The 72,089-nt window shown below is 38.5% G+C and overlaps 1 pseudogene; it reads right to left on the bottom strand.

The window, feature by feature from the left end:
• Positions 1-15,723: 15,723 nt before the first annotated feature.
• Positions 15,724-41,189, bottom strand: LOC124982761 (ovostatin homolog 2-like; annotated as a pseudogene).
• Between the last annotated feature and the right edge of the window lie 30,900 nt (positions 41,190-72,089).

The raw sequence follows: 72,089 nt of genomic DNA, 5'->3' as shown, positions 1-72,089 counted from the left end.
TATTTGTATGTGATTTGCTAAAATTTTGTTGAGAATTTTTGCGTCGATGTTCATTAAGGATATTGGTCTGAAATTTTCTTTCCTTCATGTGTCTCTGTCTGGTTTAGGTATCAGGGTGATATTGGCTTCATAGAACGAGTTTGGGAGGGTTTCCTCCTCTTCTATTTCATGGAATAGTTTGAGGAGTATTGGAATGAGCTCTTCTTTAAAGGTTTTGTAGAACTCAGCTGAGAACCCATCTGGTCCTGGACTTTTCTTTGTTGGTAGGCTTTTGATGACCTCTTCTATTTCATTGCTTGAAATTGGTTTATTTAAGTTGTGTATGTCCTCCTCGTTCAGTTTAGGTAATTCATATGACTCTAGAAATTTGTTGATGTCTTCGAGGTTTTCTGTTTTGTTGGAGTATAGATTTTCAAAATAGCTTCTAATTATGTTTTGTATTTCACTCGTGTCTGTTGTGATGTTTCCTTGTTCATTCTGAATTTTAGTAATTTGAGTTTTCTCCCTCTTTCTCTTTGTTAGTGTGGCTAAGGGTTTATCAATTTTATTTATTTTTTCAAAGAACCAACTATTTATTTTGTTAATTTTTCCAATTGTTTCTTTTGTTTTGATTTCGTTGATTTCGGCTCTGATTTTAACTATTTCCTGTCTTCTACTACTTTTGGTATTGGTCTGCTCTTCTTTTTCTAGCGCTTTGAGCTGTAGTGTTAAGTCGTTTATTTGTTGATTTCTACTTCTTTTTTTGAATGCACCCCATGAAATAAATCTTCCTCTAAGTACTGCTTTCATAGTGTCCCAGAGATTTTGATATGATGTGTCTTTGTTCTCGTTTACTTCTAAGAATTTTTTATTTCCCTCCTGATGTCTTCTGTTATCCATTCATCATATAATAGTGTATTATTTAGTCTCCAGGTATTGGAGAAGTTTCTGTTTTTTATTCTGTCATTTATTTCTAATTTCAATCCATTATGATCTGATAGAGTACAAGGTAGTATCTCTATCTTCTTGTATTTGCTAACAGTAGCTTTGTGGCATAAAATATGGTCTATTTTAGAGAAGGATCCATGTGCTGCTGAGAAGAAAGTGTATTCGTTCTTTGTTGGATGGTATATTCTATATGTGTCCGTTAAGTCTAAATTGCTGATTGTGTTGTTGAGATCTATAGTTTCTTTATTCAATTTTTGTTTGGACGATCTATCCAGTGGTGAGAGAGGTGTGTTAAAATCGCCTAGTATTATTGTGTTGTGGTCTATTTGATTTCTGGAATTGAGAAGGATTTGTTTGACGTACGTGGATGAGCCAATGTTCGGGGCATAGATATTTATGATTGTTATGTCTTGCTGATTTATGCTTCCCTTAAGCAGCAGGTAATGTCCTTCTTTATCCCTTCTGACTAGTTTTGGTTTGAAGTCCACATTATCTGAGATGAGGATGGATACTCCAGCTTTTTTGCTGTGTCCGTGTGCATGGTATGTTTTTCCCCATCCTTTCACCTTTAGTCTATGGGTGTCTCTTTCTATGAGATGAGTCTCTTGCAGGCAGCATATTGTTGGAATTTTCTTTTTAATCCAATCTGCCAGTCTATGTCTTTTGATTGATGAATTCAGGCCATTAACATTCAGGGTTATTATTGTGATATGATTTGTATTCCCAGTCAATTGACTCATATTTGTTTTTGACATGATTTGGTTTCTCCTTTATTTGGCTATTCCTTTAGGCTAGCACCTCCTGTTGCTGATTTGCATCGTTGTTTTTCATCTCTTCCTCATGGAATATTTTGCTGAGAATGTTCTGTAATGCTGGCTTTCTTTTTGTAAATTCTTTTAGCTTTTGTTTATCATGGAAGGATCTTATTTCATCATCAAATTTGAAGGTAAGTTTTGCTGAGTATAAGATTCTTGGTTGGCATCCGTTTTCTTTCAGGGCTTGGTATATGTTGTTCCAGGCCCTTCTGACTTTTAGGGTCTGGATTGAAAAATCTGCTGATATTCTTATTGGTTTCCCTCTGAATGTAATTTGATTCTTTTCTCTCGTGGCCTTTAAAATTCTGTCTTTATTTTGTATGTTAGGTATTTTCATAATAATGTGCCTTGGTGTGGGTCTGTTGTAATTTTGTATGTTTGGAGTTCTATAAGCCTCTTGTACTCAGTTTTCCATTTCATTCTTCAGATTTGGGAAATTTTCTGATATTATTTCATTGAATAGATTGTTCATTCCTTTGGTTTGTTTCTCTAAGCCTTCCTCAATCCCAATAATTCTTAAATTTGGCCTTTTCATGATATCCCATATTCTTGTAGATTCTGTTCATGATTTATTACCATCTTTTCTGTTTGGCCAACTTTGTTTTCAAGATTAAATAATTTGTCTTCAATGTCTGAGGTTCTGTCTTCCAGGTGTTCTATCCTATTGGTTATGCTTTCTATGGAGTTTTTAACTTGGTTTATTGTTTCCTTCATTTCAAGGATTTCAGTTTGGTTTTTTTTTCAGTATCTCTAACTCTTTATTGAAATGATCTCTTGCTTCCCGTATTTGGTCTTTTAACTGTTGATTGGTGCGATCATTTAATGCCTGCATTTGCTCTTTCATCTCCTCCTTCAATGCCTGCATTTGCTCTTTCATCTCCTCATTAGCTTCCCTGATCGTTTTAATTACGTACATTCTGAACTCCCTTTCTGACATTTCTTCTGCTGTGCTGTCATTGGGTTTTATTGATGTAGTATCTAGGTTTCTTTGGGACATTTTCTTACCTTTTTTCTCATATTGGTCAACTGTCAGTGGGACCCTGAGATATTGCAGTTTTCCGCTATTGGCTTATAGTGTCCCGGTAGATTTCCAGTGTATCACCTCCCAGCCTTCAGTAGCCTGATGTCTTGGAGGAATCTGATAATGCAGTTCATCTGAAGAAAACTGCCCCTATCCCCCTACTGGTTCCACGGTTTGGAGCTGGCTTTGTGTGGAAAGGCTCTCACTGTGGGCCTGCACCGTGCAGCTGGCCGTGTAGGAGGAGCTCACTGCCGGAGTGTGGAAGGCTACCTTGGGAAGACTCTAGCTGCCCTGCCCGGCTCCAATAAGCCACCTCTATCTGGGCCTGCCACCTGGGCCGAGCTTTACCCAGTGGGCAGACTCACCCGTGGCTCTATTTCAGTCCGAGTCTCTCAATGCCTCCCCTTCTTAACTCCTGGGTTCTGGAGCAACTGGGGGTGCAGTCTCCCTCTAGGCCGCCATCTTGGATCACCCCGTACTACTATGTTTTGATTATTGTCATCAAAATTACTTTGAATTCCTGATCTTATAAAAAGAGCCATATATTGTGTAATTTACTTAAATGGAATGTGCTACTGAAACAGTGACTGAACTTAGATATATTGGTCTGGAAATATACAAAATATAATCTCCACCATTACCATTTTTGGGGACTGCTACATCAATTTTGACCTCTGTACAAAAGTTATCCTGTTTGCTATGTCAAAGAGACTTTTCCCCAGTGACATCTGATACAAATTAGACTCTTTTCTGTAACCATTATTTGAAGAAGAGTTAATTGATTCTATTTGCTTCATGTAAATGCAATAATTACTAAATCTGGGAATTAGATAATTATATTTGACTTTATTGGCAATACAAACAATTGATACGGGTGGAGGAGCCTATCAAGGGAATTATGATAGCTTTGCAGTCTCTCAGGTTTTCAGGGGACCCTGCACTTTCCCATGATCCTTTTAGTCAAGAATAGTTATCTTTGATTAAATAATTGCAGTAGGAATGTTTGCTGCTTTGAGTAAAGAGAAGCATTCTTAAAAACAAAATTATTTTCAACCTTGAACCAAGAAGAACAGGAAGTACATGGTATCTCCCAGAAGTGATTTTTTATTTAAATTACTGAAAAGAATTTTGGCATTCAAATTAGGTATATGTTCTAGAAGTTAAGAAGCAATTTGACAAGATTAATGTAGCTATAGGAGATGGGTAAAGGACGTGGATTTGGAGGTAGAAAAAAGTAGTAAGCTACAGAGAAACCATCCACATAGCTTCTACAAGTTTAACAGGCTTTCCTATAACTGCTCATTCAATGAGTCAACATGGGACACCACAACAGAATGACTAGCTCTCACAAGTCCCTTTCTAAAGTACATGAAAAAAGTGTGTGAGGTATCCCACTGTAGAAACTTCAATCTCAACTCAGGCAGAGGTTCACTGTCTTGATCATTTCCATTATTGTCACTCTTGTTCTCAGATTGTCTTGAGCTAGACTGTAGACTCTGGCTGAATCACCATCTAAGATTATCTACACCATATTCTTACTATTCTTTTAGTCCCCTGACTGCAGGTAAGTTTCTATGAAATAATTCCTCAGTATTTCCCAGTGGAATGGAATCACTTTCCCTAGTGAGTAACTACACTGCCCCCTCTTACTATCTTGGTGTACATATAAAGAATAATTTCTCAAGAAATAGGAAGAAGTCTGTGAACACATCCCTAATCAGTGTCTTATTCTACTCTACACACAAAGTGCTCCTTGATGACTAACTGAAATTTGGGTGCCTTCCTAACATGGCACCAAGTATCCTGTGCAGGTTTTCTCCCCATGACTTCCTTGCAGGTAGATGTTTCAGCAAAGACGGACTGCTATATTGCTATTTCCTAACTCATCTTAGTCCTTGACTGATGTGCCTTCACTAATATTTTCCTGTGTTTATTTCTTCCTATCTCTAATTTAACCATTGGATCATGTTGTTTTCCAACATGACCTCTCCTTCCTACCTGTAGCAGATGTGGCTAATGTTCACCCTAAGATAACTTTTTCTAATTGTTTGTACCCAACCCCAATTTCCCTGTGCTCTGCTTCTACCAGCACTTATCTGTGAACTTCTTGAGACACCTGTCATTGGGTCATTTGGTAAGTTCCTGGGGGATTATTTTTACCTAGCAGGCTATGTTTAACCAACAACTGACTGATGTTAGAGTAGGAAAATATTTCTAATAATGGAATAAACTGAATCATAACATATGTTCTGAAGCTTCCTGTCAATCAGGTTGATGACTTAGCCTGAAACCAGTTGTGCACAGGCTTGGCGTCTTCCTTTACCCTGTCCTTCTTTCCCTAACTCTCACCCTGGTTTCTCTTGTAGCACTTCCTGAATAATGTATTTGCTCATTTTTCTCTGCCTCAGGATCTCATTTTGGGGAAGTGGTTTAATTTAATACCTCTCTTGATCATTTTAAATATGAAGCAGCCATAATGCTTTCATTAATACATTATAAATTCATTCATGCAGGTATTATACAATGTTATTCATCCTGTATAATATTTTCTCATTCACTCAATACAGAATTTACCCACTATATAATTTAAAAACCTATGATCTGCCATATCCTATTCTTCCAGATGTCAATGACTCAGTGATGCATTTTGCTTTTATGTTTTTAATGCCACTTTCTTTATGGTCATTTTTGTTCTTTCCCAACTACCTTAGTTCTAAAGTAATCATATGTTAGAAAGGAAAGATCAATATCTTCTCTATCTTTGGATCACATGTACCTAGCACAGTGCTTTATAGTGGTGAGAGTTTAGTAAATTACAGAATCGTATTTGTAATTGGAAAATATATTTAATTTTGTTGACCAAAGATATAGACATGTATACAAACACAGACACACATACATACACAGAGGGTGATAGGGAGGGAGAGCAAAATAAAGAGAGAAGAAGAAGAGGAGGAAAACAGGGGAGGATTTTAATTCTAAGTGAGGAAAAACATGGGTTATAGATTAATGGGAACATAGAGTCAACAATTTAAGACTGACCTCTTCTTTTTCACAGATTAATTTTATAATGTGAGAAACAGAACTATACATATGCTTAACATATTTCCAACTATAACTTACCATTTCCTCAACAGGCTTCAAATGATCGTTCAGAGACACAACTTAAATCATCACTGAAAAAGGAAATAAAACATTATCATTTGTGTAATAATGGATAAACCTAGGTGAATCATAAAGCCTGAGGTTGTTGCAAACTGTGATGAATAATACACACACATCCAAAATACATATCAGAAACAGGGGTTATTTTCTTGGAACTGTTAAATGAGACTCAGGAAAGAGTTCAGTAAAATGACTTTGTCATTCTTTTACTTCCATCTGCACTTTCTCCTCCCATGCATCATCATAAAATGTGCTCAGGGTTGCCTAATTATTTCCTTAAAGTAACCAAATTAAGAGGAGGCCAGTGAGATAAATAAACTTTATCATAACTACATGCTTTTTTCTGTCTATGTTTCCTTCACCAATCCTCTTCTACCATGATCTGCAGTGTAAACAGCTGCAGGAACTTCTACTCTTCCATGTTTTTCTGACTATGATCTATCCCTGACTCAGTTCTCAGCCTGATGGTCCTTGTCAAATCCATGTTACCATGCTGTCAATGAAATTCACTGTGCTTTAAGGTGTTTCCCTTTGCCCTTATTTTCCTCACGGAACACTCTTTCCATTTCTTTTCTGCACTGAGCTTACCTTTTGTCCTCTAGGTCTCTCTCATGGGAACTATTCATCTTCCACATGGCTTAAAAAGGGGAATAAGCAAATTCTTCAACTCACTCATCCAATGAAACAAATTCCTTGCACTTTAATTAAAAAGAAAGTATTACTTTAAATGCTATTAGTTTAAAAAATTCTATGCAAGTAGTTATCTGTTTAAATCACATAAAAAATTTCACTGAGCTAATGGTATTCCTTTCCACCGGCTAAATATGTCATAAGCCAGTTTGAAATGTTCCATAGAATGGGGTCCTTTAGTTGTCCTTTTAAGGAAAATGAAAATTGGTGCCAAATGTGTTTCAGGCCAATGCTATTGCACTTTGGAGAAAAAGACACTCATTCATAGGGTCAAATGGTTAAAACTCTATGTCATTATCTGTATACATATTCTTACAGGCCTTTTAAATGGGTTTTTCAGACTGAGTTAGAGTTCAGCTTTGTTAATCTCATTCTTCCAGATTATTGACCCTCTTCTCATTTCAATTTATACAAATTTTTTAAAATTTTCATTACAAATGTATTTTGTCAGTCTAGTCATGTGTGTGTGCATGGATTGGTGTCAAGTGCTGATCAAGAAGAATATGCCTCTACATATCACCAGCCTGTCATAGACTGGAAAAATATCCCAATCTTATTAAGTCTTATGGTTTTAAATGTAATTTCCCAATGATGGCTCTCAAAGTCACCACCCAGCCCTTTCTTCTAACCTACAGATTTGTAAACCATGCTTCATACTTGCCTACTTATTTGCCTGGATGTTTAAAAACCACCTTGTACACAGGGTGTCTTAAAGTGAACTCCATTTTCTCATTCAAACTCACATTCAAACTTTTGCCCTACTCTTTGCCATTTTAAAAAAGGATATTTTTATAACTGCAGGTGATTAGGTCAGAAATTCTGGACTTATAATATTACCTCCCTATATGCCTGGAAAATACTGTGCTTCCCATGTCTCTTGCCCAGAATGACTCTCCCCACCCATGCTGCACATCCTCACTTATTGAAGTTTTTGCTTAATGACCTAAAAATAGTATTTTTCTCTAGCCCCAATCCTTCCTCCCACGTTGTTAGCATGGCCATTTAGACATTGATTTCTCCTTTACTCTGACTCTATCATTGTCTCTTTTTATAATTTATTTATTTTGATTCATTGTAAAAAAATGGGATACAACTTGTTTCTCTGGTTGTACATGAAGTAGAGTTGCACAATTTGTGTAATCATACATGTACATAGGGCAATGATGTTTCTCTCATGCTTTTATTTTCTCTTTCCCCCACCCCTCCCACCCCTACCACCCCTCTTTTTTCTCTATATAGTCCATCTTCCTCCATTCTTGACTCCCTTTCAACTGCCGTTGTGTATCATCATCCTCTTATCAAAGAGATCATTTGGCCTTTGTTTTTCTGGGATTGGCTTATGTCACTTAGCATGATATTCTCCAACTTCATCCATTTGCCTGCAAATGCCATAATTTTATTCTTCTTTATGGCTAAGTAATATTCCATTGTGTACATATACCACAGTTTCTTTATCCATTCATCAATTGAAGGGCATCTATGTTGATTCCACAATCTAGCTATTGTGAATTGAGCAGCTATGAACATTGATGTGGCAGCATCACTGTAGTATGCTGATTTTAAGTCCTTTGGGTATAGGCCAAGAAGTGGAATAGCTGGATCAAATGGTGGTTCCATTCCAAGTTTTCGAAGGAATCTCCACACTGCTTTCCAGAGTGACTGCACTAATTTGCATCGCCACCAGCAATGTATGAGTGTACCTTTTTCCCCACATCCTCACCAACACCTATCGTTGCTTGTATTCTTGATGATCACCATCCTAATTGGGGTGAGATGTAATCTTAGGGTAGTTTTGATTTGCATTTCTTTTATTACTAGAGATGTTGAACATTTTTTATATATATGTTGATTGCTTATAGATCTTCTGTGAAGTGTCTGTTCATTTCCTTAGCCCATTTGTTGATTGGGTTATTTGTATTCTTGGTGTAAAGTTTTTTGAGTTCTTTATATATTCTGGAGATTAGTGCTCTATATGAGGTATGTATGGCAAATATTTTCTCCCACTCTGTAGGCTCTCTCTTCACATTGCTGATAGTTTTCTGTGCCGAGAAAAAGCTTTTTAGTTTGAATCTATCCCAGTTATTGAGTCCTGCTTTTATTTTTTGTGCTATGGAAGTCATGTTAAGGAAGTCTGATCCTAAGCCGATGATGGAGATTTGGACCTACTTTTTCTTCTGTAAGATGCAGGGTCTCTGGTCTGATTTCAAGGTCCTTGATCCATTGTGAGTTGAGTTTTGTACAGGGTGAGAGATAGGGGTTTAGTTTCATTCTGTTGCATATGGATTTCCAGTTTTCCCAGCACCATTTGTTGAAGAGGCTATCTTTTCTTCATTGCATATTTTTGGCACCTTTGTCTAGTATGAGAAAACTACTGTATTTATTTGGGTTTGTGTCTGTGTCCTCTATTTTTGTCATTGATCTACCTGTTTATTTCGGTGCCAATACCATGCCATTTTTGTTACTATTTCTCTGTAGTAGAGTTGAAGATCTGGTATTGTGATACCCCCCTGCTTAACTCTTCCTACTAAGGATTGCTTTAGCTATTCTGGGTCTCTTATTCTTCCAAATAAATTTCATGATTGCTTGCTCTGTTTCTGTAAGGTACATCACTGGAATTTTAACTGGAATTGCATTGAATCTGTATAGCACTTTAGGTAGTATGGCCATTTTGACAATATTAATTCTGCCTATCCAAGAACATGGGAGATCTTTCTATCTTCTAAGGTTTTCTTTAATTTCTTTCTTTAGTGTTCTGTAGTTCTCATTGTAGAGGTCTTTCACCTCTTTTGTTAGATTGAGTCCCAAGTATTTTATTTTTGAGGTTATTGTGAATGGGGTAGTTTTCCTAAATTCTCTTTCAGAGGATTCATCACTTATGAATAAAAGTGCATTAGATTTATGAGCATTTATTTTATATCCTGCTACTTTACTGAATTCATTTATGAGTTCTAAAAGTTTTCTGGTGGAATTTTTTGGCTCCACTAAATATAGAATCATGTCATTGGCAAATAGGGATAGTTTGAGTTCTTCTTTTCCTATTCATATCCCTTTAATTTCTTTGGTCTCTCTAATTGCTCTGGCTGGAGTTTCAAGGATGATGTTGAATAGAAGTGGTGAAAGAGGGCATCCCTTCCTTGATCTAGTTTTTAGGGGGAACACTTTCAGTTTTTCTCTATTTAGAATGATGTTGGTTGTGGGCTTAGCATAAATAGCCTTTACAATGTTGAGGAATGTTCATATTATCTGTATTTTTTCTCGTGTTTTGGGCATGAAGGGGCACTGTGTTTTATCAAATGCTTTTTCTACATCTGTTAAAATAATCACGAGATTCTTAACTTTAAGTCTGCTGATATGGTGAATTACATAAATTGATTTCCAGATGTTGAACCTTCTTTGCATTCCTGGAATAAAACCCACTTGACTGTGGTGCACTGTTTTTTTAATATGTCTTTGTATGCAATTTGCCAAAATTTTGTTGTGAATTTTCACATCTATGTTCATTAAAGATATTTGTCTGAAATTTTCTTTCCTTGATGTGTCTCTCTCTATTTTTATTAGCTTCATAGAATGAGTTTGGAAGGGTTCCCTACTCTTCTACTTCATGGAATACTTTGAGAAGTATTGGAATGAGCTCTTCTTTAAAGGTTTTGTAGAACTCGGCTGAGAATCCATCTGGTACCAGACTTTTCTTTGTTGGTAGGCTTTTGATGACTTCTTCTATTTCATTGCTTGAAATTGATCTATTGAAATTGTGTATGTCCTCCTGATTCAGTTTGGGTGGATCATATGTCTCTAGAAACCTGTTGATGTCTTCAAGATTTTCTATTTTGTTGTAGTATAGATTTTCAAAATAGCTTCTAATTATATTTTGTATTTTAATTGTGTCTGTCATGATATTTCCTTTGAAAGATCATCTCCTATTAGTAATATTGAATGATATGACTCATTTGTTTTTGTAGCAGATTGATCCAGAATCTACAGAAAACCTTCCACTTTCTCTTCTTTTCTAGCTAATGCAAAGCAAAAGCTAAGATTACCTGGGTAGGGCCATTAGGAACATCACTTTCCAATGCCTCCTTTAGGCAAAAGAGCCTATTGAGAAGAAGAGGAAACTAGTGAGCAAAAATATATTCTAAAGTAATCCTGAACATTTTATATGTTTGCTGGATATTTAAACTAGTCATTTGTTCATACACACACACATAATTTGATATAGAAATATTTTGATATATATCTGAAATATATTTTCCATATAAACCCATTCATATATACTCAAAAGTAATATACTTCAAAAGTATCACTGAAATACATTTGTAATGTCAGTATTACTCTGATTACTCTGTGAGAAACAAAATTTAAGTAATAAGAAAATAACAGTTTTCCTCCAAAGAATTTTGAATCAATCTTAATCTAGAGTCTACTTAATGTGCATTTGGATACTGAAGCTAGGAGTTGATAGGAATCCATACAATGGAATTGAAATTAGCTTCCAGCAGTACTCCAGTGGTATATGCAGTGAGTAAAATGTCCTCCTTATTTTCACCCTAAAAAGAGCAACAGCAAGTCATGTAGGATGATAGACAACAAAAGAACATCTATTCTTCTGCAGGGAAAGTAAGTAGGAAAGAAGTGCCAGGACAAATATCCTTATGCACAAAACATTTGAACACATGCAATTTTGTGTGCATGTGTGTGTGTGTGTGTGGGAGATGGTGGTGATCAAACCCAAGGACTTACTTACATTAGGGAAATGTTCTACCACTGAGCTTTAACCTCAAACCCCAAAATGTATAAACTTAAATTTGCTAATTAATAGCAATGCTATCTGAACAATAATCATTTAATAATGCTATCTGACCCAATGAAATGATTAAATAAAACATAATTTTAAATATATTTAATACATATATGATAATTATGTGACCTGGTATTAAGCAGATACTCCAAGCAACTCATATGACTCTATTTGACACTATTTGGTATTACTTTGACAAGGGAAAATAAAGAATTTGTGATAGGGTAAAACAGAAAGTCACTGAAAAACATCTATGCAAAATTACCATAGAAAGTAACAGTTGACAGGTCTCAGAGAGTCTTACAGTATATAATTTAAAAAAATTATAAATCAAGTAATTTGCAAATTGACTGTGTATAAAGTTCCTAAGAAACTCAAGCATTAAATAAGCCTGCATCCTCACAAGAGAATATAATTTAAAAACTCAGAAATATGAACTGTAATGGGTGCTCAGGGAAATTAGTTGTAAAGAGTACTCTAGTGCTTGTGATGCAAAGAGCACTCAGACTGGAACCTGGGATCCAATGATCTTATGCACAGCTCTCATTTTATCTAAGCAAAAGGAAAACTTTTTTTTCTTCAGAAAAATAATATTTCTGAAGAATGAAGTTTTCAAGGTACAAATAACAGCACAGGGGGACATCAGAGTAAGATTTGGTTAGCAGCACATTTAAGTTATAGTAAGTTGTATCACCATTCTTCTGCCATGTTTTTACTTTTCCCTCCATCTTTCTTTCTCAGAATTCAACACACACACACATACATACCCCACATATTCAACTGAGGTCTTTCCTAGGTATCCATGAGAATATGGTTCCACGATGCACTGCAGATAGCAAAATCCATGGGTGCTCAAATTCTGTATCATGTAAACCATCTCTAAAATACCTATAATACCTAATATGATATAATTGATATTCCAAATATCTCTATTACTGTAAATAGCTCATATTGTATTGTTTTGGGAATAATGTCATGGAAAAAGGTTTTTACATGTTTAATACAGATGCAATCCCCTGTCCTGCCCCAAATACTTTTAATCCAAGGTTGGGTTAATCCATGCATGTGGAACCCTTGGATATAGAGGTCCAGCTACACTGTATGGAGAAAGGATTTGGTTATATCACAATGGACATACTGATCAGAAACACACCCAATAAGAAGAAATATGTGGAGAGAGTGTTTCAGAAGAGAACATTAAAAAGTCTTTGATTTTTCTACATAGGAACAAGAACTCTTCTCCATCAGATTCTTCCCCTTGTGAGGAATAGGTTTGGAATAATTTAAAGACATCCCCTCCCTCTCAATTACATAAGAGCAAAGCAGTTTGAAAATAAGCAGCATTAAAGTTAAATGCCATAGGAGTTACCATTCATCCATATTTTGTAGTGGATTAGATTTGTAGTCCACAACCCAAAAGTAGGTGTGGTCATTATGAAGGATACAGAGGAAAAGCCTAAGAAAAAATTTTAGGGGCTATCAGGTTATGCTAAAATATCAGGGCAGGATATCTCAAGCACCCATTGGGAAATAGAAAGGATAGGAGAATAGAGGAGGCACATGTAGGGTAGAGGTGTATGGCTATCTTCAAAGAACAGAAATATGAAGGAAGGGGGAATCCTTAGTGATTTACCTAAGTGTGGGCAGGAAAAGGAATAAGGTGAGTTGTGCCAAGGACACACCTCATTTACATTATGGCCTAGTGGGCTTGACAATTCATCCTTCCTTGAGAGGTATTGGAATAACTTGCTTTATTGAAACAATGTTAATTACTAGATACTGTCCCCTGAGCTTTCTTCCTCCCATGAATAAGTACAAATTTACATTCCTCATACATTCAAGTCTCTCCCTCTCCTTTAAAATATTCTCTGGTTTTAAATTTGTTGACTTTTTCTCTCCAGAGTTTCTTCTCACTATCGACGATCTTACATTCCACCCTATTTTCAATTTGTTTACTGCAAAGGATTGATGATGAAAGGACTAAGAAATTAATAACTCATGCAAAATTTGGGAGGAGTTGTATCTCTGTTATGGTTAAACATGCACACAACAGGCATGATGCTGTTTACCAGGACACCACAGGCCTGCGACTACAGCTGATTCACAAGGCATAACAGTCACCCCCAAAGTGATCATGTTCCAGATGAGGTAAGCCAGAGGAAGGGAAGAAACAGGTAGGTAGAGGAACAGGAACAGCTCATTCTGTTAGTTACTTACCTCGTAGGCATTGTTGAAAATCTTGTCATCATTTTCAAAGCAGTCAATGCTTTTTGCTTTGCTTAAAAACCAGATTAAAGTCTGCTTTTGAACTTTCATCAATAAATACGTATATTTTCATTTTCCCCAATGTCTTAAAAGTAAGGGCAGTGAGCCTGTAATGCCTAAATAAAAACAGAAAGGATGTCAGTTCCCCAGCCAGCTCATCACTGTTGTTCCCTTTGGGTGATGGATGCATTCAACTTGTCTAATATTGATGGCAACCAGTCTTGATTGATAGTGGCTATTTCTCTGGGGTTAGTAAAATATTATGAAAAACAATCTGTAGAAATTAGAGCAGGTTGTTTTCCTTAGCACAAAAAGACCTGGACGGATGCAAACTTCACAAATCAGCTCAGCAGTTTATTCAGGAATGAGCTCTCACACAGGAACAGCGAGTGCAGGGATGAAATGGCATTGGTGGACCCACTTCCCTGGTGGAAAATGAGCCACTGAACAAAGAAAGGGACTGGGTTTATATAGGTATTTTGAGGGGTGCTCTAGTAAGCATAGCAGGTTTCTTGCACGCTCAAGAATCGGGTGTGTTTTATTGAATAATGAATACGTCAGTTTGAGTACTCAGGAGATTGAACTTTTTGGGTCAGGGGTTTGTATTCCGCACATGAATACTCTGTGGGAGATCAGTGCTTCCCAGAGACTGTCATTCTAAATGTGATGAAACACCTCTTCCCCATCTGCAGCCAGCATCTGAAAAACATTTGTCTTGGGAAATGAATGTTATCAGTGCATGGCTTTCTTTTTCACTCCCGTTTCTCAGACCTCATTATTTTTTGAGGATTGTCATTTTCCATATCTAATAGTTTTTACCCTGTTTAAGTTCAAAGATCTTGCTATATAGTCTGTTAGATTATAAATACATGGAGACAGAGCTGCTATCATCAGATGCACTGGGGCAGTCAAGGGTCACTTTCCTAAATCTAAATGGAACTCTGAGAAGTGCAGAGTAGGATGTGCCACTTTCCAGGGAGTTAACCAGCTGTGTAAGTGGAGAGGTTACCATTAGATGGTCAGACTGCTAAGCAAACTGTATGAGACTGTAGGCAAATTGGCATATTAGAATTAGAATAACTGAATATGTTGGGTTTTGTCTGATTCTTCTCTGTAGATTCACTTTGAAATCTACTTGGTTAGAAAAACCACACTGAACTCAACCCTCCCTCATCTCCTTTAAGTCCTCCTCATATAATTCCTATATCACAGAAAATAAAATTGTTGTCTCACCATAGACTTCCTTTCTGATTCCACTGCCAAAACAAACTATATGAACTATCAGAGTCTTTAAAGACAACTGCTTTTGATAGTCTAATGTATAATGTAGTAGAAAATTATTCTTTAACCTAATGAAGATACAAAATAAGAAGGGCATAGTGTAAACCCTGGGTTATGATGTTAGACAAAAATAACTAGGATGAATACTTCTGATTTTAATTTCTGACAGTTGGGTTCTCTATCCATAATGGAAAAAAAATTAACTCCTTCCTTATACATTTTTATGACAAATAAGGTAACATGGGAATTTGACTAGTTTAAGAACTGTCTTATCATTTTGCTTACTAATCAATAGTTTTCCCTTAAGGTGAAAAACTTCATTTAGTTTTATCTTTCTGAAACAAAATAACCCAAAGACTTTATGCTCCTGGATTTTTCCTTAATATCACAAGTTACAAGGTTTTGACACTCCCTTTCTACATACAGATCTCATTGCTACAGTTGAACACAACTGGGATGCGAATCAGGAGATGAAAAATGAATCATTTACATCAATAATTAATAACAAAAACAAACAAGGTAATCTGACAAAATATTAGGCATTAAAAATAAATTAATTCATAATTTGAATCTTTACAGGAATAAATTATAAGCTAAAAGACCACTCAAATTTTGAAGTCAAAGAGAAAATACATATAGGACCCAGACTGGCTTGATTCAGGTTCATTTTTGCTGAACCAGACAGTGTGTTATTACGGCTCTATAACTTGCTCATGCTATTAACATAGTGGGATTTTACCCACTATGGATAGAAACTACTTAAATTATCTTATCATGAGATAGAGAAAGAAAGTCTTCGATTTTACTTCCTCTGTCAATTGTTCAATAAATTTCAGGTAATAAAGGATATATGTTTTAGAAGATAGAAGAGTAAAATTCTGCTCTCCACATTCATAAGGCATTTGGAGAAGATTACACAGATTCTGCTTTACAACTTCTAGAATGTCCCCTGGAAATAGGAAAAACAGAAAATCATATCACTTATATTTGCCATCTCAGCATGAATAACGATAAATTAAAAAGGCATAGGAATTAGGAAGTAATTTGAATCTAAAATGTGGAAACAAGGAAAATTTCATAAAGTAGTTCTAGGTAGATGGATATGAAGAGTGGTGTTATGGTTTGGATACGTGCTATTCCCTAAAGCTCCTGTGTTAACACAGGAATATTCAGAGGTAATATGATTGGCTAGTAAGCTGAACCCAATCAGTCCATCCTAGTTTAAATGGACTGATTGGTAAATGTAGGCAGGTGAAGCATGACTGGTGATGTATGTCACTGGGATGTGCCTGGAAGGATGCATCTGCTCTGTCACCCCTTCCCCTCTTTCCTCTCTGCTTCCTGGCTGCCATGAGGAGAGCCTTATTCTTCCACCATTCCCTTCTGCCATGATGTTTCACCTCACCCAGAGCAATGAAATCAGAGGTCTGTAATCTGAAACCGTGAGCTCCAACTAAATTTTTCCTCTAAGTTGTTCCTGGTTAGGTATTTTGGCCATGGTGACAAAAAGCTGACTAACACAGAAGGCATTAAAGGGTTTTCTGGTGTGAAAAATATTTCCGAAAAATCCCTTAACCAGAGAAAATAGGAAATTAGGAAAGTGTTTTTTGTTTGTTTGTTTTTGAGAAACTGATTGTATGAAGTATAAACTGTAATCTACCCCCTCTCAAAAGGGTGTCAATGATAGACAAGAAAGCTTTCCTTTTATCATACAGATTTCTCCTTTTGCACAAAAATTCCCAGAATCTTTAACAGGACTTTTTTTCTGATTCTCCAAGAGTGGATGTGATGTTTCAGATTAGCTGCTGTAAGAAAATGTTAGGTTTTCTCTGCACCACTGATCATCTACCAGGACTGTTTCTTGTCAACAAAGGTTTGGAAATGGTATTGTAATTCCTTCAGATCCCATATGGAAACAAACAGGGGAAGATCTGAACAATGATTTCCTTTAACTGATCACATAGGAAAATCTCTTCATTTTGTTATTTTAGTAAATTTTCCACAACCAAGATTTTCAAGTATCATGAAACAAAATTTAATCTATTTATTCACAGTGGTGACAAAGGCTCTGGATGAACCTTCTACCACATCATTTGTCAGGTCCAAAACTACCTCCTCAGATGCTCTGTCACCTAAAAAGAAAATATAAAAAATAATGTGAACACTCTCTTTTAAAATCAATAGATTTTGAAATCACATCAGGAAACAGATTTCATTTATTTTTGTTTTACAAATTGCTTGATACATGAAATTAAATCAATGATTTGATCCAGTTTAGTATAGCAATATCATCAGAAAATGGTATATAAATCTGTGTTTTTGTTGGTAGCACCCATTCACCATCAGTTTAGTGCCTAAAGCATTTATGTAGGGAAAAATGTAAAAATGCAAAAACTTCTGACTAAGATATATGAAACAGTTCATAGAAAAAGTACAGCTTATAGACTCTGGTTTATTATTAAAACCTGATCACCATTACCTAGGTAAAATAATACTCCATAAAGACGGCAATTAAGGCTAAATGATATATCTATGGATTATTTGATCCTAAGGGTACAAAAACAAAGTTTATATTATGTGCTATTTAATCATAATCCTTATTTCTCATTGAACAACCCTGTGTGACAATCATATAATAAAAAGGAGTAAAGAATACATAAAATTGAGAAAAACAGTTGAGGCAGAGCAATGTTTCAGGTGAACTAAAAAACTGCATAAGCATATACTTTGTTTGCTAAGTATATAGAATAACCTGACATCATTGATAAATTTCCTTAGGACTAATTGACTGCCTAATGTATCTTCTTACCTTTTGTACAGACAAGGAAACTCTGGATCATTTCCTTTCAACACCTTCTGGCTATCAAAGAGTAAACAAAAGCGAACACAAGATAGTCTGCATTAACTTTCCTCAAAGGGAAAACAGTAAATCATTGGCTCACTTAGGCCCGGCTGGTAATCTTTGCCTTTGTTGATCTGTTCATTGTCCCCTTCACACATATCTAAAAGTCACTGTGCATTACCTACAACCTTGTGAACTTTTTGTTCTTATAAGTTGAACAAGGATAAACTCATGTCATTAGATGACCCTCCAAACTCCTCTGATCCTGTCCAGCATCTTCAGCAGACAGGTGAAAGTGTTTTGTGGAGTAGGGCCATGCCCAGAGATGAGGCATCAATTTTTATTTAGGATGAGAGGAACAGCGCAGGAGTTGGGGGCAAGTAGATTTGTTTTATGGTTTTGAGAATCAGTTGAAAAAGAGAGGGAAGGGGAGTGGGTACACAGGAAGCATCATGAGTCACCAATGAATAAAAAAATCACAAAACTTGTAAGTTTTACTATCCTGGTGAGGCATCAATTACAGAAAGGATGAATTTTATGTTTTAACTCATTTAAAATGGAATGTTTTGTATCAAAAGTAACTTTGATCAATTAACTCTTTTCAAGAAGGATATCTTTTATTATATAGCCTCTTAGACACTATCTGTTTCTTATAAGGAAGAACTTGATAGTTTTGCAGATACTCATCTCTATTAATAAGCTTCTGACCATGATATCATTACAGTTTAGATTTTGCTGCTGTTACCTCATCTGGGCAGGCATTCTTTGGTTTGAACTCAGCAATCACAATGATATTCACTTTACCTGGAAAATATTCCCAAATGTAAGCTAAGTCCACCATTAGCTCCTTGCATAATAAGAAACAATTAGAATCTGTGGATTGTATCTTACAGTGGATGACCCAAATGCTAACATCATATTAACATCAGAGAAAATTAACTGGCTTCTTCTCCTGCCTGGAGATGATGTGGTACATTTTGTTTCACTTAGTTCAAAATTCTATAAGAAAGTATTTACAAAAAAATTTCCAAGGTAAGAATTTTGAAGACATTTCACAGGCTAAAATTGGAGAAAGTTTAAATATCATAGGAACAACAACAATTAATATCATTGGTAAACAAAAATAATCTTATAACTATACTCTTTCCTGCTATAATAATACAATAAATATGAGATAGGAAATCAAAAAACTTATTGTTACATCTAAAAAATTACTCATAATTAATATTATGCACATCACATATGGAATTTTTACTGTGCTTTTTCACTTTTCCCCTTCCTTATATCTTCAACAAGATACTTCCAAATTCACTTTCCTATGCTGTAGATAACAAATGCCCTGAGACAATATCCTTTTCAGTGTTTGGTCCTCATTCAAGTGTTCAGTGTTTTTGATATCTTTTCACATATTAGTAAATTAACATATCCCAGGAATTCCAATAATTGGTCACTGTGACTGAAAAACAATTTTTATATTAGTTACATTTTTAATAAATGATGGGTGCAAAGATTTTAAAAATTAAGGAACATTAATGAAAAACATGGTATTCATTAAGGACATAATATGTGGACTTGACATGTTATACAAATTAACATTTATATTGTGCTTCTTTATTTTAATATTTTTGATATAACTGAATATTGAACCCAGGAGTGTTCTGCCTTTTACCTACATCCTCAGCCCCTTTTTAAAATTTTATTTTGACCTTGAACTTGTGATCCTCCTGCATTACCCTCCCAAGTATCTGGGATTAGAAGCATATACCACCCACCCAGCAGTATTTATGTTGTATTTAATAACATTATATTTGTGTTCAAATGAATGGTGGTTTTGCTCTATACACTAGCAACCCAAAATTAGATAAGAATAGAGTTTTAATGGAGAATAACAAAAAAAGAAAAATGTAAGAAAAAATAATTGTTTAGAAAATTTAAGGGAAACAGATTACTAAAAAGAATGGTTTCTCATGGGAGACTGGCAGGGACACACAGTTACTGACCCAACTTCTTAGATATAAGAATTCAAAGGTATGTTTTCCTCTCTCAGCCTGGATGATCTCACTGCTATTATTTTTCAGGGTATTGATGTTGGCTTCATAATTCTGAGATGCTTCTAGTTGAACAGTACCTAAAAAAGGAACCATGACATTAATTTCTTAACTTAAATATTATAATGTTATTATCCCATCTTTCTTCTTATGACAATTCTGCTTTATTGATTTTGTTTCAAATTAGTCAAATTATAAGATATTAAATGATTCTTCTCACAAGAAAATAAATATGGGAGAATGCACTTCATTATAAAATGCCATTCTCAGAACAATATTCAAATCATTGCTGTGAGGTAGGCAATTGCTTTTGTTTGAGGAATGTGGAAACAAGTCTATCCCTTTATAGTATCTTTTTGCATTTGAGAATATAGACAATACAGTGATGTTGAAGGAAAATATTAAGAAACTTTTAGTTTTGTTAGATTTTTGTTTCCAGATCAAAGGGAGCAACTTACCTCTACACAGGTATTCAAGGAACCAAAGACACTAATGATCAAATCTCACTGTTCATTTTGAACAACTGAAAAGAAGATAACGATTTCAACGAAGACAGGGAAGCTTCCAAGGAGACTGTTGATGAAATGCCAAATCCAGTATCATCATTCACACAGAAGGCATTTGCCACCCATTGGGTTATGGGATCAGGGATGAGGAATGAAAGATTTGCAGAACCTGAGGAACTGAAAGGAGTGATTATTGCCAAAACACATTCTTTATCTGAACTAAAACCTGAATTCAGTGCAGAATAAGCATAAACATATTGACTGAAGTTTGAAAAATGCTAGTTGTAGTGTTCAGACAGGTCATTAGATAAAAATCTTAATAGCTAGATTTCTACAAAATTCAATCTTAGAAATGTTATATTCTTTAAGCAGCACATTAGTTTTTTAAAAAACAATGTGAATCAGCTTACATCTATCCACATGAAATTTATAGAGGAGAAATCTTTGGTGAAAAATATACTAGAAAAAAATGCAAAATAAAATGATTAGTATTTATAAATGAATGATATTATATATTATACAAATATGATATAGTTTTATATATATATATATTTATACCCAGCAACATAAGCTAATGAATAAAAAGAGAAAGAAAACAGAAATAAAGACACATGAGAGAAAACTATTAAAAACTCTCTCAACATTGACAAGATCCTCTTTTCATGTGTCAGGAAAGTTTGTTCTTACTGTTTCCATTACAGTCCATTCTACATAGTTGACATTTGACAGGAAGTGAAATTCTAAAGAGAGAGTTATTAGAAAGAATAAAAATATGTGCTTTGATAATACATGACTATAAGTCTTTAAGTGCACTAGTGTGACTTATTGTGAAGCAACAGAATATTGTTCCTGGGACTTATTGTTGATAAATGTAAATGTCCATCAACATTTTGGTATTTGAACCTCTACATTAAAAGAAACAACAAATAAAAAAGAATCAGACTAAGTATTTCTTCCACAGCCAAATTTAGAGAAAGTAATGTCTACTGAACGAGTAAAGTTTCTCATCTGACGTACCAGTTCCTGTCAATTCACTAGCTTACATTAATTTTGCTATAATTCATAATGACATTAGTATTTATAATTCTCAAGAACAGGTTGTTAGCTTCATGACCTATTGACTGTGTCTGACACACTTTAACAGTGTTATTTCCAAAATAATCACTATTGTTAACCTGCATAATACCATATCCTAGTGTTTTTCTTGTCTGTTTTGAGGATGAAAACTCCTCATTTTCATTTGTTCCACTGTATTTTATGTCTTCTACTACACACTGTTTTCCCATTGATCCCTCCACACATGGCTTAACTGTAATACTTGTTCTGAAGCCTCCTCAGCCTCATCTTCCACCTTGAACTCTATCTTGAGCCCCAGAATCACTAAGTATCCCTCTGTTTCTCTCCAGTTACCCAAGTCAGAATTATCTTTGGTTCCTCCCTACACAGTGTTTTCCATAGCTCATCAACCTACAGATGTCATCTATTTACAATTTGAAAATAGCTCACAAACCAAACCTATCCACATTTATTTCCACTGCTTTTTTTTTTTTTATTTTTTTTTTATTTTTTGCAGTGCTGGGGATTGAACCCAGGGCCTTGTGCTTGTGAAGCAAGCACTCTACCAACTGAGCTATATCCCCAGCCCTCCACTGCCTTTTGATAGTAATCCAAAGCCACCACTGTCTTTCCCCTGAATTAGTAACATGTACATAATTTCACAAAACCTAAAGCAGTCCAAATCCCAACCACCTTTTCCTCACAGAAGCCAGAGATATTTAAAAACCCATACTACACTGTCTGCTTAAATCTTGTCAAAGATATATTTCATTAGAATGAATTACAAACTCTTAAATGTCCTGCAAGATTTTCATGATCTGTTTGCCTATCCCTCTTGCTTTGGCTGGGTTTGGGCTCTTGCCTTGGGCTCACCTTCTGCTGTTCTCAAAGACTTGTGACTTCTTACCTCATCTTTCATAGTACTTCCCTTTTTACTTGAAATTTCATTCTTTTTCATGTTATAGTGTCATTCATCTTTCAGGTTCAGTGTATAGTTCCTCTAGGAGCATTTCATAGGTTCCTGAGAAATTTAGGTTTCTTCTATTCAAAGTTATACATTTTCCTTCAATACACTATTCCCTATCTTTTTGTAAATACCTTATTAATTGTAACAATTCCCTCTTAGAAAAATTCCAGAGAAGTAGAGATTAAGTCATTCACTATGTACCCAGTATCAATAAATATTTTTTTAGTCATAAATGAATGACTAAAGAAAGAAAATATTTAAGACAATAGCTTTGGATTTCAGTATTTTTTTTTAATTTTTACAGACTGAATTTTTATTCATTGTACACAAATTCATTTCTATGGTTGTACACAATGTAGATTCACACCATTCATGTAATCATACATGTATATAGGGTAATACTGTCTGTCTCAGTCTACTATCTTTCTTTATATTTTAATCAGAGATAAATAAAAGTTTAGATTTTCTGATTAAGATCACTAAATATGGTCCAATCTAGTAGTAGAAAATAGACATCTTGACCAGGACTTCGAAGTGGTTACAACTTTTAGATTTTATAAGGTCTCTTAAATACTCATTGAACCTATCCTTACATAAAGTTGTCAGGTCCTTTATTTTTCTCAGATGGAATTTCTGACACCCATTTCCAGAATCAGCCCCACTTTAATTACTGGACTAATCTGCATGTGCAGTCAGAGGGATTTAAGGAGTGTTATTCAAGTCCTCTCTGATGCATTGGGAATACGGATTTGAATTCAGTTCTATTATGGTGACTTTGTTCTATTTTGCTTCCCTGAACACATTTCTATATTATAAATCTGCATACTTACATTTATTATGTAAGATTATGTACTACTTTTGAACTTATAGTCCTAATTGGAAGTGAACTGGTATTAGAACACATATCTCTGACCAGTTATCTGGTTATCCAGGAATTAAAATAGCTCTGCCTTCAAAACATGACACTGCCATAGATAAACAAGATTGATAACACTTTAGCCTGACTAACCAAGGGAAAGAGAGAAAAGACCCAACTCAACATAATTAAACATGATGAATGATACTACCACAGACACTTCTGAAATCCATAGGATCATTAGAAATTATTTTAAAAAATTATACTCAAACAAACTGGAAAATGCAGAAGATATTGACAAATTTCTAGACATATTCCCTACCCAAATTTAACCATGAGGTTATAGAAAAACTACAGAACAATATAAAGCAATGAGATTGAAGCAGCAATTGAAAGTCTTCCAACAAAGAAAAGTCCAGGACCAGAAAGATTTTCAGCTGAGCTGTACCAGACCTTTAAAGAAGAACTAAAACCAATATTTCTAAAATTATTCCATGAAATTGAAAGGAAGGAAACATTGTCAAATTCATTCTATGAAGCCAGTGTCACCCTGATACCAAAACCAGATAAAGACAGTAAGGAAAGAAATCTTCAGACCAATAACTGTGATGAACATAAATATAAAAATATTTGATAAAATATTAGTATACCACATTCAAAAACACAGTAAAAAAATAATACACCATAATCAAGTGGGCTTCATCCTAGGGATACTAGGTTGGTTCAACAGACACAAATCAATAAATTTAATTTATCATATAAATAGAGTTAAGGACAAGAATCATATGATCATCTAAAGAGATTCAGAAAAATCACTTGACAAAATACAGCACCCATTCACATAACAAATGCTGAAGAAACTATGGATAGAAGGAACTTACTTCAACATTGTAAAGGCAGGCAAGAAACCCAAGGCCAACATCAAAGTAAAAACATCAGTAAAAACACAAAGCATTTCCTCTGACATCAGGAATAAGAAAAGGATGCCTACTCTCACCATTCCTATTTAATATAGTTTATGAAACTCTAGTCAGAGAAATCAGGCAAGAAAAGGAAATTAAGAAATCAAATAACCTATTGGTGATGACATTGTCCTATATCTAGAAAACCTCCCCCTCCAAAATAGAAAAAAAAAGAAACTCTACCAGAAGATCTCTACAACTGATAAATGAATTAAGCAAAGTGTCAGAATATAAAATCATAATAAATCAATCACTTTACTATATTTCAATAATGAATCTACTGAGAAAAAAATCAGGAAAACTATCCCATTCATAATAACATAGGGAAAAATAAATAAAACATTTGGGAATAAATTTGACCAAGGAGGTGAAAGATCTCTGCACTGAAAAATCAGAGCACTGAAGAAAGAAACTGAAGAAGACCTTAGAAAATGGAAAATCTCCCACGTTCTTGGAGAGGCAGAATTAATATTGTCAAAATGATATTATTACCAAAAGCACTATACGAAGTCAGTGCAAACCCATCAAAATACCAATGATATTTTTCACAGAACTGGAACAAAACAGCTCTAACATTCATTTGGAAGAATAAAAGACTGAAAACAGGCAATGCAAGCCTGAGCAAGAAGAGTGATGCTGGGGGCATCAAAACATTGGAGTCCAAATTATACTACAGAACTATAATAACTAAAACAGCATGACATTGACATCAAAATGGGCATGAAGACTAAAGGAATTTCTAGAGACAAACTTAATGTTATATTTAGATATTAGGTGTCCTCCAACAGCTTATGTGTGGGCCAGTGCAAGAAAGTTTAGAAATGAAATTCTATTGTGGTATAAGAAGTTCAATCTACTCAGGGCATTAATCCCTTGATAGGGATTTAACTTGATGGTACCTGTAGGCAGGGAGGATATGGCTGGAGGAGGAGGGTCCCAGGAGTGTGGCTTTGTGTTTATATTTTGACCTTGTTGAGCAGAGTGCTCTCTCTCTCTCTCTCTCTCTCTCTCTCTCTATCTCTCTCTCTCTCTCTCTCTCCCTCTCTCTCCCTCTCTCTCTCTCCCCCCTTCTTGCTGTGATGTCCCCAGCTTCTTTTCTCTGCCACACTCTTCTGCTATGATGTCCTGCCTCACCTCAAGTCCCTAAGGAATGGGGCTAACCATCTGTGGACTAAGACCTCAGAAACCATGAATCCCTAAATAAACTTTTCCTGCTCTAATTGTTCTTCTCAGGTCTTTTGGTGACAGCAATGAAAAAGCTGACCACAAAACCCACATAGGTACAGTCATCTGATACTTGAAAAAGGTGCCAAAAAAGTGTTGGAGAAAAGATAACCTTTTTAATAATTGGTACTGGGGAAACAAGAAATTTGTTCTTAGAAGAATGAAGCTAGATCCTTATCTTTCACTCTGCACAAAACTCCAATCAAAGTGGATCAAAGACCTAGGAAATAGATCAGAAACTTTGCAACAGTCAAAAGAAAACATAGGGTCAACCTCCAACTTATTGACACAGGCACCAACTTCCTGAACAAGACCCCTAGAGTGCAAGAAATAAAGGCAATAATTAATAAGTGAGATGAAATTAAATTAAAAACTTTCTGCACAGCAGAGAAAGTGATTAAGAGCGTGCAGTGAGAGAAGATGTTTGCCAGCTATTCCTCCAACAGGAGATTAATATCCAGAATCTATAAAGAACTCAAAAAATTTAACACAAAATTAATCCCCCAAATGACCCAATTAATAAATGGACAATAAACCTGAGCAAAAACTTCTCAAAATAAGAAATAGGAATGACCAAAAAGAAAGGAATGGAAATGGCAGAACTGGGGTCCTGAAGTGGAGGAAATAATTTTCCATGCACTTGTGATTATATACAAATAACCAAACTATTATGTATAACTATAATGAGCTAATAAAAATAAAGTAAAATAGAATACCTTCTCCCTTTGACTCTCTGAACTTTGCTTATTAAGGGTATGATGACCACATAAGGGACCTCACTCTCCTCTGTCACACTCATTTACAATGACAGTCCTCCCACATCACCAAACACTGCTTGATCCTATACATTTCCGATATTTTGTTCTACCATTAAAAATAAAAATCTGGCCCCCGCCTGACCCCTGCACCCAGGATGGCATCATCACTGGTCAGTCGCAGTCGCAGAGCAAGCTGGCAGGTGAGTCAGGCCACCCGCATCGCGGAGGTAACAGGCGGGCACCCAACCCACCTGCCTTGTGGAGCTAGGTGGTGGCAGCCAACCCGCCCAACCACCAGGCCAAAGACAGACACCATCACTGAGTGACCGCGCCTGACCACCATGCTGAGGTCTGTCACTATCCCAGAGCAAGCCAGCAGACGAGCCAGCCCGCCTGCATTACAGAGCTAGCCAGAGGCTTCTTTAGAGGCTGGTGCAGGCATTTTGAATTATTCCTGAGGGTGTGGTCATCATCATTGGAAGGGCAGCTCCCTTCCTGAGACACCTACAGGAGACTAAAGGACCTTTGACAAGATCTAGGAGTCAAGAAGAGGAGGTTTTGAGAGATTAGGGACCAACTCAGAGCCACTGGGTGAGTCTCTCCCACTAGTCAGGCTCCCCAGATGGGGCAGTAGTCCTGAAACGCAGGGAACTTTGTGGAGTAGAGTACCCAGTCAACCAGGAGCATTGCAGAGGAGGGCCGCACAGCCAGAAGCTTCGATGCAGAGTGAGGGTCCAAGGCCCAGGTGGTAGCTCCGGTCCCCAGGGAACGTAGCAGAGGAGAGCCATTCAGCAAGGGAATCCCTCACAGGGCCAGGCTCTGAGACCAGGCGGTAGGTCAGGACCCCTGGGAACATTGCAAAGGAGGGCTTCCCAGTCGAGGTGGTAGTTCTGGACTGAAGGGAACTTCTTGGAGGAGAGCTGCACACCAAACTTCCCCACTGGGTAAGTCTTCCCTGCTGGGCGAGGCTTTCCCACCAGGGCAGTAGAACCAGAGACACAGACCCAGATCAGACGTGCCCCAGTCTGCAGTCTAGTCCCCCTTTCACTGACCATCAGTCAACAAGTGGAGGCGCCTCTGCCCTCCAGCACAAAATATACCCCACCTGAAGACCACCACCCTTAGAGGGGCAGCTTCCGAGTGGAGCACTGCATTATCAAGTTCCTCCAAGACTTCAGGCTACTGAAGGCTAAGAGGTGAGTTATTGGAAATCTACAGAGACACTATTAGTCAATAGAGGAAATCTGCAATATCCCAGAGTTTCACTATTAAGAGGGGTAGATACCTGAGCAATATGAGAAAACAAGGGAAGAAAATGTCCCAAAAAAACCTAGATGGTATACCAATAAAATCCAATGACAGCATGGCAGAAAATTGTCAGAAAGGGAGTTCAGAATGTACATAATTAAAATGTTCAGGGAAGCAAATGAAGAGATAAAAGAGCAAAGGCAGGCATTAAATGATGAGATTAAAAAGCAAATGCAGGCTTTGAATGATTGCACCAATCAACAGTTAAAGAGCAAATAAAGGAAGCAAAAGATCATTTCAATAAAGAGTTAGAGATATTGAAAAAACCAAACAGAAATCCTTGAAATGAAGGAAACAATAAACCAAATTAAAAACTCCATAGAAAGTATAAGCAATAGGATAGAACACCCGGAAGACAGAACTTCAGATATTGAAGACAAAATATTTAATCTTGAAAATGAAGTTGACCAAACAGAGAAGATGGTAATAAATCATGTACAGAATCTACAAGAATTATGGGATATCATGAAAAAGCCAAATTTAAGAATTATTGGGATTGAGGAAGACTTAGAGAAACAAACCAAAGGAATGAATAATCTATTCAATGAATTAATATCAGAAAACTTCCCAAATCTGAAGAATGAAATGGAAAATCAAGTACAAGAGGTTTATAGGACTCCAAATACACAAAATTACAACAGACCCACACCAAGGCACATTATAATGAAAATACCTAACATACAAAATAAAGACAGAATTTTAAAGGCTACAAGAGAAAACAATCAAATTACATTCAGGGGGGAACCAATATGGATATCAGCAGATTTTTCAATCTAGACCCTGGAAGCTAGAAGGAACTGAAACAACATTTTTCAAGCCCTGAAAGAAAATGGATGCCAACCTAAATCTTATACCCGGCAAAGCTTACCTTCAGATTTGATGACGAAATAAAATCTTTCCATGATAAGCAAAAGCTAAAAGAATTTACAAAAAGAAAGCCAGCATTACAGAACATTCTCAGCAAAATATTCCATGAGGAAGAGATGAAAAACAATGATGCAAATCAGCAACAGGAGGCGCTAGCCTAAAGGAATAGCCAAATAAAGGAGAAACCAAATCATGTCAAAAAAAAAAAAAATGAGCCAAATGAACAGGAACACAAATCATATCTCAATAATAACCCTCAATGTTAAATGCCTGAACTCACCAATCAAAAGACATAGACTGGCAGATTGGATTAAAAAGAAAGATCCAACAATTTGCTGCCTGCAAGAGACTCATCGCATAGAAAGAGATACCCACACACTAAAGGTGAAAGGATGGGAAAAAAACATACCATGAACATGGACACAGCAAAAAAGCCAGAGTATCCATCCTCATATCAGATAATGTGAACTTCAAGGCAAAGTTAGTCAGAAGGGATAAAGAAGGACATTTCATACTGCTTAAGGGAAGCATAATGAGCAAGACATAACAATCATAAATATCTATGCCCCAAACAGTGGCTCATCCAGAATGTCAAACAAATCCTTCTCAATGCCAGAAATCAAATAGACCACAACACAATAATACTAGGTGATTTTAACACACCTCTCTCACCACTGGACAGATCCTCCAAACAAAAATTGAACAAAGAAACCATAGATTTCAATAACACAATCAATCATTTAGACTTAATGGAAATTTATAGAATATACCATCCAAAAGAGCGAATACACCTTCTTCTCAGCAGCACATGAAGCCTTCTCTAAAATAGACCATATTTTATGCCACAAAGCTAATGTTAACAAGTACAAGAAGATAGAGATACTACCTTATACTCTATCAGATCATAATGGATTGAAATTAGAAATAAATGACAGAGTAAAAACCAGAAACTACTCCAACACCTGGAGATTAAATAATACGCTATTGTATGATGAATGCATAACAAAGACATCAAGAAGGAAACTAAAAAATTCTTAGAGGTAAATGAGAACAAAGAATCATATCAAAATCTCTGAGACACTATGAAAGCAGTATTTAGAGGAAAATTTATTTCATGGAGTTTTTCAATAAAAGAAGAAAAAATTAACAAATAAATGACCTAACACTACAGCTCAAAGCCCTCGAAAAAGAAGAACAGAGCAACACCAAAAGTAGTAGAAGACAGGAAATAGTTAAACTCAGAGTTGAAATCAACAAAACTGAAACAAAAGAAATAATCAAAAAGATAGACCAAATAAATAGTTGGTTCTTTGAAAAAATAAACGAAATTGATAAACCCTTAGCCACACTAAGGAGAGAGAAAACCCAAATTACTAAAATTCAAAATGAAAAAGAAATATCACAACAGACACGACTGAAATACAAAACATAATTAGAAGCTATTTTGAAAATCTAAACTCCAACAAAATAGAAAATCTCGAAGACATCAACAGGTTTCTAGAGACATATGAACTACCTAAACTGAACGAGGAGGACATACACAATTTAAATAGATCAATTTCAAGTAATGAAATAGAAGAAGTCATCAAAAGTCTACCAACAAAGAAAAGTCCAGGTCCAGATGGGTTCTCAGCCAAGTTCTACAAAACCTTTAAAGAAGAGCTCATCCCAATACTTCTCAAAGTATTCCATGAAATAGAAGAGGAGGGAACCCTCCCAAACTCATTCTATGAAGCCAATATCAACCTGATACCTAAACCAGGCAGAGACCCATGAAGGAAAGAAAATTTCAGACCAACATCCTTAATGAATATTGTCGTAAACTTCTCAACAAAATCTTAGCAAATTGCATACAAAAATATATTAAAAAGATAGTTCACCATGATCAAGTGGGTTTTATCCCAGGGATTCAAGGTTGATTCAACAGTTGGAAATCAATAAATGTAATTCACCATGTCAACAGACTTAAAGTAAAAAATCACATGACTTTTCAATACATGCAGAAAAAGCATTTGATAAAATACAGCATCCCTTCATGCTCAAAACACTAGAAAAAATAAGGATAGTGGGAATATTCCTTAACATTTTAAAGATCACCTATGCTAAGCCCATGACCAATATCATTCTAAATGGTGAAAAACTGAAAGAATTCCCCCTAAAAACTGGAACAAGGCAGGGATGCCCTCTTTCACCACTTCTATTCAACATTGTCCTGGAAACTCTTACCAGAGCTATTAGACAGACCAAAGAATTAAAGGGATACGAATAGGAAAAGAAGAACTCAAACTATCCCTATTTGCTGATGACATGATTATATATTTAGAGGAATCAGGAAATTCCATCAGAAAACTTGTAGAACTCCGTAAAGTATTCAGTAAAGTAGCTGATTATAAGATCAATGCTTATAAATCCAATGCATTTTTATACATAAGTGATGAATCTTCAGAAAGAGAATTTAGGAAAACTACCCCATTCACAATAGCTTTGAAAAAAATAAAATACTTCTGAATCAATCTCACAAAAGAGGTAAAAGACCTCTACAATGAGAACTAGAACACTAAAGAAAGAAATTCAAGAAAACCTTAGAAGATGGAAAGATCTCCCATGTTCTTGGATAGGCAGAAATAATATTGTCAAAATAGCCATACTACCTAAATTATTATACAGATTCAATGCAATTCCAATTAAAATCCCAATGATGTACCTCACAGAAATAGAGCAAGCAATCATGAAATTCATCTGGAAGAATAAGAAACCCAGAATAGCTAAATCAATCCTTAGCAGGAAGACTGAAGCAGGGGTATTGCAATACCAGACCTTCAACTATACTAGAAAGCACTAGTAACAAAAGCAGTATGGTATTGGTCCCACAATAGACAGGAGGATCAATGGTACAGAATAGAGGACACAGATACAAACCAAAATAAATACAATTTTCTCATACTAGACAAAGGTGCCAAAAATATGCAATGGAGAAAAGATAGCCTCTTCAACAAATGGTGCTGGGAAAACTGGAAATCCATATGCAGCAGAATGAAACTAAACCCCTATCTCTCACCCTACACAAAACTCAACTCAAAATGGAAGAAGGACATTGAAATCAGACCAGAGACCCTGCATCTTATAGAAGAAAATGTAGGTCCAAATCTTCAACATGTTGGTTTAGGATCAGACTTCCTTAACAGGACACCCATAGCACAAGAAATAAAAGCAAGAATCAACAACTGGGATAGATTCAAACTAAATAGCTTTCTCTCAGCAAAGGAAACTAACAGCAATGTGAAGAGAGAGCTTACAAAGTGGGAGAATATCTTTGCCACTCATACTTCAGACAGAACACTAATTTCCAGAATATATAAAGAACTCAAAAAACTCTACACCAAGAATACAAATAACCCAATCAACAAATGGGCTAAGGATATGAATAGACACTTCACAGAAGAAGATCTATGAGCAATCAACAAACATATGAAAAAATGTTCACCATCTTTAGTAATAAGAGAAATTCAAATCAAAACTACACTAAGATTCCATCTCACTCCAATTAGATTGGCGATTATCAAGAATACAAGCAACAATAGGTGTTAGAGAGGATGTGGGGAAAAAGGTACACTCATACATTGCTGGTGGGACTGCAAATTAGTGCAGCCACTCTGGAAAGCAGTGTGGAGATTCCTTAGAAACCTTGGAATGAACCTACCATTTGACCCAGCTATCCCACTCCTCGGCCTATATCCAAAGGACTTAAAATCAGCATACTACAGAGATACAGCCACATCAATGTTCATAGCTGCTCAATTCACAATAGCCAGACTATGGAACCAACCTAGATGCCCTTCAGTTGATGAATGGATAAAGAAACTGTGGTATATATATACAATGGAATATTACTCAGCTATAAAGAATAATAAAATTATGGCATTTGCAGGCAAATGGATGAAATTGGAGAATAACATGTTAAGTGAGATAAGCCAATCTCAAAAATCCAAAAGGCTAATGATCTCACTGATAAGTGGATGATGACACATAATGGGGGGGTGGGAGGCAGGCAAGAATGGAGGAAGGAGGGACTGTATAGACGGAAAAGAGAGGTGGGAAGTCTGGGGGGGGAAAGAAAAAAAAAAGAATCCTTATGAATATCCCCAACACAAAGTTCTATATTACATACATGCACTTCTAGCTGGAGCACTGTCCATCATTGTAAGCTCTCCTCTTTAGATATACAGGTTCAAGGAATGGCAGATTATTCTCCTCTGAACATATTTCTGCTTTGAGGTAGATTGGTAAAGACTTTCAGACAAATGTCCTTTTTAGAAACAAACAGAAATTCCATTCTTTCATGTAAAATTATAAAAGGATTATTGTATTGTAATAATAAATTGATCATAAATAAGTATATTTTTTGTGCTAGTAAGTGTCTGGGATCATAGGATTCATCACTTCTATTTGACTTAGGAAAAAATCCTAATTTATAAGAAATGATAATCATTTTTATATCATGTGCTAGCATTTACCTAAGTATTATATATTATTCTTCCTTTATTATTACTCATGAAATCAACACTAACTAATTAACATTTTAAAATACATACCCAGACACACACATACACAATGGACTCTCAGTAAATTGAAAAGTTGGGACTAGAGTTAAAGTCTGTCTGATTCAATACCACTGTTCTCATACACTGGGATTCTAATTATAAGATTCTTTCTTAGAAGCCTCAGCATATCTATTTTGTAAATTATATATATATATATAGAATCCAGGCTATATTTTAGCCTCTTGATTTGAATTTGTCTGAATAAGATTTTTTTGTAATAAATTGGATGACTATCTTCTTACTTCTAATCTCAGGTTTTATAATTCAGTCACATATTTTCAACAGAAAAGAGAAAAATCAACAAATAACGTCTCATTTTATATAAGACAAATTTGGAGTACTGTATTGGCAAATTACTTAAACTAAATCTCAAATTAGGTAAGAAACAATGAAACAAGCATTATGAACACTAAAATTAAAATTGAGATGAAATATTTTGTTAAAGCTTCAGTCATCTTACCCTGTTCATATCATAGATGTCTCCATCTTCATAGTTCTTTACAGGCATATAATACAAACCACTGCAGAACATGTCTATCATCTAGGTTGAGACCAAAGTAGAAATAACCATATGGTTCTACATTTGGAAACAGGTTGTACACCTGTGTGAAAAAGTACATGTTTTCCACTGGTTTTAATCATACCTATTAAAATAGAAAAATTGAAAATTTTAGTGTTGTAATCATTTACTCTATTCTTTAAGAACAAGGGAATAATATTTAATTCAATATTTTTGTTCACAATATTTCAAAGTAAGAAATAAATTTTATTTTAGGCAGTTAGTGTCATGTTCACAAAATTTTTCCACAGTAGTACAGAATTTAGGAGAACAAGAATGAGTTTGCCGAGATCTATCTATTGATTAATCCAAAACCTAGTGTATAAAGAATTCATTATTCTTACTAATCATGTTGTGTGTTCCCAGGTCCAGAAAATACAAAATAAAAAAGAGAGCAAGTAATAATATTCATGACCTATATCATTAACATTATTAAAACACAAGAATAGTTCTACGATCTTCCAATCTTTAGTGGAAGGTAACAGCTCCTATTGCTGGTAAACATTTGAGGGTTTATAGAACTGCAGAAGAAAGGTTTAAGAGAATAATGAATTAAAGAAAATGACATGAAAATAAACACACTGAATCAACTCAGGATGAAAGAGAGTCAAACATTTGAATTGAAAAATAATTTGATCAAAGAGGAGGGAAAAACTCCTAATTTATAAGAAATGATAATCATTTTTATTTCATGTGCTAGCATTTATCTAAGTATCGTACCACTGCAGGCAGGCAGGTAAGGAGGAAAGGATGTAATGGAATGACATTAAGGATATTGCAGAAAAAAGTAAAAGTTTTCATTGGAAAATATTTTTCTAAAATAACAAAATGTATTTTCACCTGTGAACACTAGCTACAAATACTAAAAATTAGAAAATAACAGTTCCATATAAAACTGCTATAAGAGAAATAAAAACTGCAGATCAAACCTCTCATCTTATGAAACTTTGCCCTTCAAGTAATTAACTAAATAAATGGAGAAAAGCCATCTCCAAATATTTCGGTATAAATAAAATGTTCACATGCTGGCATTTGAGGCATTTAAAAACAATGCAAATGAGAAACACAATATAGAATAAAATGGGCAAAACAAAAGAAAACATAAAATAGTTATTTATTGAACTCCAAAATAGATAAGATAAACAAAAACATCACACACATATACTAAAGTATAAAAGACCTCAAGAGAAAATGATCAAAAAAGATCTTTAAAAGCAGTACTGGAGATAAACAGAAAAATAAAAAAAATGAATTAAAACAGGTCACAGGCAATGTGGTTGAATGGGAAAGCGGACAAAAATGTTCTGCCAGATGGATGGAGTTTTTTGAAGCAGGGAAAAATAAAAATTTTAATATTTAAACAATAATTCAAGACACATCTTGAGAAATAAAAAATCTAGATTGTGTAGTTTATGGTTCTACTGAGTACCTGGTGAAACTTCTACCAAACACTAAATATTGTGAGATATTTTATTTAAACTATTAGATTTTAAGTATTACGAGGAATAAAACTTCAAGGCCTTCAGAGAAAAAGGTTAAAATGTTTAGAAAAAAAATTGACTAAAGTCAGAATTCTTAAATACAATATTCAAATCAAGGCAATTATAGAGCAATATTTTCAAGTAGTTTAAAGTATGAGCCAAGAATTTACTGTGTAAGTAAACTGTCTCCATGTATTAACAAGGCTTTAGGAAAAAAATTTTGGAATATGAAAATTTTTAGGGAATTCTGTGTGTATGCGACCTTCTGATGAAGCCAGTAGAGAATGAGCTTTATGTAACCAAAAGATGATGAGGAAATTGGTAAAACATTACAGATAAGAGGAAAAAGTCAGAATGTAAACATTATATGTTTGAACAAGAAAAAGATGCAACTATAAAATGAGACAAAAGAAAAGAGGAAAGTAGAGCAAGATTAAATTTCAAGATTAAACAAGAAGTGAGACCTTGTGTTTGATCTCCACCACTGTAAAAGAAAAAAAAGTTAAAGCAAGAAAAATGTGAGGTTAGGGTTTCATAACCACAAAAACAAAATTTTGATCTAACTTGAACACCAAAAAATAAAAATTAAAAAAATAAGGACAAAAAATATTTTTATAACAAAAGAAAACAACAAAAATCATGAAGTAAATTTAATAGTAATTGTAATAAAAATATGATAGAACTCAAGCCTAAAAGTAAAAATCATCAACAATACAAGTGAAATAAATTAATTCTCCTTCAAGAGCAACTTAAAAAGAAAAAAGCAAAACCTAATGGTATGTTTTATACAAAAAATAATGAAGCACGATGTTTCAGTGTTTCAAATAATAGTTAAATCTAAAAGGCAGGTAAATGAAAATAATAAGGAGGCAGCGTTTGCAGTCCTCCTGATGTTAAAAAGGATAGAATTAAGGTCAAAATGCATTGAGTAAAATAGAGGATTGTAATTTACATTGCTAAAAGTTGCAATTCATAAAAGTTTCAACAGTTATGAATGTCTGTGTCCCAAGTAAAAAAGCAGAAACTACAGACAGAGAGAAAAAGATAGAAACAATGGGAACAAGGTATTGTCACACACTACTTTCAGCATAAAACAGGTTAAGTGGATTTAAGAACATAGGCAAAAATAAAAAAATCTAAATAATGAGATTTTATAGGTATAAAATAAGATAATAGTTTATCTTCTCAATAAATAGAAGCATTGTCAAAAACATATTTGGACACAAAAATATATCACTTGACTTTATAAAATAGAGATATTACTGATTATAAGGTAATATAATATGAAATTAAAGTTCCAAAATAAAAAAACCTTTTCTACACATAAATTACAAATATACCAGTAAGTAAATTTTTTTGGTGAAAGGATAAATGCAAAACAAAGAATTTCTTCAAAATAAAAATGAGTCCAACATCATATCATAACATATGGAATATTTTTGAAAGTAGAGATGAGGGATGGGTTAGAGAATTTCCATATCAAGGCCCTGGGGTTGATAGTCAAGCATACACACAAACACAGTTTAGAGAAAAAAAACCTCACCCAAAACAATAAAACAACTGACAAAACTGTGTAAACTTTAAACTGAAAAAAAGAAAACAAAAACCAACTAAAAGCAACAACACCAAAATGAAACACTGCTAAGGAAATGATAAATTGAGATAGAGTGCCAAAAACCCCATATTGTATCCAACTGACAAATAAAATTCTATTTTTTTTTAATTTGGAAAGAGCAAAATAGGGAAACCACTCATTAATCTAATAAGGAAAAAACCCACAAATATACAAAATGAAAGTTATATAAAGTAGATTATAACTTAAAGATAAAAGGAATGTAATGATACTGATGACATGGTTTATAAAATTTTTGAGACCTCACTCTTCAACAAGAAAATTTAAAAATAAATAAAAAACTTCAGTACTTAATAAAATATAATGTGACAAAACTGACACCAGTAGAGAAGAAAAGCTCAAATAGATTATTTTCCTCCAAAGAAAAAGAAAATTGATAGGAATTAAGGATAAACAAATGCACCTAACAATAATCATTTCTACTAAGGTAAAGAACAAGGCAACAAAGTCATTCCTTGCAATTTAGCACGATACTGGTGTTAGGGGTAAAACACTCATATACAATGAATAATAAAAGGGAAAACAATCTCTATTGGCTGATAAGACAGAAGCATATCTAAAAGTCCCTAGAAACAAATGAAAAATGAATTCAACCCAAAGTACAGAATTTTGCAAAATATAGAATCTGTTCAAAAATAGCTCCCATGAACAGAAATACAAACATTTAGAATATGTAATGGAAGGGAAAAAGACCTCTTTTACAGTAAATAGAAAAAAGTTAAGATGATGATAAATTTAACAAGAAACTGTATAGGTTAATTAGTTAAAATTTAAATTCACAAACATCTTAATCAAGGGAGTCAAAAATAATATCACCAAAGATGGGAAGCTGGATCTCATGTACCTTGGATGTAATATCTGAGAAAATCATCACTTGTGAGGTATCCTGTGCATAAATGCAAAGATCTACCTAATCATAGGAAGCATTAAATAAACCTAACACAGAAACATTCTATTAAATAATAGTTACAAGTCTTGCATTCTTCAAAAATGTCAATTCTGTAAAGGAAAAAATAAAGACTTTTTTCCAGATTAAAGAAAACTAAAGAGATGTGACTAACAAAAGGTATGTATGATTCTCTTCTGAATCTTTCACTACAGGAATAAAAACAATGTGGTAAAAAAGGAGAATTGACAACTGAACATATTTGCAGATGAGGTCCCAAGTATCAAATGAATACTCAGTATTATTGTAAAGTTCTTAACATGTCAAAAACATCCACAGATTTATGTTTTACTATGAGAGCTGGGCAATTTGAGAAAAATAAGTGTGTAAGCTATAAAGTAACAAAGGAAGAAAATAGTCAATATTCTCAACATGTTCCATCTCACATAAGCTTCATATGAAGGGTACAATTTAGAGTCCAGATAGAAATAAGAAAATTGAGGAGTGTTAGGGGTAAAACACTCATATACAATGAATAATAAAAGCGAAAACAATCTCTATTGGCTGATAAGATAGCAGCATATCTGCTGATGGCTATTGTTGCCATTTCAGCTGGAGGACACTTTATCCACAGCTGGAAGGGCACTGAATGAGTCAGGGGCTGCTTGAAGACAGACACTGGCAGTGGAGCCAGGGAGCCCCTGCTCTTTAACGAACTTGATGGTAACCTGAAGTGGAGAAAGAAAAAGAGTGACAGTAGGGATAATTTTCTATGAAAATAATCTGAATAAATTCAATCTTTTCTGAATAAATCCTGAGAGAGTCTGTACATAAATTTCTCCAGCCCATGTTCACCCTCAACTCTCCTTAAGGGGACATATCCTTTACCAGCCTCCTGTCATCTTGGGATTAGCACTACTGTCAAGGATAATTCCATTTGGTAACTCTCTGATTCCCTAACAAATGATAACCAACCTTATTGTGAGATTACCATGTAAATATCATAGTGGTCAGTTAAGGAGGTAGCCAGAAGCACAATGTTTACCCTTTTCACTCTGGACAGGTCAGAAATAGAAGAAGAAAAATCACCCTGTTTTTAAAACACTTCTCAATCTGGACCTTGACACTGTCAGTCATGATTTCTCCATTGCAGTGAAGGACAGTCACAGGAGACAGATCAGCACCGATGCTGATGGGGAATGAGAAGTTCCCATTCCAGGCTGTGTAAACAGGAGAGCAACAGATATGATGCCACAAATTTCTTGTATCACTGGGAATGCTTAGATAAAGAAGAATGACTTATGGATAGAAAGTGCAAATTAGGCTTTGTTAAAGGCAAACAAATTAAATAATGCAAACTATACATGCAAATACTCTGGTTTAGGAAATCCTTTATTTATAATGTACTTGATGACCTGACAATAATAGAAAGAGATCAAACTGTCCTGAATCAAAATATTTAGTAGCTGTCTTTAAGCCATCCTATTGGTGCTCTGCTCACAAATTGAAATAAATGCTCTTCTTAACTTCTAGACTCTCTAATAAATTTCTTAAAGAGAAAAAAAGATAAAGTACATATTTATAAATGCTGCATTATATACACCTTTGTTTCTGATTTCCTTTTGTTCATTGAAGAGGATAGCTCCTTTTACCACCATCTCTGTAGGACAAAGTAAACACAATATGAGCTCTATTGCCTAATATCCTATCATACAGTTATTATATAATGAATTATCTAATGACAATTTTGTTCCATAAGATATGGTAGCTTCCACAAATGAAAAGTGAACTTAGCAAATTTGAGGTAGAACGGAAAGGAAACACAATGGATTGAGAGCGTATTATATACTAGAAACTTTGTGAACCATGTGAAATGCATTGTAGGAGGTGGCAAATTCATCCAGACTATCTGGCTCTGAATATGCCTTTATCAAATCAACATTCTCTTTATGACTTAAGATGCATCATTCTACCTGTTTGCCTCTGTTCCATTAGATATAAAATGGGATTTCCATAAGGCTGATGAAGCCAGCCAGCACATACAAGGGCACTGCCTGATATGTAATACTCACCCTAGGAGGCAAAGTTTATCATTTCCAATTATATATATATATATGATGAAACCAAGGCTTAGGGAGTTTAAACAACTTGGACTAAGTTGTGTGATTAAATGGAGAGGGTGAGGACTGGATGTGGTGGTGACTTAATAGGCTGAGGCAGGAGGATCACAACTTCAAGGCCAGCTTCAGCAACTTAGCAAGAAGAAGAAGACAATGAGAGGATGGCATTCAAAGTAGGAATGCCTTAATTTCCAAGTCTGTTTGTCACTCCTCAGTATGCCTTGAAGACACAAAATGGATAGACCCAAGACAAATAATTCCTTTTACTGCTTATCAAAGTGAATCTTCTATTTATTTATGTATGTATTTATTTATTTATTTTGCATCTGCCTAATATTTTATTATCACAAAGGGTTATTATCACTTGAGTTAAAATTGAGTGCCCAAAAAAGCAGACTCTTCTCAGCAAGATTTTAAATCTTAAAGAAACAAAGAGTCTGAAAGCATTTTATCTGTTTGCTTGTTTCTAATGGATCCATTAGCGTTTGCCAGCAAAGTGAGACTGGAACTCCTTCAGATTGACAGGGCTCAGCTGGTACACACACAATTAGGCAGGATTCCAAGAGATTAAAAAAGAAGTTGACATTTGAATTACTTTTATATACATCAGGATTTAAGGAGTTATGAATTGTAATAATCTTCTCTTGGTTACACCTAAGCTGCTTTGGTTCAGAAGCAATCCTCAGAAAGCTGCTGGTTTGGGAATAAAAGGGTAAAACTTTGAAGTGGACATCTGAATACTCAGATATCAACCAGCTGGTAGGATAGCAGCTCTTAGGTTGAACATATGAGGCCTAACATGAGAAAAGATAATTAGATTTAATCTCTGTTTCCTGAAGCTACATTTGAAGAATGACAAATTGTTTAACTGCAAAATTCCATTTAGGCAGCAGAAAAGAGAAATCACAGTATCTCCCCTATTTCTGCATGAAATGATCTGAGGAAAAAAGCCAAATTTTCTTCATGAATACTTCTAGTTCTTCAGAGGAAAATACTGTTTTTTATAGAATATAAAACAATTGTATTACAGTATTTAATCAGCTTCTCATAATCTTGAACAAATATTCTCACACATTATTTAAGCAAGAAGCTAAAAACATAACATATGCTGTCTTTTAAGAGACAGAGGAATGAATCTGACATGATTTCCCCATGTACATACATGAAAACAAAAGAGCGAATCCCACTATCATGTAGATCCTTGAGTGGAATCCTAACTAGAATAAGGTGTATCTATGCTTCCATAATTATATCAAAATGGATTCTTCTGTCATGTATAACTAAAAAGGAACAAATAATTAAAAAAAAAATCCTCAGAGAGGAGCAATAGAAAGAGAGAAAGAGAGAGAGGGTTCTAATTATCAAAATTCCTAACATTCAAATATGATGTGGGATACCTCTGAGTCTTCATCTACTCTTTAATGTCTTACCTTCAGTTAGAACTCTGGATCAAATATGTTTGAAGTATTAATGGAAAACTGAGCTTCACCATTCTCATTCATAGTATAATTTTCCATAAATTTATCATTGAGCTCCAATTGCAACAACTTGCACATCAAGAGACATTACTGGGATCATACAATTTAAGTTGTACAGTAAAAGAAGTGTTAATATTATTCAAATACAAAAATTCATATTCCCTCAGAGAAATAATTTTCTGTTCATAGGTTTGATGACTCAACAGAAGTTTTCTTAAATTTTAATGGACAGAAAGATATTTTGTTAAATATATATGTGCATATATATAAAATATGGAAAGACCTAAAATTTTATTTATTACTATCTTTCAGACTAATACTTTTTCAGTATATCAGACATGACTATACTAAAAATTATTACAAAAGTGAGGAAAATTATCTAGAATTTTCAAAGAATAATCTGTGATCTAATAAAATGAAATAGGAACATGTGTTTTTTAAAATTAAACCTACAGTTCTAAAATAAGAAATCCATCTTCTATATAAAGGCCTGTGTTCAAAAAGTTCACAATACCAAACAATCGAGGGATAGAAATAGAGGTCTTTTCATTGATCTGTACACCTGTAAGAAATGAGGACACCATTTCAAGAAAGAATTAACCATTCCACCATATTCCAGAGCTGGGGGATATAGCTCCCTGGTGGACTGCTTCCCTAACATGCACAAGGCCCTGGCTTCAATGTCAACACCTCAAAAAAAAAAAAAAAAGAAGGCTTAAGGTACACATGAGAACTATATAAACACAGTATTACATTTTTGCTTTACATTGAAAAGGTGTAAATGATTTGAAATACACACAATTATCTTTGAAAGGAATGATAATGTTAATATGGAAATAATTAAATCAGGAGCAGGAGAAAATGTTCTTCAATTCTTCTTTCCTACCAATCCACTCAGTTCTGGTTTGCAACTTTCACTTTCTAAAACTTCCTTGACACTACAAAATAACTATGTAGTATTTAGACTTTATTCAGATCTGAAAAGCAGAGTTAAAAAAAATGTCTTCAGATATCAACAAACCAAGTGAATAGGCAGAATCAAACATATTTAGCTAAGTTGCTGCAACAAGTGCGACCAACTCACCTACTGTGACAGCTATCACAATGTTGATCAAGTATGTGTACAAATCACTAGTGTCCTCCCAACCCGTTTTTAAGTAGCAAGAAATTAGCAATTCAACTTGTTCCATGACCCAAAATAAATCTCACTTTTCTGTTTTTTCATTCTTTTAACAAATATTTACATTTAACAAATATTTGCATTCTCTGAGTTTGTAAATTTCTCACTAATAGGTTTTTTTTTTTTTGCAATATTTCCAGTTCTAATAAATCAGGGGTTGATAAACTTTTATAAAAATCAAAGTCATTCTGGGGTATGGACCACTCTAGCTTGATTTGACAAAGTATTCTACATTACTATGGCTGTTAAGCAAGGTAAACAAATGTGGCAATGTTCAAAAACACTTATTGGTCCTCTGGATATAGATTTTAAACAATGAGTATTAAATCAGAGGTTAGATAATGGCAATTTCCTATCAACTAATATATACAAAGTTAAAAAGGGATAGCTAAGTTATTAGTTCAGTTCTACTTCTGGTTAATGAAGTCACAGAAACAGATAAAATCATATAACATTTATGTAATTATTTTATTTTAAATATAATTAGGAGAATTTTATTCAAAAGCAAGCCTTGAGTTGACCTAAGGGCAAAAATATAACATTTTACCAGTTTGAGCAATAATTGATGTATATTTTGTGCATACTCTAACTCAATAATCTTCTTCCCAGTAAATTGGTATTGTAGGCTGTACATAAAATGCAATCCTTACCTGTCCCAAATTCTGAAACAATTACATTACTATTAAATATCATAAAAAATCCAGAACAATAAAGTTGGAATACTTGCGTATGTATAATTTGAGAAACACAATCATTTTTCAACTGAAAATAAAGAGAAAATATAGTGAAAAAGTTAGATATTAAAGAAAATTTTTCAAAGTATAAGGTTTTGGTAAAGGTATATAACCACCACCACCCATGACTGTTGAAATAACTAAAGAAAAATTAAAGGAGAAGAAACAGGAGGAAGAAAAAAATTACATCAGTCTATCAAACAAGGTAAAGAAGATAGTCTTTATTTTACAGATTTGAAAGAAATTCTTTTGAAAGCAGTATCAATGGGAGGAGGTTAAAGAATGATATTTCAAAAGCAAGATATTAAAACTATCTTGAAAGCTACTAAAACAGGTGGAACAGAATCATTCTTCAAAGGTGTACCATCATTAAACACTTCTTAAGTTCAATTGTTTATTTAAAATTAGGAAATATCTATAAATAACCTTTTACCAGTAACAGGGAAAAAGAAAAAGTTTTAGATTTTGTTATATTTGAAAAAATATCTATTATTTTAATTTTTAAATATTAGAAAATCTGTCAATTCATTTAGTCCTAAAAACTGTCACATAAACTGGGCAATATCATTACAGCCACTATAAGGATGAATAAACTTATACACACAAGTACATTATATAACCCCACGCAAAGACAGTTCAAAGGTGTTAGAGCTAAACAAGTGTGCTGATTGTGGAGTGTGTATCCTGCCAGACTAGAAACTACTTTATCAAAAACATCACTTCTATTTTTTCTAAATAATACAAATTAAAAAGAAATAATTAAAAGTGGTCAGAGGAATCTTAATGACTTTGAAATTAGGAGAAAAACATTTTTAAGTAACTCTTCAATCAAAGAGAAAAGTAAGGTAAACCAGTAAGAATCTAGATATTAGGGTAAAGGAAAAATACTTTGCATCAAATGATGTTAAAATTGGGTGGTGAAAGGAAAATGTAAAACACTGAATGTGTGTATTACTAAATGAAGTCACTAACACAGTCAGCCCTTTGTATTCATTGGTCCCACAACTGTGGATTTAACCAACCATGAAAAAATTTTTTTTGAAAAAAATTCACCTGCACTGAACACAAAAAGACTTTTTTACATGTTTTTTCCCTTAGTAATACAATATAACAACTATTGACATCACATTTACATTGTTAGATAGCATAAGTACTCTAGAGAGGTTTAAAGTATACTAGAGGATGTGCAAATCTGTACTATTTTATAGAAGGGTCTTGGCTAGCCACAAATTTTGGCATATATGTGGGTTCTGGAACCTACTCGTATTGATAGGGTGGGATGACTGTAAATTTAAAGCATCATCTAAAACTATTAGGAAATGGAATTAATAAGATGAAGGCTAAAATAAATGATTGATGAACTCAAAATAACATAAGAATATAATAAAAACCCATACTATACAGAAACATAAGTGTGATTTAGAATAAAGAGGAAAAGCAAACATATAAAATGGGTGCTATAAACTCAATATCCACGTGGGAGAAAACAAAACATGTTAAACATTATCAAAAATTAATTTTATCTTTACTGAAAAAATTGAAATCATCATAAAGCATACTTATATAGTTACATGAACAACAGAAGGGCAAATCAGACGTTTTTCCCCTAAGCCTATAATTTTGGGGATGTCAAAAATAGCACAATTTCAATGTCAATGATTTGATTTATTTAAATAGACTGGAAAAAATTGCTTAGAAAATGGAGAATAATCTTTACAATGAAAGAAACTTTCAATTTTGTATTAATAGGGGAAAACAGAGCCATTCAAGAGTTCTCAAAAGACCAAATCCAAATTGAAAACATAAATATTAAAATATGCTCAAATTAGCTAGTAATTAGATAATATATGTTAAAATAAATTTGTATCAACCAAAATGATTAAAAAATTAAAATCCTAAATATATTGCTGGAAATAACTTGGGAAGTATATTCTAATATTTTGCAAAAAATTCAAATGCCTAAAATATTATGAATAGCAATATGCTAATATTTCTCAAAATGATCTCTATATTTGCATCAATCTATAGGTCCCTTGACTCAGGAAACTCACTCCAAGGAATCTGTTTCAAATAAATAAAACTTCTCACATAGAGATGGTTGCATCAGATTTTTTTATTGCTATTTTTTTCATAAAGAGAAAAAAATATATTAGCTGAGTGAACACCTGTCACTAGGTAAAATATTTCAATTGTATTACTACCTCAGTGCAAAGATGTGCCACTGATGTGGAATAAATTCAATTAACATTTTTTAGCCTGCATTTCCTATGCAAAATTAGATTTTTTACCTATATTTGCAATTGTTGATATTTACCTAGAGGGTGGTCACCAATTTTGGTGAGTAACTTCAGGACAATCAGACTCATACTATAAGGTATGAACAATTTACATTGCCTAGAGTATAAGAAATTTTCTCCTTATTTTTCACCCTTCTTAATTGTATTCTCCATTATTCACAAAATAAAATAACATTGCTTAATCATTTTGTAAATAAAATCAAAGGAAGAATAATAGCCAAAACTGAGAGAGACATTTTTTTGTTAAAGTAAAGATCATGGTTAATACCTGTGAGCAATAAAATGCTCACATATTTCATTTTATTTCTCACATAGAAGAAAAAAAAATTTTATGCATACTCGGATTTCAGTTTTTCCTTACAAAAACAGGCCATAGGTGTACCTAGGGAGAAAATGTCCACTTGTGATTACAGTTGAATGACATCAGAGCAGTATTTTATGGACTCCTTCAACAATTATATGTGAAGACTCTAAACTATGAAGACATCAATCTAGCCAAATTCAATTAGGAATCCTCACCTATTGGCACTAACTTCCTCACAGAATCAGTCATTTGATTTTTTAGGAGAATGTGTCTGCTTTATAAAAAAAAAATCAAATTCAGTAACATAGTACCTGAAGTAATCCAAAATCTCAGGGAATAAAATTCAATGATAAAATTTTAAAATAATTTATATATATAAATATTTGTATATATGTATATATATATGTGTATATATATAAATATATGTGAATATATATAGTTATCTGTGGAACATTATTTTATTTATTCTGATGTGGTGCTGAGAATCACACCCAATGCCTCACACATGCCAGGCAAGCACTCCAACCCTGAGCCACAATTCAGCCCCAAATAATTTTTAATCTGATAGAAATACTATAAAAAATTAGTTGTAACTCTCTTTTAGTGGAAAATGTATAGGTAAATAAATAAATCTGGATGATTCAGCTTCTTCAAGTATGTAGAGATCAACATTTTAAGTAACAATGCTCATTTTGCCATTCAAAAAATCTAAAATAAATGGCAACTGACATAAATTGAATATGTTTTGAATAAAAGTATAATACCTTATGGAATAGTGTTATATAATTATCTCATTTTCTCCTAAACACAAGAAGGCAAAATGAAAAAATTTTTTTAAAGTTTCAACCAAACACAAATCCGGTCAATATCAATGATTTCTTTTAACATGAGCATTCTTTCCTCCTGATTTAGAAAAATAGACAGCAAATACATAGGAGATAATCAAACCAAATATTAGGAAATTTACAGATTATAACACTTTGTTTTTAAGATTGTTGGATATTGATCTATACCAAATCTTAATTTGTTATTTAATTTTTCCAGTGACTTCAATCATTAAACTGAGATTTTCTAATTTCCCGATGTTGATTGAAAAAAAAAATTGAAAATTAAAACTCCTATCTGCTGCACTTCATGGTCTGTCCTCCTTTTGTTCTGCTAACCTATTACTATTTTTATTTAAAGACATTTCATGCTTTTGAGATCTTGATTCAACTTAAATTACTAAAATCATCTGTTAGTTCTTATTATCAATAGAAATTGGACTAAGATTGGACCAAAAATGTTATGTCTGATTAACATATATAAGATGTAAGAATAATAAGACATATGTCTTAATATTTTTTCTTACTGTCTTTTACTTAAAAAATAAAATTCTTACTGTACCATTATTTACAGATTAATGATTGCCCCTGGAACATGTACTTTACTTCTTCACGCAACACAGAGTACGCAGGCCCTTTGTGATTTGAAAAGTTTTTGATGGGTGCTAATAAAATAACTGTGAAGTGATTCTTTCATAATTTCAGAATACAGAATTGAACGGTTAAAATGTTGATGTGCACTAAAATTTAATATAATTTTCTTGGTGAAGTTTACTTTACCATGTTCAAAATCTCCCAACATCAGAACAATTTTTATAAAACATAACACACACACACACACACACACACACACATGCACACATATTATTTCTTGAAAAACAACAACACCATAATTTTAATTGCAAAAACTTTCATTTCTATAAAGCAAACAAGCCACAGTAAAGAAACTGGAAAACCCTTACGAAGTCTGCAGTGTAGCTGAGGACTTGTAATGCAAGCAATAAAATACATGCAACAGTGAAGTCCAGAGTACGTGAGAACAGGAGCTCCTTATTTCTACATATTTTTCAAGACAGAATAGTGTTCATGAAAACTCTAACCACATTGTTCTCTCAATAGAGTTGAGACATTGCTCCCTTACCCATTCCCATCTAGGAGTTCTGTCTCTATGTGCCTATCCTCTAATCCTGCCTAGGAAGTCAACTTTCTTCAAATCTGCTAGAGAAGCTAATTTTCAATTGTTGACTTGTCCTGATAATTTCAAGGTATAATTTTATTGCATTGGAACCTCCAACTGTTACTGTCTAATTTTGACTGATACCCTTCCCTTTGACAGCCTATTAGGCTTATGATTAGAACCACTCTTCACACTAAATAAAGTCACTAGTTTCCAAAACAAGTGAAAACACCAGTTTTCATTCACCAGCACATAAGACAACACCATAGGAAGGGCAGATTTTTATAGAATAACCAAGTATTTATACTCAAGGCCAATAATCTAAAGTAGTAAAACTTCTCTAAAGCATTTGTATATTTACAAATGTAAATATTTTCCACTGAACAAATAACCCTAATTTTCTTACTTTCATCCAGGAAACTCACCGTTATCAAAAGTTTACAGTATATACTATTCTTATAAATAATCCTGCAAACTGACATATGTTCTTAGCAGCTCTCTCTCCATGTATGGGATATAACAAAATAATTTTGTGTGATCGACACACACTTCAAGTTAATGGGACTGATTCCAGAAATAAAAACATGAATTCAACAGAACTAATGAGAACTTGTATATGTCCAAGAAGTGCTGGGTTCCTAAAGAACACAAGATGAATAAGACACAGTAAAGGATTTTAGCTTCTTTTAGAGAAGGAAAGAAAGGAAGACAAAGGGCTGATGCTATCATACTAGTTAAGATGTTTTACACTGAGCTATACTCCTTTCCTTCTCTCTCTCTCTCTCTCTCTCTCTCTCTCTCTCTCTTTCTCTCTCTCTCTCTCTCTCTCTCGGTCTGGAATCCAGGGGTACTCTACAACAGCTACATTCCCTTCATGCACATGTCTACATACGTATGTGTTTTTTTTTTTTAACTTTGAGGTAGGTTTCCCTTAGTTGGCCAAGCTGGTCTTGCACTGGCCATTCTCTTGCCTCAGTTCCCTAAGTTGCATTACAGGTGGAGGCGAGCTCACCATAAGCACATACTCTAATGCTGAGCCCAGCAACAAGCAGTTGTTTTTGAGCACTTACTGTGTGTCTGCAGTGTAAATGCTGGACATTGGATATGAAAACAAACAGATTAGAAATTTTTCCTTTTCCACATAGGGCAATACACATCTCTAATGCAAATAACCTGGTTAGCTGTGACAGGAGGAATATAGGTCTCAGGCTAGCCTGGAAAATGAGCAGACCCCAAATAAAAATGAAAAGAAGAAATTATTGGTAATATAGTCCATTGATTACCTATCATGTGAGACAACTTGGGATCAATCAGCAATAAAATAAAAAAGGAATTATGTAATATTTTGAGAGGATCTCACTAATATGCCAGACTGATTTGACTTTCCTTTTTTTTTGTGGTGCTGGGGATCGAACTCAGGGACTTGAGCTTGCAGTGCAAGCACTCTACCAACTGAGCCATCTCCCCAGCCCTGCCAGACTGGTTTGAAATTGAGATCCTCCTACCTGGATTTGTCAGGATGCTGAAATAAAACATGCTTGATACAAGATCCAGCTATCTGGATTTACTAAGAGAACCACTACAGATTTCCACAGAATTGGAGGATAGATGTTCAGTGTTGAAGTCTAGGTCTAAAAATTTACATGCATTTGACCTTAGTAAAATCCTAAACACAAACTCATTGAAGTCAAGATGAATAAGGGATACTGATAAGAATAAGGCCTTGGAGACCAACCAGTAAAACCACTGGAACTAGTAAGACCAGAGACCTAGGTGCAGCCTACTGATTAAGTAAGAACAACACTGGGTGGGATGCTTACTTGGTAGAGTGCAACTCTCCTTTGGTGCTTAAGAAGGCAAGGCGCTCCACCTCAGACCACACTGGCAAGGGGTCTGCAAGAAGGCAACATATTTCATAAAACACTAGAGATGGGGTCAGCACTTGAGTGCACTGCATGTCACAGGAATAAGAGGTGATTTTCAGGTGGTGTGCAGTCACAAAGAAAAGTAGTCTGAACGTGGGATCTCAGTTGAGAGAAAAGAAAACCCACCCCTAAAACTCAGAGGATGCATTGGCTTTTGCTTTTAAAAGGACTGTCATTGATTTACTTGATATTATGGAGGGTCAGCAATATGAAGTCAATGGCACTGGATGATTGTGCTTTGTGCCAGATTTGCTGCAGCTCAGTAGGCCTCATGCATATGTGATCAGTGAGCTGGTGGGATGTCTGGGGCCCACCTGCCTCAAGGGCCTGGTAGAGGGTGACTGTGTTGAGAACGTTGTCTCATCACACAAGTTCACAGTCATCCCCTAGTGAGATAGCCTGGACTCATTTACATGGTGCCACAAGGGTTCCAGAAGTAGCAAAGGGTAAAAACCCAGAGTTCCAGAGCTTTCGAAACACTCTGGGCCAGGAAACAGGCATGGCAGTGAACACCTGGAAGGCCCCCCATAGGAGAGTCTGGGAGGTCAGGATTGCACATTGAAAGCCACACTCTTCAATTAGTGAGACCTGGTCCCACTAATTTCAACATCACAGGTGCATCCTGGGTTCAGTACTGGAAAACCAGAAAACACCCCCTGTGCTTCTGAAGGCAAAACCACTTGGGGACCTAAGGCTTCAGGGAGCATCACAACTACCAGGCCAGCCTTGGCAAATGTCCAGATACTGGTTCAAAAACAAAAAGAAACAGTGTGGAAGATGTGCTGCACTGATAGAGTAACAATGGGTCAGAATATTTCAAGTTCTTCAAAACTAGAACGTTAAGATACATTTCTTCTCTATTAACAAAATCTTCAAATTTATGCTAAATTTAAGAACCTGTGCTGTAAACAAAGATACTGTCCATAACGCACAACCTAATACATTAATTCAGAAAATCAGATGTTGGAAAAGACTTGATCTCATTATTTCTTGGCTTTCCCTGCAAACCTCCCCCCGCCCATGAGCCCACTCATCTGGAGAAATAATTTTCAGAAAGAAAATGCAAACCACTAACACTGTGTAAGGCTCTCCCTAGTTAAGGCCTACCTTATCCTTAGGTTCACACCCTGGTCTTGATCCTGCTGATTTTAATTAGTAAAAGGGTGGGGCAAGAAAATATAAAGAGATTCCTTTCACCTTCTGTCCTCCACAAGCAAAGATGCAGGCTGGCCACTGCTTGCAGCTTTCCACCAGGTGATGGCGCTGGTGCCTCCTTCTCCCAATGGCCACACCCAGGCCTGGCCTTGCACACCACAACCTGCCAAAGGAAAAGGTCTACAACAGCCAGAAGGAAAGTATGCAGGTGGAAGAGAGGAAGGCAGGCTGTGGTTATCTGTGTGCATTTGAATCCATTTGCATATGAACTCGCTTTACACCACCAGCCTAGAGTTAATCCTGGTAACTCTACACTGCTTATCTGTCTGAAGAAAGATTGTTCCTTTTTTAAAAAAATTTTAAGGCCATATAAAAATGAGTCTCATATTGCAATCAAAAGAGAAACTGACAGTCGTGAGGCTGCTGCCCAGGTATGAGGAGAGACAATCCTACAGAAACCACAGCAACTGCAGCATCCCCTGAGCAGTCCAGGCCTGACTAGCCACTGGTGGAGCCCATCCCTGACTGAAAGGCCTTCGCTACCCAGGTTCAGGGGCCCTGATCTTCAGTGCCTTGCCACAAGGCCCACTGAACTTCCTCCAAGGGCGCTCGTGGCAGCCCGCAGTAGGCATCCAACAGCCCAGAGGCGGGTTTGAGCTGCTGGCTGAAAAGGGGCGGCTTGGGGTGACTGACAGGGTGGTGGCCGCTCTCGGGGAAGGCTTGTATCTTCCCCAGCACCATTTTGCTCAACACAGGACTACAAGCAGCAGTGAGGCACGGTGTTGGCCACCCGCAGCACTGCAGTTTGAACTGTTGGCCAGGCAACTTAAACTGGGCTCCCGGCTGGGGTCCAGCATCACTACCTCACTGAGCACTCTTTGCTTTCTGTCATTGCTCCTGGAGGGAAGTTCTTGTCCTGGTCCCCAGGGATCTGTCCAAAAGTTAGTACACGCCCACACCACTATTCATGGTTCTCCCTCATGTTTCCTGTCACAGAACTGCAAAGCTGTCTCACCTGTTTGGAAATGGTTTTGTACTGTTTTGCTTTTCATTTCTTTGTGATTCCTTCAAGGCCAAGGAATTGTTTTCTATGTGGGAACCAAAGCCTCTGAAAATTCATTTTAAGATATGATGTTTTATGTAGACATTGTGAGCCTATAGATACCTCTGTAAGTTGTTCTATTCTTAATGAATTAATATATTTTTTTCCACACTAGTAATTCAGCCAAGGTCCTGATTCTCCTATACTACTTAATGTTTATTATACTGCCCTATAACACTTCCTTTTTATCTATCTCTCTCTCTATTTCTCTCTGTGTCTGTCCTCCTCTCTCTCTGTGGGTTTGAAATTATCATGTCCTCTACCACTTTGCTTCATTCCCTTTCTTACTGATGTTTACATATGCATATTTTTTCAAACATTTTGAAGTAGGTTTCCCTTAGTGGTCTGGCTAGCCCTGAACTTTACATTTACTCCTTCAGCTCCCCAGAGTCACACTTCAACTGGATTCAACCTCACCCTGAGCATATATTCTAAAGCTGAGCAACATGCAGTTAGTTGTTTTTACAGCACTTACTCTGTGTCTGCATTGTACACACTGGGTATTGCATATAAAACCAAAGAAATTAGGTATCATTCATTTGCCACACAGGGTGATACCAGTCTCTTATACTAATGACCAAGTTAGCATGGTAGAAGGACCATAGGACCCAGGCCATCCTTGGCAAATGAACAGACCTGGTATCTATATAACAAGAGGAAATCCTCAGGAATAAAGATATTTGCTTACCTATCATAGATGACTACTTGAGATCAATCCTCAATAACATGAACAACAGAAATAAATAAAATTAAATGAAACAAAATAAAGTAATAAAACAAGGAACAAAGTTAGAGCAGAGACATAATATTGGAATGAATTTTCGAATATAGAAGCCTGTATTCTGGTGGTGGGTCGACAAAATCATAAAAACATATACTAAGTGTGGAGGCAGAGAAGCAAGGAGAGAACCTAAAGATGAAAAAAAAAATTGAGAAAGTCACCTTTCTGAGGGCATGAGTGGCATTGAAGAAGAAACGACAGCATGCAGTAAGTTCAGAGAGGTTGAAAAGGGAGGACAAAAGGCAAAAAAACAAAAGTACCTCTTAGCATGGTATGGAATATCATCCACAGCCTGACATGTGCTAGAGAATTCTGGGAGTTCTAGTGAATAAAAGGAACTGGATAGGAGAGAATACTTCATGTCTAAAAATTGACAGAGTTGAGATTCACACATGTTGAAACTGCAGAGCCTCTTCCATGAAGCTGCTAAGGCTGAAAAAGTTAGATGATACTGGAGCCTATTCATGTAGCAACCATCAAGGATGCTGTCTGGTTCATTTCTTGGTGGCCCAAAGTGAGGGATGCCACAGCATGGCTGACCCTTTGGGGGTAAGCTGTGCAATCCGTGTGAAGGAGAAGTCTACTTCTGGAGTCATCCTGGTGCTCACTCAGGCCATTCATGGACCTTAGGCAAGAGCTGGTCCCAAACTCTTCACACCAGGGCTTCACGGGAGTGGACCCAATGCTCGGAGCCATGACAGGGCATATTGCTGTGACAGCAGGAGGCCTTGTTCAAAAGAAAAAATCCTTTGTGGTTAAAGACTGGAGAGCAAGAGGATGAGGGTGTTCAACCATGGCCTTGTCTGAATCCTCTTTGTGGATTCATTGATGTCTTCTGTATTCTAATGATGAATGCCATAACTATGTCTTACACATCCTGCCAGGCACCTTTACTCCTCTGGGTTGGGATGAATTTCAGCATCTGGACAGCCTGGTCAAACACCTCTGGGTACATTTCCTGAGCACTGACCTGTCTTTCACAAGAAAGCAATTAAGGAACACTCAGATGCCCCTCCTGGGTGAACTGAGAAATGTGCAGGACTTTCCAATGGTCAGTACAACAAAGGCCAGCCCTCCGTCTCTCCTCAGACAGAAAGCTGTGCCCTGAGGTACCCCCATTCCTGATTGTTCAACTGCAGCTTAGACAAGAGAATTGGCAATGGAGAAAGGATATGGCTGTGTCTCATAAGAATTTGGTTGAGATTATGGAAACCTGAACCTGAACTCCAAGTCCACAGCTAAGGAATCAACGTGCTCATATCATAATTTCTTCCAGAATCTGTGGAGTCTTTGTTCTGTTTTGGAGAATTACGTAAAGAGCAGAACAGAACAAATAGGAATCGCTTCCAGAGGAATGACCCAAAGAGAGAAAATATGCATAGCTGTCCTAGTTAACGTCCAGGTTTTAATGAATGACATTCATACTGACAGAACTTCTGCCTATTGCATGTTCCCCTGTGTTATGCAGAAGTTGCTCCAGGACTCTCACTCCTGGCTGAAGAAAAGTAGTGAGATAGGGAATGTTATCAGCCAAGGCCATGAAATGTATGCCTGTCTGTAGGTGTAGGACATAAGAAGGCAGAATTTTCCATTCCTTTGCCCTGTAGCAGCTTAGAACAGGAGGGCCATTTCCCTTTTGCAAATTGAAAGGAGCATCAGAGTGCAGAAGCCCATCACCATTCTGAGTTGCTGGTCTTCCTTCTGCTGATCCCTTCCTAGCTGCCATTCTTCTGCACATTCCAGGAACCATCATGCAGACAGCTTTGCCAGGTGCTGGCAGTTCTCCCACAAGGGTCATTTTGCATGTCAGTATTGTTCTTCAAGTCTTTCCTGTCCACTGTCTCCCATGTGCTTCTCCCCTTTGGAGGTAATGACAGAAGCAGACTCTTTGCAGTCTGTGCTCTGTGAGTCTCCTGGGAAGGTTAGCAAATTCTTGAAGTTGCACAGGAGGAAGAATAATCATCAGTTCCTTGTGTCCCATTAATCAGTGAGCACAGGGTATTCAGTAAACATGTTTAGGTTCATGAGTACCTCTGCCACGAGTGGTCTCCTGTTCCCACACCGTTCCTCAAAATTGAATTGTCTCTTCTCCCTGCTCACTTCCCTCAGCTATTGAATCAAGAATGCCTTCTGAGGTGATGCTTTGTTCATACTGCTGGAGTATGTTTCTTTGATTTGGAAGAATTAGAGGCAAGTGTGTGCCTTAAACTGTACCCAAAACAAATGGAAGTGTCTTGCATTCACCCTGAAAGAAGCAATGTTGCCTGTCCCTAAAGACATGGAGAATGGGACCTCCACCCACTAGGTGATGACCATACTCTGGGACAGACGTTTGGCCAGTTCCCACACTCCTTGCATCTTGATATATTTTGTGCATCAGTGAATTTTACAACCCAAATATTTTCACCTAAGTGAGGCACTTAGAAATGGAAGCAGAGAAATGTAATATCTCTGAGAATTCAAGGGGGGACAGGAGCACTGCCTGCTCCCACACCAACTTGTCCAACAAAGTTCTAGAATCTCAGCAGTGATCCTGCTGGGGGGTTATGGAGCCAGACAGAAAGGAGGTTTTCTCATGACTCCAAGTTGCAAGTGATAGTCCATGACTCCGGCTGATTTCTGTTCCTTAGACACCAGATGCCTATGTGATGCCACTCAGTGGACAGAGAGCAGGAGGTGTGGGGCTCAAGGCAGCTGTGGTGTTTGGGATCCATTGTAGTGTAGCAACATCCTATGATTGGAGGGGACATTGGAGCATTCCAAATGTCAAAAGAAGCCATTGGCATGTCAAAGGCAAGGGAGGCTCTCTCTGAAAATCACACCCTAATGTCTTCCAGTGCTGCACACTGGGATTCAGGGCCAAGAGAGGGGTTGACTTACCCTCTCTCACTGTGGCATTGAGGTCTTGGTAGAGTTGCATGTCATCCTTTGTCCCTCGCCTTCCTAAGTTGTGTCATCTGTACGAAGGTGCATTACAAAATCAAGTCTCCTGCATCAGCATTTCTCAGGCAGACTATGTATGGATGCATGGACCACATACACCTCATGACAACCTGAAAAGCAGATGGTGCAAGGATCTTAGGGAACATGTTGGGAAGCTCTGGAGGCCCTGTGGGGCACCATGACTTCTTCAGGGTCACACATGTGGTAAAAACAGGAGATGTCAGAAAAGGCTCTGTCTGCCCAAACCAGGACAGCTGGCTATGACTGGGTCCTTCTGAGCCCAGATGCAAAGAGTTATGGTAGAGCTGTGTCCACTTGGGCATAGGTCATGGAAGATGGGAGCAGCCAGAACCCCAGGGGGCCATTGGAACCATGTTGTGTGAGAAAGGGACTCAGGGAAAAAGTCCCCCAGGAAGTGACCTCACTTCCTTGGCCATGGAACATATGGAACTTGGAACCCTAGTAGCTAGGCACCAACAGTCCTCATACAGTCCCAGTTCACTCACTTGTGCTGAGACGGTAAGCACAGACTTCTCGTTGAAAAGTCTCAATGAGACATGGCTTCTCATTGTCTCCCCATCTCTCCATGCTCAGGCCTCAGGAAAGCCCTGAGTAGGGGCCTTTCAAGAGTCCTGAGGTGCTGGGTTAGCGCTAGGTCACCAAGACTCTGGCGATTATTTCCAAGGAGACCTGAGGTGAGACAGGACAGACCATTGCAGGTGAGTAAAGGCAAGCCCACCTCTGGGATTTCTCCTTGGAGAGTCCTGAACCTTCACCGTTTGTGTGTACGTGTGTGTGTGTGTGTGTGTGTGCGTGCGTTTGTGTTTGATGTTGACTGAGAAGATAGAGTGAAAATCATTTGTTCTGTGTACACATGACTGACTAGCAGGGAGTCGTTTTGGTGATGACTACTGCTTTCATGTTGAAATGTTGCTCTTTCATCCCGGAAACTAGGGAGGAAACAAAGAGTCGAGAGTGGACGTGTCTGGTCTGGTGGACACCTTCGTAGGTCTTGTACAACAGAAGCTTAAGATTGAGCTGGAGACTTCCCGGCAGAGGGGGAACCCCTCCTGGTTCCTTGAGTTTTTGTGTACACACGAAAGTGTGACCAGTTCCCAGAAAGTGCTGAAGTTGCTGAGTCAAAGGTGTGTACCACCTCTAAACCCTGGAACAGAGTCATCGTGTGGCATGGTGTTGGCCATGCCAGGTATCTCTCTGAACCTCAGACAGGTCTATGGAATGTAGTATTTTCAGAGGAGAACCCTGCTGGTCTATTTAGAAGTCCACATAGGAGGAACCTTTAGAGTATTTTCCTCAGATCTGGTCCTATGGCACAGGCTGCCAGGGACTCTGGACTTCTATTGTGGGCCTGTCCCATCCTCTGTAAGGAACTTTTCTATGTTTAAACAAACAGCACTGAGGCCACTGGGAAGTTGTTTGCACATGTGGGAAAGAGTAAGGGGATTGCATCTGGGTGGGTCCCTGACCTAAATGGAGGTCAAACAGGGATAACGGGTGAACTGAGGGGGCCCTGGCCTACAGATAGATAGGAAGGAGTGCATGGTTTCAATCAAGATTCGATGTATGTATATGAAGACCCTACATTGCAAGCATTAACCCATCATTGAGGATGCAGCACAGACAAGCCTGCCAGACTTGAGAGCTTTCTATATTGTCAGGAAGTTAGTCAAGCCCACCAGGCATGTAGGCAGATGAGGGGCACAGGATGTTACAGGTGAAACCCACTTTTCCCTTTCTAGCTATGACAATTTCCAGCCAGACCTGGTGGAGGAGAACCTTGGAGGACAGCAGTGAGTGGATTTGGGGTCAAGAGGGTGGCCTCCTGACTCCACAGGGATTCACCTGGGTGGCCTTTGTTGAGGAGGGCTCGTCCAAGTCCTGGTCCCCACTTTGTGTGACTTCCAGAAGAAGGCTGAGGTCTGGCACTTCCCTGTAGAAAGAAAGCAGAGAGCTGTGGTGGGATTCTGGGTATCCAAGGAATGGTGGAGGGACTGGGGACTCAGAGTCGGGCCCTGTGTGGATCAATGCTCACATAGCCCGTCCCAGCCATGATTGCCCACGCTTTTCCATATTGAGGTGAGATTGCAGGTATGGGGAGCATGTTATACACACCCAAGCCTCAGTTTTCCTCTATTTGCCCTAGTGCATGTGACATATTCAGTCACCCTTTGGGAATCCCATCAGTCAGGGGACATTAGCTGGTTCCAGTTAAAAGAGAGGCCCAGCCCCTCATGGCTCCCTGCCTCACTCAACTCCCCAGGGCCTTGTGTTCCATCATTGAGACATGGCTACATCTATACCCACAAGATTTTGTGGGGTCCCCGGACAACCTGAATATTCTCAGGAGCTTCCTGCATCTCATCAAGTGGAAGGCAGAGGTGACCTCCCATGTCCAGGGCCTGCACACACAGCTGGAGAACACAGAAGCCAGTGAGTCTGAGGCCTCCGATGAGGGGTCTGGGATGGATCACTGAATGTGTGCGCCAAGGAAACCATGCTTGTGCCACTGGTAGCTGGCCTGTGGTCTTCGCCAGACAAGCCTGACCTCTTGGAGCTGGTGATGCCTACTCTGGGAAGACATTCTGCTGTGGGCTAGGGGCTGGCTACTCTCAGAGGGAGAGCCAGATTCAGGGAGAGGCAGCCACCTTGCCTGTGTTTTCAACTCAGCCGCCTCTGCTGGCAGTAAGATCAATCTCATGCAGCAGTATGCCAGAGACTCCAGGTTGCTGGAGGTTGCCACTGCCCTGTGACAACCACGCCCTGGCCCCTGTGGCACCCTTCCATTTTCAGCTCCTGAAGAGTACACAGCACCATGTCCCCCACCATGCCTTTTTCCCCTCCTCTCTCAGTTTGCCCATTTTGGTTTTAGCACTGTTATGTTGTTTCATGATAGAGGATGGCACTGTAAGTTTGTAAGTAATAAAATTTGATGTTGAGTGATGTAAAGTTGCATGCTCCATCCATTCTCCTGACTGTTCCACCTCCACCACTGTGGGGCTGTTGATGGAGCTTCCAGTAGAGCACATGGGTTCTCTGGGGCAGGACACAAACAGACCATCCTGGAGGAGGTGAGAGAGAAAGAATTGGGAAGATGAGACTGGGAAAAAAAGGGAGAATTCCAAGTCAACACAAGGTGCTGCCTTCCCTGGTGCAAGACCCCTGATGACCAGGGACTTAGAAAACAGAATCAGACACCACACTTTGGTTGTGAAGTTGGGTCTCACATAGGCCTCCTGTTCTCACCTGTGTAGCAGGACTGCATCCCTTACCTGGGTGGCATGAATCCCAAATGATTGTGATGGCAAGTGGAATACCCCAGCCAACACTCTCTCTAAGGCTCTGTGCACACACTATTGATACCATGAAAAGACAGGATACACAAATTGAAGAGCTCACAAGGTCATAATGAGAAGAGACTCCATCTTCTCCTCTAGGCATTTATACCATTATGGTTACTTTTTCAAAAGTAAATTTCCCTTTTGCTTGCACTTGTGTGGATTGAACCCAGGGTGCAGTACCACAGAGCTTCTTCCACAGCTCATTTTGTTTATTTTGAGAGGACCCTGTTACATTGCCAAAACTGGCTTTCAAAATTCGACTCTCTTGCCCCGTTCATTCAGGATGCTGAAACAAAGGGTATGTGCCCCTAAGCCCAGCTATGTGGCTCTACTGATATAACTGCAGCCAATTTCCACAGAGTTGGTAGGTAGAATCTCATGGAAGGATTTTATTTCATCTTCAAATCTGAAGGTTAGTTTTGCTGGGTATAGGATTCTTGGTTGGCAACCATGTTCTTTCACGGCTTGAAATATGTTGTTCCAGGCCCTTCTAGCTTTTAGAGTCTGGGTTGAGAAGTCGGCTGCTATCCCTATTGGTCTCCCCCTATATGTAATCTGATACTTTTCTCTCGCAGGCTTCAAAATCCTATCTTTATTTTGAATGTTAGGCATTGTCATTTTAATGTGCCTTGGTGTGGATCTGTTGTGATTCTGTGCATTTGGTGTTCTGTAAGCCTCGTGTATTTGATTTTCCATTTCATTCTTCAGGCTTGGGAAATTTTCTGATATTATTTTATTGAATAGGTTGTTCATTCCTTTGGTTTGTATCTCTGTGCCTTCCTCAATCCCAATAATTCTTAAATTTGGTCTTTTCATGATGTCCCATAGTTCTTGGAGATTCTGTTCATGATTTCTTACCATTTTCTCTGTTTGGGCAACTTTATTTTCAAGATTAAATATTTTGTCTTCATTTTCTGAGGTTCTGTCTTCCAAGTGGTCTAGTCTTTTGGTGATGCTTTCCATTGAGTTTTTTATTTGGTTTATTGTTTCCTTCATTTCAAGGATTTCCATTTTTTTGTTTTTTTGTTTTTTTTTTGAGAATCTCTATCTCTTTTTTGAAATGATCTTTTGCTTCCTGCAGGTGCTTATTGGTATTATCATTCATTGCCTGCATTTGCTCTCTTATCTCATCCTTTGCTTCGCGAATCATCTCAATCATGTATAATCTGAAGTCCTTTTCTGACATTTCCTCTAACATACTGTCATTGGATTCTATTATTATAGAATCTAGATTTGTTTGGATCATTTTCTTCCCTTGTTTTTTCATGTTGTTCATTTATCTTCCCGCCTAGCAGTGCAGATCTGGGGTATTGCAGATTTCCCCCTATAGGCTTATAGTGGCCCTATAGGTTTCCAAAACCCTTTCTTTAAGGGGAGATCAATATTAGCAGTGCCCAATTCAGACACTATGCAATCCTAGATCAAATAGCCCCTGACAATGAGCTTCAAGCCTCCAGCAGGCATCTCAGGATGGGATTTGCCCCACCTAAAGATCAGAGCTACGGCTTCCAGGCTTATCCAAGATGGCCGCTCTGGCTTCAAAATGTGTTGGCAAATGGGGAGCTGCAGCTCAGGGTATGGACATGGTCAGCTGGAGGTCCTGGAGGCAGGATGTGGTTGGTTAGGCAGGGGTCCTGGAGGTCGGGTGTGTTTGGTGTGGTTGCGGGATCCTGGAGGCCAGGTGCAATCAGTCGGTCTGGGGTCCTGGTGATAGGGCACAGTCAGTTGGTCTGGGGGTCCTGGTGGCAGGGAGCAGTCAGTCGATGTGAGGGCCCCAGAGGCAGGGAGTGATCGGTCGGGCTGAGGGATCCTGGATACGGGGCTCAGACAGTCCGGCCAGTGGTCCTATGGGGCCTGGCTGTTGTCTCAAAATGGCAGCAGTCACGTGTAATCAAACCTGCAGGTACAGGGACAGAGAACTTCCAGGCAACAGCAGGCAGCTGGTGCTCCTCTGGCAGTCGGCGATCAGTTTGCTGACTGTAGTCGGATGATCGGGAGGTGAACCTTGTGCGTTGGGTGATGGATAAGTGTAAGGCAGGCGATGGACCAGCGAGAGGCAGGCAAATGGCGGAAGATAGGTGACTGACAGTGAGCAATCTGCACTCAAAAAAGGCGTCAATATGCTGGCAGACTGCCTAGAATAAGTTTTCTCTGAAGGTAGAATCTCAGTTTTGAAGTTTTAAAGTCTAAAGAATTGACATGCATTTGATCTTGGTAATGTCCTGGACACAAACCCACAGATGGCACCATGCACAAGAGATCCTCTTAGGAGCAGGACTTGGGGAGCCACCATTCAAAAACCCTGGAACTTCAGAGCCTTAGTTTCTGTCTACCTGACTCAGGGTGAGCAGCTGTCAGTGGATCCCTATCCTGCTATAGTGTAGCTCTGTTTACATGCTTAGGAAGGGAGGCTGCCCCAGCAGAGCTCACCCTGACACGTGGTCTGCAAGAAGGTAATGTCCTTCTTACTGCCCTAGAAACAGGTGCCAGCACTGGGGACACTGGATGTCACAGGAATCAGGAGGTGGTTGTCAGATGGTGTGCAGTCACATGGGGAGGTGATCTGAATGTGGGATCTCTTCTGAGGGAAATGAAAACCCACCCCAAAAACTCAGAGGATGCATTGACTTTTGCTTTCTCCCTAAGCACTGTCTTTTAAACACACCATCACTGATTACTTGACATTGTGTAGGGTCAGCAAAAAGACAATGGAAGATTTTGCTTTCTGCTATATTTGCTGCAGCTCAGTAGTATTCACTCCTGTGTGAGCAGTGAGTTGGTGGGATGTGTGGGGCCCTCCTGCCTCTAGGGCCTTGTAGAAGTTGACTGTGTTGAGGACGTTGTCTCATCACACAAGTTCACAGTCATCCTCTAGTGAGATAACCTGGACTCATTACATGGGGCCACAAGGGTTCCAGAGTAGCAAAGAGTCAAAACCTGGATTTCCTGTGCTTTCCAAACACTATGATTCAGAAAACAGGTGTGGCAGTGCACACCTGAAAGGCCCACCACTGCAGAGTCTGGGAGGTCGGGATTGCACACTGAACACCACACCCTGCAATTAGGGAGAACTGGTCTCACTAATTTCAACATCACATGGGCTGTAGAGGTAGCTCAGGAAGACAGCATCCTGGGTTCAATCATCAGTAATGGAAAAACAGAAAACACTCCCTATGCTTCCAAAGGTCAAACTACTTGGGAACCTAAAGCTTCATGGATATCACAAGTTCTAGGGCAGCCTGGACAATTTTCATAATTCTGGCTAAAAATGGTAAAGAAACAGTGTGGAAGATGAACCTCACCACTAGAGTAAACTTGGGTCAGAACATTTCCAGGTCTTCAAAATTAGAATGTCAAAATACATCTCTTCTCCTTTAGTAAAATCTTCATATTAATGCCAAATTTAAGAAGCTGAGCAGTAAACATAGTTACCTTTGATAATTTACACCTAATACTTTAATTCTGAAAATCAGATGTTGGAAAAGAGTCCATCTCATGATTTCTTGGCATTCCCTGGGCCTGCCACCCCACCACCCCCTGACTTGGAGAAACAATTTTCAGAAAGAAAGTGCAAACCACTAACACTGTGTAAGGCTCTCCCTATAAGGCCTACCCTTATCCTCAGGGTCACACCCTGGTCTTGATCCTGCTGATTTTAATTAGTAAAATGCAGAGGCAAGGAAATACAAAAGATTCCTTTCACCTTCTGTCCTCCACAGGCAAAGATGCAGGCTGTCCACTGCTTGCAGCTTTCCACCAGGTGATGGCGCTGGTGCCTCCTTCTCTCAATGGCCACACCCAGGCCTGGCCTTGCACACCAGCACCTGCCAAAGGAAAATGTCTACAACAGCCACAAGGAAAGTATGCAAGTAGAAGAGAGGAAGGCAGGCTGTGGTTATCTATGTGCATTTGAATCCACTTGCATATGAACTCGCTATACATCACCAGCCTAGAGTTAATCCTGGTAGCTCTACACTGCTTAACAGTTTTCAGGATGAGACTGCATTTTTTTCAATATATTTAAGGCCATATAAAAATGAGCCACATATTGCATACAAAAGAGAACCTGACAGTGGTGAGGGTGCTTTCCAAGCCAGAGCACAGACTATCCTGCTGAGGCCACAGCTACTGTAGCATCCCCTGAGCAGTCCAGGCCAGGTGTAGCCACTGGTGGAGCCCATCCCTGTCCCAAGGGCCTTTGCTGAACCAAGGTGAGGGGCCCTGAGCTTCAGGGCCTCGCCACAAGGCCCACTGAACCGCCGCCTGGGGCGCTCGCCTCAGCCCGCAGTTGGCGGCCCACAACCTAATGGCGGGTCTGTGCTGCCCACGGAGAAGGAGCGGCTTGGGGTGACTGACAGGGCGCTGGTCGCCTTGGTGAAAGGCGAGACTCACACCTTCCCCCGCGCCCTTTGGCGCAGCACAGGACTGCAGGCGGCCCCGAGGCCCTGGTGCCCGGCCACCCGCAGCACTGCAGCTCGAGCTGTTGGTGGGCAACGGACTCGGGCTCTGAGGGGGGGTCTGCATCCTGCGTCACTGAGCACGCGCCCAGCATGGACTCCTGTCACTGCTCCTGGAGGGACCTCCTTCTCCTGCTTGCCGGGGTCTGTCCAGCACTGAGCACATGCCCACACCGCCATTCAGGGCTCCCGCTTGGGTTTCCGGCCACAGCACAAGAGGATGCTCTCTCACCTGCCTGGAAAGGCTTTCGTGCTCCTTTGCTCTTCATTTCCTTGCGATTGCTTCAGGGCAATGGGATCCTTTTCTGTGTGGGAACCAAGAACCTCTGAAAGTTCATTTGAAGATGTGATGTTTGGGAGAATTGTTGTGAGCCTCTCCACTCCCTCTGTACGTCGTTCTCTTCTTATTTAATGAATTAATGTATTTTTGCCGTACTAGTAATTGAACCGAGGACCTGATGCTCCTGTCCTGGTTAAGGTTTCTTACACTGACCTGTATCTCTTTCCTTCCCTCTCTCTTTCTGTGTCTCTCACTCTCTCTCTTTTTCTCTCTTTTGCTCTCTCTCTCTGTCTGTCCTCCTCTCTGTGTGAGTCTGGAATCCACATGTGCTCTACCACTTTGCTCCATTCCCTTTCTTAGTGGTATTTACATATATATCTTTTTCCTTAAATTTTGTAGTAGGTTTCTCTTAGTGTGGTGGTCTTGCCCTCAACTTTCCATTTCCTTCTTTCAGCTCCCCAGAGACACAGTACAGTTGGATGCCACTTTACCCTGAACACACACACTAAAGCTGAACCCAGTGACATGCAGTTCATTGTTGTTACAGTACTTACTCTGTGACTGCATTGTGCATGCTTGTTATTGGATATTGAATCAAAGAGATTGGCTATCATTCCTTTGACCTGCAGGGTGATACCTGTCTCTCTCTTATGCTCATGACCCTGGTAGCTGTGGCAGTAGGGCCATAAGACCCAGGCCATCCTTGGCAAATGAACAGGATGGCTATCAATATAAAAATGAAAAATCCTTGGGAATATAGACTGTTGCTGACCTATCTTAATTGATGGCTTGGGATCAATCCTCAATAACATGAACAACAGAAATCAATGAAATCATAGAAAATAAAATGAAATGAAGTAAAATCAAGGAATAAAGTTACAGCAGAGACACAGTATTGGAATGATTTTCTGATTTTAGAAGCCTGTATTCTGGGGGTGGCTCGGCCAAATCATGAAAACATACAGTAAGTGTGGAGGCAGAAAAGCCAAGAGGAGAACTGAGACACAAAAGAAAACTTGAGAAAGTCACCTTTCTGACGGGATGAGTGGCATTGAAGAAGAAGAGCACCACACAGTGAGATCAGAGGGGCTGGAAAGGGAGGGCGAAGGGCAAGAAAGCAGAGTCCCTCTCAGCAGGATGTGGCCTATCACACAGCCTGCTATGTGCTAGAGAATTCCAGTAGAGGTCTACTGAATAAAAAGGACAAGAGAAGAGGAAGGGAAGGATTCTTTGTGACTAGGAAGTGACAGATTATTTACTCACCCCTGTTGTCACTGTAGAGCCTGTTTTAGAAGTTGCTAAGACTGACACAGTTAGATGGTACAGGGGCTTCTTCACATGGCAGCCATCAAGGATGCTGTCAGGCTCATTTCTCAGTGGCCCACAGTGAGGGATGCCACAGCATGGCTGACCCTTTGTGGGGAAGCTGTGCAATCTGTGTGAAGGAGAAGTCTACTTCTGGAGTCAACCTGCTGCTCACTCAGACCATTCATGGACCCTAGGCAAGAGCAGGTCCCAAAGTTTTCACACCAGGGCTTCACGGGAATGAACCCAATGCTCAGGGCCATGACCAGGGCATATTGCAATGACATCAGGAGGCCTTGTTCTAAAGAAAATATCCTTTCTGGTTCATGGGCTAGACAGCAGGGTGATGAGGGTGGTTCACCGTGGTCTTGTCTGAATCCACTTTGTGGATTCATTGAGATCTTCGATATTCTGATGCTGAAGGTCATGGCTATGTCCTCCACATCCTGCCAGGCACCATGACTCCCCTGGGTGGGGATGAATTTCTGTATCGGGGCAGGACTGGTCAAACACAGGTCAGCACTATTTCTGAGCACTCCCCTGTCTTTCACAAGAAAGGAGTTAGGGAACACTCAGGTGCCCCTCCTGGGTGATTGAGGAATGTGTCAGCTTTTCCAATGGTCATGGTCAGTAGAACCAAGGCCAGCCCTGATCTCAGACAAAAAACTGAGCCCTAGGTACCCCCATTCTTGACTACCACCTGCAGCTTAGACAACAGAATTGGCAATGGTTGTATCTCAGAGGAATTTGGTTAAGGAACTCTGAACCTGAACTCCAAGTTCACTGCTTAGGGATCAACGTGTTCAGATCATAATTTCTTCCAGAACCTATGGGATCTTTGTTCTGTTTTGGAGCATTACGTAAAGAGCAGAGTGGAGCAATTAGGAGTTGTCATGTCCCTCGCCCGCAAGAAAGCACGACACAGGAATCTTCCTTCAGCAATTTAATAAGGACCTTATTGTTATAAAACCATGGTTTTTCTTCTTCCTCCTTTTGAACCGAATTCACACACTTTTATACTCTTGCAATAGCCAATCTACTCCTGCCACTTGGCTTATGTTCATAGGTGTTCCCACTTGCAACAGTTGGCTCAACCAAATATGGGCTTGTTTACCTAGAAAGCACTTAAGGAAACCATCACCATCTTATCATGGTGGCGAGGCGGCTCGCCACAAGGAGTCACTTCCCCAGGAATGGCCCAAGGAGAGAAATATGCTCAAATGTCACTTTTAACTTCCAGGTTAAAATTAGTGAATACTGACTGAACTTCTGTCTATTGCATGTTCCCATGGGTTATGCAGAGGTTGCTCCAGGGCTCTCTCTCCTGGCTGAAGAAAAGTAGTGAGATAGGGAATGTTATCACCTAAGGCCATGAAATGTATGCCTGTCTGTAGGTGTAGGACATAAGAGGGCAGAATTTTCCATTCCTTTGCCCTGTAGCAGCTTAGAACAGGAGGGCCATTTACCTTTTGCAAATGGAATGGAGCATAAAGGTGCATAAGCCCATCACCATTCTGAGTTGCTGGTCTTCCTTCTGCTGATCCCTTCCTAGCTGCCATTCTTCTGCACATTCCAGGAACCATCATGCAGACAGCTTTGCCAGGTGCTGGCAGTTCTCCCACAAGGGTCATTTTGCATGTCAGTATTGTTCTTCAAGTCTTTCCTGTCCACTGGCCTTCCATGTGCTTCTCCCCTTTGGGGGTAATGACAGAAGCAGACTCTTTGCAGTCTGTGCTCTGTGAGTCTCCTGGGAAGGTTAGCAAATTCTTGAAGTTGCACAGGAGGAAGAATAATCATCAGTTCCTTGTGTCCCATTAATCAGTGAGCACAGGGTATTCAGTAAACATGCTTTAGTTTCATGAGTACCTCTGCCACGAGTGGTCTCCTGTTCCCACACCGTTCCTCAAAATTGAATTGTCTCTTCTCCCTGCTCACTTCCCTCAGCTATTGAATCAAGAATGCCTTCTGAGGTGATGCTTTGTTCATACTGCTGGAGTATGTTTCTTTGATTTGGAAGAATTAGAGGCAAGTGTGTGCCTTAAACTGTACCCAAAACAAATGGAAGTGTCTTGCATTCACCCTGAAAGAAGCAATGTTGCCTGTCCCTAAAGACATGGAGAATGGGACCTCCACCCACTAGGTGATGACCATACTCTGGGACAGACGTTTGGCCAGTTCCCACACTCCTTATATCTTGATATATTTTGTGCGTCTGTGAATTTTACAACCCAAATATTTTCACCTAAGTGAGGCACTTAGAAATGGAAGCAGAGAAATGTGATATCTCTGAGAATTCAAGGGGGGACAGGAGCACTGCCTGCTCCCACACCAACTTGTCCAACAAAGTTCTAGAATCTCAGCAGTGATCCTGCTGGGGGGCTATGGAGCCAGACAGAAAAGGGCTTCTCATGACTCCAAGTTGCAAGTGATAGTCCATGACTCCGGCTGATTTCTGTTCCTTAGACACCAGAAGCTGATGTGACACCATTCAGTGGACAGAGCAGGAGGTGTGGGACTCACATCTGCTGTGGTGTTTGGGATCCCTTGTAGTGTAGCCACATCCAATGATGGGAGGGGACATTGGAGCATTCCAAATGTCAAAAGAAGTCACTGGCATGTCTAAGGCAAAGGGAGGCTCTCTCTGAAAATCACACCCTAATGTCTTCCAGTGCTGCACACTGGGATTCAGGGCCAAGAGAGGGGTTGACTTACCCTCTCTCACTGTGGCATTGAGGTCTTGGTAGAGTTGCATGTCATCCTTTGTCCCTCGCCTTCCTAAGTTGTGTCATCTGTACGAAGGTGCATTACAAAATCAAGTCTCCTGCATCAGCATTTCTCAGGCAGACTATGTATGGATGCATGGCCACATACACCTCATGACAACCTGAAAAGCAGATGGTGCAAGGATCTTAGGGAACATGTTGGGAAGCTCTGGAGGCCCTGTGGGGCACCATGACTTCTTCAGGGTCACACATGTGGTAAAAACAGGAGATGTCAGAAAAGGCTCTGTCTGCCCAAACCAGGACAGCTGGCTATGACTGGGTCCTTCTGAGCCCAGATGCAAAGAGTTATGGTAGAGCTGTGTCCACTTGGGCATAGGTCATGGAAGATGGGAGCAGCCAGAACCCCAGGGGGCCATTGGAACCATGTTGTGTGAGAAAGGGACTCAGGGAAAAAGTCCCCCAGGAAGTGACCTCACTTCCTTGGCCATGGAACATATGGAACTTGGAACCCTAGTAGCTAGGCACCAACAGTCCTCATACAGTCCCAGTTCACTCACTTGTGCTGAGACGGTAAGCACAGACTTCTCGTTGAAAAGTCTCAATGAGACATGGCTTCTCATTGTCTCCCCATCTCTCCATGCTCAGGCCTCAGGAAAGCCCTGAGTAGGGGCCTTTCAAGAGTCCTGAGGTGCTGGGTTAGCGTAGATCACCAAGACTCTGGCGATTATTTCCAAGAGGACCTACGATGAGACAGGACAGACCATTGCAGGTGAGTAAAGGCAAGCCCACCTCTGGGATTCCTCCTTGGAGAGACCTGGACCCTCACCATTTGTGTGTACGTGTGCGTGCGTGTGTGTGTGTGTGTGTGTGTGTGTGTGTGTGTTTCATATTGACTGAGAAAATGGAGTGAAAATCATTTGTTCTGTGTACACATGACTGACTGGCAGGGAGTTGTTTTGGTGATGACTACTGTTTTCATGTTGAAATGTCGTCGTTCATCCCAGAAACTAGGGAGGACACAAAGAGTCGAGAGTGGACGTGTCTGGTCTGGTGGACACCTTCGTAGGTCTTGTACAACAGCAGCTCAAGATTGAGCTGGAGACTTCCCGGCAGAGGGGGAACCCCTCCTGGCTCCTTGAGTTTTTGTGTACACACGAAAGTGTGACCAGTTCCCAGAAAGTGCTGAAGTTGCTGAGTCAAAGGTGTGTACCACCTCTAAACCCTGGAACAGAGTCATCGTGTGGCATGGTGTTGGCCATGCCAGGTATCTCTCTGAACCTCAGACAGGTCTATGGAATGTAGTATTTTCAGAGGAGAACCCTGCTGGTCTATTTAGAAGTCCACATAGGAGGAACCTTTAGAGTATTTTCCTCAGATCTGGTCCTATGGCACAGGCTGCCAGGGACTCTGGACTTCTATTGTGGGCCTGTCCCATCCTCTGTAAGGAACTTTTCTATGTTTAAACAAACAGCACTGAGGCCACTGGGAAGTTGTTTGCACATGTGGGAAAGAGTAAGGGGATTGCATCTGGGTGGGTCCCTGACCTAAATGGAGGTCAAACAGGGATAACGGGTGAACTGAGGGGGCCCTGGCCTACAGATAGATAGGAAGGAGTGCATGGTTTCAATCAAGATTCGATGTATGTATATGAAGACCCTACATTGCAAGCATTAACCCATCATTGAGGATGCAGCACAGACAAGCCTGCCAGACTTGAGAGCTTTCTATATTGTCAGGAAGTTAGTCAAGCCCACCAGGCATGTAGGCAGATGAGGGGCACAGGATGTTACAGGTGAAACCCACTTTTCCCTTTCTAGCTATGACAATTTCCAGCCAGACCTGGTGGAGGAGAACCTTGGAGGACAGCAGTGAGTGGATTTGGGGTCAAGAGGGTGGCCTCCTGACTCCACAGGGATTCACCTGGGTGGCCTTTGTTGAGGAGGGCTGGGCCAAGTCCTGGTCCCCACTTTGTGTGACTTCCAGAAGAAGGCTGAGGTCTGGCGCTTCCCTGTAGAAAGAAAGCAGAGAGCTGTGGTGGGATTCTGGGTATCCAAGGAATGGTGGAGGGACTGGGGACTCAGAGTCCGGGCCCTGTGTGGATCAATGCTCACATAGCCCGTCCCAGCCATGATTGCCCACGCTTTTCCATATTGAGGTGAGATTGCAGGTATGGGGAGCATGTTATACACACCCAAGCCTCACAGTTTTCCTCTACTTGCCCTGGTGCATGTGACATATTCAGTCACCCTTTGGGAATCCCATCAGTCAGGGGACATTAGCTGGTTCCAGTTAAAAGAGAGGCCCAGCCCCTCATGGCTCCCTGCCTCACTCAACTCCCCAGGACCTTGTGTTCCATCATTGAGACATGGCTACACCTATACCCACAAGATTTTGTGGGGTCCCTGGACAACCTGAATATTCTCAGGAGCTTCCTGAGTCTCATCAAGTGGAAGGCAGAGGTGACCTCCCATGTCCAGGGCCTGCACACACAGCTGGAGAACACAGAAGCCAGTGGGTCTGAGGCCTCCGATGAGGGGTCTGGGATGGATCACTGAATGTGTGTGCCAAGGAAACCATGCTTGTGCCACTGGCAGCTGGCCTGTGGTCTCTGCCAGACAAGCCTGACCTCTTGGAGCTGGTGATGCCTACTCTGGGAAGACATTCTGCTGTGGGCTAGGGGCTGGCTACTCTCAGAGGGAGAGCCAGATTCAGGGAGAGGCAGCCACCTTGCCTGTGTTTTCAACTCAGCCGCCTCTGCTGGCAGTAAGATCAATCTCATGCAGCAGTATGCCAGAGACTCCAGGTTGCTGGAGGTTGCCACTGCCCTGTGACAACCACGCCCTGGCCCCTGTGGCACCCTTCCATTTTCAGCTCCTGAAGAGTTCACAGCACCACATCCCCCAACATGCCTCTTTCCCCTCCTCTCTCAGTTTGCCCCAACAAACAACTGTTATGTTGTTTCAGGATAGAGGATGGCATTGTAAGTTTGTAAGTAATAAAATTTGATATTGAGTGATGTAAAGTTGCATGCTCCATCCATTCTCCTGACTGTTCCACCTCCACCACTGTGGGGCTGTTGATGGAGCTTCCAGTAGAGCACATGGGTTCTCTGGGGCAGGACACAAACAGACCATCCTGGAGGAGGTGAGAGAGAGAATTGGGCAGATGAGACTGCGAAAATAAGGGAGAATTCCAAGTCACCGGAAGGTGCTGCCTTCCCTGGTGCAAGGCCTCTGATGACCAGGTACTTGGAAAACAGAATCAGACACCACACTTTGCTTGTGAAGTTGGGTCTCACATAGGCCTCCTGTTCTCACCTGTGTAGCAGGACTGCATCCCTTACCTGGGTGGCATGAATCCCAAATGATTGTGATGGCAAGTGGAATTCCCCAGCCAACACTCTCTCTAAGGCTCTGTGCACACACTATTGATACCATGAAAAGACAGGATACACAAATTGAAGAGCTCACAAGGTCATAATGAGTAGAGACTCCATCTTCTCCTCTAGGCATTTATACCATCATGGTTACTTTTTCAAAAGTAAATTTCCCTTTTGCTTGCACTTGTGTGGAATGAACCCAGGGTGCAGTACCACAGAGCTTCTTCCACAACACATTTTGTTTATTTTGAGAGGACCCTGCTACATCGCCAAAACTGGCTTTCAAAATTAGACTCTCTTGCCCTGTTCATTCAGGATGCTGAGAGGAAGGGTGTGTGCCCCCAGGTCCAGTTATGTGGTTCTACTGACAGACTGCAGCCAATTTCCACAGAGTTGGAAGGTAGAATCTCAGTGTTGAAATTTTAAAGTCTAAAGAATGGACATGCATTTGATGTTGGTAATGTCCTGGACACAAACCCATAGATGGCACCATGTACAAGAGACCCTCTTAGAAGTCAATCTTGGGTAGCCACCATTCAAAGACCCTGGAACTTCAGAGCCCTAGTTTCTGTCTACCTGACTCAGGGTGAGCAGCTGTCAGTGGATCCCTGTCCTGCTATAGTGTAGCTCTGTTTACATGCTTAGGAAGGGAGGCTGCCCCAGCAGAGCTCACCCTGACACGGGGTCTACAAGAAGGTAATGTCCTTCTTACTGCCCTAGAAACAGGTGCCAGCACTGGGGACACTGGATGTCACAGGAATCAGGAGGTGGTTTTCAGATGGTGTGCAGTCACATAGGGAGGTGATCTGAATGTGGGATCTCTTCTGAGGGAAATGAAAACCCACCCCTAAAACTCAGCATGCATTGGCTTTTGCTTTCTCGCTGAGCACTATCTTCAATCAGACCAACACTTTCTTTGTGGAGGGTCAGCAATATGGAGTCAAAGTCACTGGATGATTGATTGTGCTTTGTGCTCCATTTGCTGCAGCTCAGTAGATCTCAACTCCTGTGTTAATAGTGATCTGGTGGGATGTCTGGGGCCCTCCTGCTTCT

The sequence above is a fragment of the Sciurus carolinensis genome, chromosome 4 (assembly GCF_902686445.1).
Source record: "Sciurus carolinensis chromosome 4, mSciCar1.2, whole genome shotgun sequence".
NCBI lineage: Eukaryota > Metazoa > Chordata > Mammalia > Rodentia > Sciuridae > Sciurus > Sciurus carolinensis.
The sequence above is the reverse complement of the archived record's forward strand: the minus strand, read 5'-3'. Positions and strand labels throughout refer to the sequence as shown.